The 72,089-nt window shown below is 36.0% G+C and overlaps 1 protein-coding gene and 5 long non-coding RNA genes across 7 annotated transcripts in view; 3 read left to right on the top strand and 3 right to left on the bottom strand.

The window, feature by feature from the left end:
* Positions 1-14,728: 14,728 nt before the first annotated feature.
* Positions 14,729-20,805, bottom strand: LOC125386781. 2 transcript variants are annotated; one of them, XR_007227172.1, is made up of 2 exons: positions 20,741-20,805; positions 14,729-15,073 (listed from the first exon to the last, which is right to left on the bottom strand). It is a non-coding gene; the product is annotated as an uncharacterized LOC125386781 (long non-coding RNA). The 2 variants fall into 2 exon arrangements; XR_007227173.1 differs by lacking the exon at positions 20,741-20,805 and adding an exon at positions 15,236-15,539.
* Positions 17,328-32,188, top strand: LOC125386780. The gene is made up of 4 exons (XR_007227171.1): positions 17,328-17,860; positions 24,397-24,620; positions 25,196-26,154; positions 31,844-32,188. It is a non-coding gene; the product is annotated as an uncharacterized LOC125386780 (long non-coding RNA).
* A 6,564-nt stretch (positions 32,189-38,752) lies between these two features.
* Positions 38,753-41,335, top strand: LOC125386787. Its single transcript, XR_007227179.1, has 2 exons — positions 38,753-39,487; positions 40,755-41,335. It is a non-coding gene; the product is annotated as an uncharacterized LOC125386787 (long non-coding RNA).
* A 4,806-nt stretch (positions 41,336-46,141) lies between these two features.
* LOC125386785 lies at positions 46,142-48,723 on the bottom strand. The gene is made up of 2 exons (XR_007227177.1): positions 47,990-48,723; positions 46,142-46,722 (listed from the first exon to the last, which is right to left on the bottom strand). It is a non-coding gene; the product is annotated as an uncharacterized LOC125386785 (long non-coding RNA).
* Positions 48,724-61,148: 12,425 nt separating this feature from the next.
* Positions 61,149-65,163, bottom strand: LOC125386776 (trans-1,2-dihydrobenzene-1,2-diol dehydrogenase-like). Its single transcript, XM_048413906.1, has 3 exons — positions 65,139-65,163; positions 62,813-63,008; positions 61,149-62,228 (listed from the first exon to the last, which is right to left on the bottom strand). Exons 1-3 carry the CDS (start codon positions 65,161-65,163, stop codon positions 61,907-61,909), a joined length of 543 nt encoding a protein of 180 aa, XP_048269863.1. The 3' UTR covers positions 61,149-61,906.
* Positions 65,164-71,856: 6,693 nt separating this feature from the next.
* LOC125386783 overlaps positions 71,857-72,089 on the top strand; it is a 777-nt gene continuing 544 nt past the window's right edge. The window contains exon 1 of the long non-coding RNA XR_007227175.1: positions 71,857-72,089. This exon is cut by the window's right edge and continues 37 nt beyond it. This is a non-coding gene — a long non-coding RNA (uncharacterized LOC125386783).

Below are 72,089 nucleotides of genomic sequence, written 5' to 3' on the forward strand. Positions count from 1 at the left end.
ATTGAAATTATAGTTTCCTTCCATAATCAGGTTGGCAGCTGCGCCCCATGCAGCGGAGTCGGAGCACGCGATTTTAAGGGTTAAAACGTGGTAGCGATAATTGTTAGGTTTCACACTCGATTTGCACTAGCGACTGAATTGCGGACGACTTGCAACTTGCGCACGATGATCGTAAGTTCTAGCATTGTTATAATCGGCACTGATCCCACTTCTGATGTCGGGTTGGCGTTAAGATTTGAGTTAGGGTTGAGGGCGTGAAACGAATCCCTATTGGCGCTAGACGTGATCATTATGCAATAGAGGAGATATTCACTAGTGCAAATATGACTATGATGGAATTGGATAAGTAATCGCGATAATTAGATACTCGAGAAGCTAATGACAATGATCCTAGGCTCACTAACGAATCCGCGGTCAAGGGGATGACGAACTCTACTTTTCTTCAGCGTCTAAGTTGTACTCAATATTAATGCACGAGGCAATCACTACGTATCTGAGAGTTACTTGAATCGTCTTTGAGATCGTACCGGAGAGTGGTTCTCCATCACGGTAACGCTGTCGCGGAAAGCTATGACGGGTGTGCCTAAGGGCACGAAATCATCGGATTCGTGGAGAAAAGCCTTCGTTCGGAAAGTGAGGGAAATTGGCGTTACTGTTAATTGGTCAATTTCCATGTTGGTGGTTAGGGAAGGGTGCTAGCCGCCCTTAAGAGAAAGTTCGAGAAGAGGAAGCGTCGTTGGTGAGAAAAATAGATTTCTCCTATTTTCTCGTAGTTGGGACGAGGACTGTTTGTCGGTTTGAAGGACTTTAGTTAAACAGATCTTAAGATTTATAGCCGGTCCTCGGGCAAGCTGAACATGTACTGTGGAGACGCGTCGACATCTGGTAATCATCTTACTCAAAGAATAGAGTCTGCGGGTGGCGAGCCACGGGACAGAAATCGTTGAAATGCTTACCGCCGTGCCCCGTCCTAAGTATTTCTTTTAAGGAGAGCTATAGGGTTACTTCATGCCTTTGTTAGACAAAACGTTCATCCCTTGACCGCGACTACGTTCGGCGACTGGTTGTCGCCTCGAGCCCGAGCTCACTATCATAAATCTCAAATAAATACAGTCGGATCGAATGACAACAGTTTCTTAATACGGCTATGGTGAAATCTAAATTACAATACTAGGGGTCTTCCCAAAGTTCCGAAGGGAAGGTTCCAGTATTCTTTCATCTCCGACATATATATATATATATCGGAGATGAAAGAACGCCGGAGCTCCTCCTTGAATTCGCGGGAATACCGCAACTCTGTAACTTGGATTAAACAAATGCCGCTCCGATTGTTCGAGATTTATGATCATGAGCTTAGGCTCGAGGCGACAATCAGTCGCCGAACGTAGCCGCGGTCAAAGGGATGAACGTTTTATCTAACAAAGGCACAGAGTAACTCTATACCTCTCCTTAAAAGAAATAGTCGTAGCGACACGTGGCAGTAAATACTTCAATAGTTTCTATCCCGCGGCCCGCCACACGCAGATTTTGTCCTCCAGGTAAGATGATCGCCGGGTGTCGGCATGCCTTTGTGGCGTATGTTTAGCTAACGTGAGGACCCACTATAGATCTTAAGATTTAGTCAAGCGAAGTCCGTCAAATAGACTTTGTTGCAACTACGGGAAGATAGGAGAAACCTATCCTCCACGAGCGTTGCCCCCCGTCAATAACCTCCCCTCAAGGGCGGCCAGCATCTCTTTCAAAACGCCGATATGGAGATCGACCAATTAGCAATAGCGCTAATTTCCCTCTCCTTTGGAACGAAAGCTTTCTTTGACGAATCCGAGGATCTCATATCCTTAGACCCACCCAATATAGTTTTCCTCGACGACATCGTCGAGACGGAGAGGCATTCTTTGGTACGATCTCATCGACGAATGACAGTGCCGCCTTACAACCAGTGAATACCACACATCTAGTTAACAAAGAGTTAGACTTGAACTGTGCGAGAACATACGTTTACCATCCCGTGACCGCGGATTCGTTTCGAACCTAAGGTTATTATCACTAGTGCTACGAGTGCTTAATCTTGTTAATAAGCCTGTGCTAATAAACTCTCCGTTGTATCACGACAATGGCTAATTCTAATGAAAATCCATTAAACGCCCATCTCCTTAATCCTGACTCTAATCCGACATATATATATTTATAATTCAGGCATCGCTTCTGTAGTCTGAAAATCGAGTTTTTTATTATAAAGTAATTAGATAAAATACAAAAATAAAGAACAATTATTATCCGTCTATAACAATAAATAGCAATAATTATATAAACGAGAAATAACAAGTTTTGTACAATGTTTACCTGAAAATCGAGAATCGATTTTCAACGTCCTGAGCTACCGATCTTTCTTCTTCAGTCTTTAAAATCTTAAATAACTATTCTGTAACCTTGTCTGTCTCTAATGTAACTCTCTGTCCGTCCGTTTGGGAAAATGCGTGCCTCTCAAAAAAGGTTGTCCGTAAAACAAAAGAAGATCGCTCTGCCCGTGAAACAACGTTACGTCGCGATTGTTTACTTTTATTATGTACGTTTTTTCGCCACTTTGCGTTGCCTTACGCGGCCCGTCGTAAGGCGGTTGTAAAGGGCCTCTAATCGCGCCATGTCGTAAAAATACGTATGGCGAAGACTCCAACTCGCGAAAAATGAATATTTTCTTTTCGCCATGTCGTATAACAGGCTGTGGCATGACTTTCTCCATCCGTTCTTTTAGCCGGTTCGAGTATTCCCGCTGGTATTGGCCCGCTGCTTGTTTGGCAATAAGGACTTAATTGGCAATAAGAACTCCGCCGGCAATTGTATACCAGTACCGTAGATCATCTCGGCTGCCGTTGCGTTTAGGTCGTCCTTTATCGCGGTTTTAATGCCTAACAGAACGATCGGGAGAATTTCAACCCAGTTGCTCGTGTCGTGACACTTGATTACCGCTTTCAGTTGTCTATGCAGGCGCTCTACCATCCCATTAGACGCGGGATGATAGGCCGTCGTGCGTAAATGTTTGATGCCGAGCAACCGGCATAATTCCTCAAACAGCCGCGATTCAAATTGGCGTCCTTGGTCGATCATTATCTTTAAGGATACATCGAAACGAGCTATCCATGTAGAAAGCAGGGCCGAAGCAACGGTTGGCGCTTCCATGTTGGCGATAGGAACGGCTTCGGGCCAACGCGAAAAACGGTCGATACACATTAGACAATATCGATAGCCTTGCGAACACTGCATTACGATAATGTCTACGTGTATATGCTTGAACCGGTCTGCTAACGCTTTGAACGTTCCGAATGGTGAAGATACGTGCCTGGTGACTTTATTACGTTGCCATGGGAGGCAATACCTCGTCCAAGTTTCTCGCGCGGCGGACAAAGCTTCAACAGTAGCCGATTTAATCGCGCGAGTAAACGAGGCCAAAGCTCGCGATCGTGTGAAAGTCGACGATGAAAAGAAACGGGATAAAGAAAGAATGAAAAAAAGGAAGGAATAATGACGAGAGTGGAACAGGGAAGCGTCGTATCGGCGAGGATCAGTTTCAGGCTCGCCGGAGGAGCTGGCGGAATTTATGCGCATTCCGTTTCCAATGCTGACGAATATATTTTTTCTAATTTTGTTGCAGCGACAGCGGCCGAGGCAGTAGCAGCCGCGTCCGATAGCTGGAGACTTCTGCATGAACGGTGATATCTGCCTGTTTTTCGAGACCGTAGGTGAACCAACATGCACGTGAGCGAGCATCGATCGGTATTGCTTCTGCACAATTGACCGTTATCACGTTCCGAACAAACAACGCGTCGTGCCCCCATCTACCCTCGCTCTTTCTCTATTTAATATTTCGTTAACGAACGACGAGAGCAGCCCACCGTTGTTATCCACGATCCGCCGGATTATCAGACCTATCGACCCGTAAGAGGTAATCGCGGGTAAACGAGTCATGTTCCAACATCCACGTGGTTCCTCGCCTATCGGCAACACGCTGCCGCTCCAAAATATTGAAACAAACGACTGCGAAACGCTTCTTCCGTGTTCCCTTCTTCCCTCCTTCGTCCGCAAGAGGGAAATACAAGCCAGCCGAAATTGAGTTTCACTTCTTGTTATCCTCTTTTCTCCGAACACCTACGGCCGCCGGGACGGTGCAGCGAATGAGATTGCGAAGAGGTCGGGGGAGATTTCGCGGCATGTTTGTTACCGATTTCGTGCAGCTCGCCAGACACGTCGAGTCTACTGACCTTTCGACCACTCGCGCTTCCACTTTTTCCGTACCATTGGCACTCCAATTGCAATCGAACCTTTTCCTTCTTTTTCCGTCGCCCTCAACTTCCATCTCTTCTTTTCCACATCCATTAAAGAAAATACTTTATTCTCGTTTCTCTAATATTCTATTCTCTCCAACTCTGCCACCCCCATCGTTTCCTTTTTCTTTATCTATCCACCTTCTCCTCCGCGTCCTCTCTCGTTAGAGGAAAAAGGGAAGCTGTCTCTCTGGAGGCGGCGGACTTTCGCTAATCAAACTGTTTGCCCGTCGCAGGAATTAGAACGGTCATCCGCGTCAGTAATTTCGGTTATTTACTGCTTAGACTGTTTTTCCGCTCCATTCTGCTCCCTTCGAAATACCAGACGGCGATGGATGCCTTTGCAACATTATACCTTGCAACATTTTCTTAATTCTATAAATTTGTCTTCGGCTAGCTTTTTAATTATTATATCTATGTACATAATTGTATTTTATATTATTGTATCATTTTACATTATATTATCCCCTTGTCGTCTTCTCATACGCCTACCACGTACGTAAGCGTTCGCGATAATAGTCACGCACGCCTTCTTCCGCGTAACTACTCGACTGAAGGACCGCCGACAGATTGATGGTCGATAAACTATTTAGATTGAGTCGACTCTCGTTTGTTATTTTCGAAAGAAGACGAACAACTGAATAAAATAGTTTCGAAAACTTGTTGTTGCTTTCTAAAGCGCAACGCGGTTTTTAATATCTCAAACTGTTGTGTTCTTCGAATTCCAATTTGTTAGTATAACCGAACGAGTAACGTTAACTAGCGTATCAGTGCGATTGGTAAATAAATTCCATTACATATTGTACTCATCGCAAACGGCCCTTTCTCTCGAAAAAATAAAGAAATAAAGTTTTAATAATTTTTAAAGTAGCTTTATGCACAATGCGATTACAGTTTTATAACAAAATATTTTTTAGATAAAATAGGATATCAAAAAACTATTTGTTGTAGCTGTTATATATAGTTATAAAGGCTATATTATTTCTGTATCCATAAACAATCGTTCGCTCTTGTAACCTTTGACTCTGCTACGGTTGAAAGAATCACAACGAGTTACGGATCCATTAATAGCAGACGACACTTACGGGTTTTCGCATTTCTCCTCTCACTATTAGCAGGAAATCACTTGCTCGTCCTTGGGCATGATATGCGAAGCCAGGTTGGTTTCAGCAGACAACACCGACGTAAGTAATCAGTTGGTTTGAAACATACATTCTTGCTTCCTTATACGTTAATTTGTGGAATTAAATAATTATAAAAAGAACGAATATTAATAATATAGTTTATTTATAATAACAAAAATAATAATAATATAATAAGAAGAAAATATTATAAACGATCATTCGCTGCTGTAACCTTTGATCCGCGTGCGGTTGAAAGAATCGCAACAGTTCCGTACATAGTTCCGATTATGTGACAGCAAAAAAATTGTTATCACGGATGATAATCAATGCGTACTAATTTCCCCTGAGCTAACGAATTTATCTGATTTGTAGTCAGTATAGGCAACTGCTCGGCGCACAGCCGACACTCGTCTGCGGGTATTAGCCGTCCTATTCGTTTTTCGCATGAGTCGCAACGAAGGACACGTGCGCGGCCTGAGACTCCGCAAATGCTATGATAATTTGCTTCTTCGTACATCCGTACGTCCGCTTTCATCATAAGTAAATTTCTGTAACAAAATCCACAAAGTGAATAGTCGTTGGTGCGGTAGGCAGGTGCGACTCGTATCAAACAATAATATCTAGGTCGGTCCACTTGGCGTGTCAGTTGTCTTGGAATTATCATATTCAAAAGACCATAATTTGCTTGTACTTCTTCCCTGTTGCAAAGGTTGATGCACATTCTGTAAAGATAGAAAAATTTCGTATTATTTGCACGTTCGTGTATTCGTTGTCCTTAGTTTGCCCGTTTGTCGATTCGTCATTGTCTATTGCGATTATGAACTACTTTCAATTTATTTATGGTGACATATTGTGGAATTTACTGATTGCAGCGCGCACACTTCCTGAGTTTCAATTGGGGTTTTCATATTCGTTGTCTTATCGTTTCTCCCTAACTCAAAGTGGCATGTTTTATAGTTGATTGATCTCGGCGCGCACATTTCGCGACTTCTCGTTGGTCTTTCACAGGCTCGTTGTTCCGTTACTCCTATTTATCCAAAGTGGCATGTTACGTAATTAACTGCTTATGGCACGCGTATTTCACGAGTTTCAATTAGTTTCACGTACTTGTTGCTTTCCCATCTCCCTATTCCATGTATCATCTGCAAGTCCCGTAAGCTGCGATCAGTTTTTTCACACGATCGTTACTTATTGTTTCAACTTCAGTTCTAGATTAATACGTTACATTGTAATTGACAGGCGTTTGCAGTTTCCGTTCATTATTATATTCCGTGCCCACGCGATGCCGGTTCGCGAGTTTTCCTGATAGTATCTTTTTAATTTTGATTGGCAAATTAATACATAGTAAAAGTATCTGAGCGTGTTGTAATTGACAGGTTTATATAATTCCCGTTTGTTATTATTATACGGTGTTCGGACGTTGGCAGTTCGCGAATTTCCCCCATCATATTATTTGAATTTTGGTTGTAGATTAATATTGTAAAAAGTGAAGATATCAGAACGTTTTGCGTCTTTATTCCCCTAAACGTCCTTTACCTAATTCTAGTATCCCCAGAGTAGTGTCTCGCATCATTCGCGAGTTCTGACATATTCTTACTCTGGCTCAAGTTACGGGTCGTGTTGAGCGCGAGACGCGACAAGAAGATTTCAACGAAATTCTCCAAGAAATTGCATTTTACAGATATGCGCGCACTTCGTGCAAAACTTCCATGAGATGCATTCGGCATCAAAACAGAGTAAAAAGAGTGCTTAGTTGACAGGATATCCCTTATTCGAACGGAAAAGCAACAGGTTTCAACGTATATCCCCATAAGATTGCACTTTACATTACAATGCGCGCTGCGATCAATAAATTTCACAATATGCCACCATGGATAAGATAGGATTAATAAAGCGATAAGAAAAATAACCGGAATTCACGAAACGTGCACACCGCGATCAGTAAAATCCACATTGCGTCGTTTTCAATAAAATAATAAAGAAACTCACGTAAAATACTCGTTACGAATCGTTAAACACTTCAAGAAATTTCGTAGAGATACTTCGTTGTATCGAAGACTACGTAGGGATAGGTGTTGCGCGGTTCAGAGTTGGCGTAACATTAAGACGTCCGCTGATGCGCTCTGCCTTGCGCGCGCTCTCCCCACCACAGTACACAGTGCAGTAAGCAGCGAATGGGAGCTGAGGGACGATGATGTTCTCAGGTAAAGCCAGCAGAGGGAAGCAGCTGCGACGCGCCAAAGGGTCGAGTATCACCGCGAGCAGAGATAACCACGTGCCGAGAAGAGTTCGACTCATTATCAGCAAAACGTAAAACTGCAACGCTCGTTGGGAGATCGTATCAGCAGGTGGATGAAACCGTAACACACTTGGGAAGGAAATCAGCAGAAGCGAAGACTGTAGCGTCCGCAGAGATAACTACGTGCCGAAACTACGCGTTCTCGTGGGAATAAACCGTCACGAGGCAATTATCCCATGGTAGTTTTATTATAAACAGGAGTTGTCGCCTACAACAACAGTCAGTCATTAAGAAGTTAGTCACAATTATGTTCCGGAGCAATTACGGTCCATCAGATTCTGCAGTTACGCAATAAATATTAAGAGCCACTATCAATAACCACATACTCTCGTAATGCGATAGACAATATATTATATACAGGGTGGTTGGCAACTGCAGGATGGTGGTAAAAGCGGAAAGGGGGTGATTCTACGCGAAAAAAGAAGTCGAAAATATAGAATAACAATTTTTCGTTTGAGGCTTTGTTTTCGAGAAAATCGACTTTGAATGTTCGCTCGGTACGCGTGCACTTTATCACGTCTCGTTATAACGGATCTCCCTGTAGATCGTTGTCTCGATGGATATTATTGCAGTTTAAGTTTGTTTCTGCCGTAACGGAAAATTAGGAATACATAATGAAATAATATGAAGTAATCATAAAGTTTATTACTACAAAAATTGCTGAAAATGTTGCCCATTCTGCCGAACACATACTTCTGCTCTTCTAATTAAATTTCTATGAACACTTTCAAAGTCGATTTTCTCGAAAACAAAGCCTCAAACGAAAAATTTTTATTCTATATTTTCGACTTCTTTCTTCGCGTAGAATCACTCCCTTTCCGCTTTTACCACCAGTTACCAACCACCCTGTATATGGATATATATATATATATACATGTGTATTGTAGTATCGCGAGGAAAAAACCTGGTTAGAAACAAACCAAAACATTGTCGTCTGACCTTCGGCTGTTGGTTTACATAAGAGAAAAACCTATTGACTAAAGTCACCTAGTCCTTGCGGCACGAAAACAGGACCGGATTAGGAAAAGGACAAAATAACGTTGATCGAGAAGTGAGATCGTTTTATCGAGAGGTCAGAGTTAGTCGAGAAGCGGAGGAGTAGACTTGTAGAGTTGAAAGAGTCAGCGGAGTTGCCTGAGTTGCTAGCGTTGTTGTGAGATTGTGTTGTTAGAGTTATAGAGTTGCGAGAGTGATTTGAGTAGAATAAGATTTTTGCGTTTAGTTCAAGTTGAACATTTATCGTTCTCTGTAAAATAAACCTCTGTTATTTTTATTTATCTTAAATAAATAGCATTAGGAGAATTTTACAAATCTAAATTATCCTAATCCTATCCTTTCCGATACTACATTTTGGGGGCTCGTCCGGGATTGAAATCAGACCGAGAACGACACGTTTTACGGAACTACTCGTGCTGAAAAGAAAAGAGTTGAAAATGGCAAATTGTGAAGAAGAACAGTTTTCAAGTGAGGAAAATCCAACGCTGGAAGAATTAAGAAACAAGCTTGCACAGTTAAATCTACCAATATCTGGTGCAAGGACAGTGTTGGTTGCCAGGCTAAGTCGAGCATATAGTACTGGACAACCAAGTACTAAAGAGCCAGCAAACGGTAAAAAGACCACGGAGAAGCAAGGTTCAGGGGCAATACCAAAAATTAAGCGTGATCGAGACGAAGACGAAGATCTCGAGAAGCTTAGGACAAAAGAATTAAGAGAACGTCTTGCTAGTATGGGGCTAGAGACGAGAGGAAGAAGGCTGAACTACGTGTGAGACTACAGGCGGCGATGGAAGAAGAGAATACGTCGTCGGAAGAAGATAGCGGCGACGAAAGCGAAACTGAAGACGACGAAGGAGACGAAAGAATAAGCAAAAGGAACGTGCGAGGTGTATATCAGAAACCTGACAAATTCCGTAGGAAAATACGTAGGTATACAACAGTAAGTTTTCAGGATGTCCAAGACGCCTTAGAAGTTTTTACAGGCGAAAACAACGAAAATATTAATCAATGGTTCGAGGCGTTCGAAGAAACTGCAAGCATATGTAGGTGGAAAAGAACAAAAGGTACTTTATGCAAAAAAGTTGATGAACGGATCGGCAAAGATAATTGTGAATTATGAGTGCCCTGCTAGAACTTGGTGCGAGTTAAAAGAAGGTCTGATAAGGGAGTTTTCGAACAAATTTAACATTTGGCAGATACACCGCAAACTGCAGGAAACAAAAAAAAAAAAAAAAAGAGAAAGAGACGACGAAGGATGTACAGCGTACATGTACCGAATGCTTGGTATAGCCAGTCAAATGAATATGGAAGAAGCAGCAAAGATAAGGTACATCATAGATGGAATAAGAGACAAGGAAGTCAATAAAACAATATTGTACGGGGCTAAATCAATAAAAGAGCTAAAAGAAAATCTTATCATCTATGAGGAACAAAAATCCCGTATAGCAGAGTCAACTATGAGACCGGTGAGAGCTAAGGACAATGGAAGATACAAGCAGTCGGAAGATGTAGCGAAGTATAAAAGGTGTTATAATTGCGGTGATGAAGAACACGTGTGTGCAGAGTGTCCGAACAAGTCGAGGGGACCTAAATGTTTCAAGTGTAGAGAATACGGATACATTGCATCGAGGTGCGACAATCTGAGCGAGTCCATTAAAGAGGTTGGTAGTGTGTTTCGATTGTTACCGACGAAGCGTGGTAAAGACGTGAAGATCGGAAATTTCGAACTGAGCGCGCTGGTAGACACCGGTAGCGAGTTAACCTTGATGCGGTATAATCAGTATGTAAGAATCGGAGCGCCCAAATTAAGTCGAGACATTATTGAATTTCACAGTATCGGGTCTAAAAGAAATTTTACGCTCGGGAAATTTCCGACGGATATTATTATAGACGGTGAATTGTATCATATAACGATACACGTAGTTTCGAACACTGCGATGCAACACTCGTTGTTGATAGGTACAGACTTCCTGGATACCGTCGAGATAAACATGAAGAGGGGAGATATCTCCATTAGTAGAATAAAAAACGAGAATTCCGATGGGTTTCCAGAGGTCCTTAAAGTATACATAGAGACGGGAGCGCGTGAGGTAGATCTATCTCGTGTCGAGAACGTGCAACACAAGCAGGCAGTTGTAGTTCCCACGAGTGCTTGTCTCAAGGACACCGTCGTAATGAACAAAATTTCGTTAGATGAATCGGTTGCGACAAACATAACCGCAATAGCGTCGGGTGGAAACGAGACGGACGGTTGCGATGAAGTTTTTGTAGGATGCACCGAGCATCGCGCGAATTGTAGAGTTGTACAAACAAATTCTGTCGCGAGTTCTAAGAAACGAACCAAAAGCGAGAATGAGGCGGCTGCAAGAGAATTTGAGGTAGTGCGTAGACGAGCTATCAATCCGACCTCTTGTCGGCGAAGGGCGTTCAACTTATTACCAACTTACAAGGGCGTTATTTTGAAAATATAAATTCGATTTGAAATATATATTCGTTTGAAATATAAATTCTGATTTCCTGATATAATAATTAATAATAGCAAATATCTACAAACAACTATTCGCTGTTGTAACCTTCGACCCTGCTGCGGTTGAAAGAATCGCAACGGGTTACGGTATCTTCAGTAGCTGAAAACGCCTACCGGTTTTCGCAATCGCCCTCTCACAGTTAGTGGATAATAACCTGCTCGTCTTTGGGCACGATTTGCGAAGCCGCATTGGTTCCCGCAGAGGACACTGTTATAAATAACCATTTGTTCACATTTGATGCCAAAAGCAAGATAGAATTCTAAAGGTTTATTGATTACTTTGGATTGAATTAAGCTATTGTGACGTAATCTTATACGTCTTGTAGAGATAGCTTGCAAATTTCCTACTTTTCCATTCTTAACTATTGTTATTGCGAATGATATGTTATTATTCGCCAATTTCATTTCTTTGTGTCTGAGCGTTTCTCCATGGAAACTGGTCGCTGCAAGTGCTCTTTCGTCACATGGTTTGATAAAAATTTCATTCGATGCTATTCAGATTCAGATATGTCCAAGCTGCCTAAACTTTCCACACGACTAGAAGCGGCATAGATTTGCACTTTTGCAAAATTCTCTTTGCCAAGATCAATTACGGTCCTATCTATTATAGCCATTTGTAATCTGTGTACCGCTACTGTCCAGCTTAGCACAAGCGATGACATTCTTTATTCAACATCTCCGAAACGTTTCGTCAGTTGAAACATTGCTATTACTGGAGATATGGGAATGTAGCCGTCAGCATATTTGAATCTGCTTCCAATTCTCTCACTTTCAGCTGACCTCTTCGAAGTACTGACAAATAAATTTCTTTGCCATTCCCATTGCGTCGTTTATCGAACCAACGGAAATTGGTATGTTTCGTCGCAACATAACTCGTGATCCCTCGGCTAATGTTATTGCATGCAACAGTTATCCATGATTATTTACATCTGCATGAATAATATTTTCGGAAGTTTTTTTCTCGCATGTAGCTGCTTCCCGACTCTCGCCTACTCAATGAATAACGTACACACGACGTAATTTCGCTAATTCATCAATCACTTTTGTGTTATATTCGTCTACGAATCTTACTATCTGGAATATTCTTACTGCTATATATCACTCCTTCGCACTCATAGTATTTCAAACTCAGAAGTTGTTATTTCGCCAAACTGTAAATTATCTAATAGGTCGATAAACTCTGTATCATCCTTTTACCTCATATTAATGATGAGTTCGCAGAATGAAACTTGGTACTATAAATTAATCTTTACAGCACACCACTGTTTTTATACAATACAACAATGTTCTTTTGCTGGGAATAATTGCATGAAAGAGATGTCATCGAAGAGAAATACATTTCTGTCACCAAATATTTTTTTATATATCTTGAATTCTTGCAGTCTTAAATGAATTATTCGCAAATTCTCGTAAGATACCATTGAGATCTCATCAACAATCATCTATCTTTTATGACGTCACTTTCGTTCCTCCTGTTCAAACTTTTGTCCTGTCACGCGGTTATAGCAGTGCCTTTCTCAATAGGCAAGGGGAAACAGACAGATACAAAATTATCCCAAATATTTCAACGACAGTAACGTCAATCTTTATATATGTCGGAGATGTAGGGACATCGGGCCTTTCTTTAGGAAGATCCCCAATACATGGGCTCGAGGTGACGTAACTGGTCGCCGAACGTAGCCACGGTCACGGGATGAACGAAATGTCTTACAGAGGAGGTACCGATGTTGAGGGACACGCTGTATAAGCAATCAAGTCTCGATCAGGAGCAATGCTGGTTTACGCGGGACTGCCTAGTTACGGCGCTTGGGAATTTGTTGATATTCCCGATCGATATGTATTTGACATATGTGACTGTATCTGTCTTTTATTTTGCAATCACCTTGGAGAGTTTACTGTCATCGTCTTGGCTGTCAGTCTGAAAGTAACCCAGCGTCTGAGATAACGTGTCTGCGTGCTACAAAATGTATTCCATTGTACAAAGAGTTTACCCGTTGACCGTGGATTCGTTATTGAGCCCAGGAACATTGTCAATAGCTTTTGTTATACTTATTAATTATTTCACGCCTAAAATTTCTAACGATAACCCGACATATAAATCTAAGTGGTCATTGTATATTCTTTAGTCGGCATAAATCGTCACAGGATACGTTCTTCTGCGAATTATTCATTTTTCGACGGAAATCTGTTCGCCGCGAAGTGATATCTGACGCACTATTAAGTTATAGAAATATCCTTCTCTGTCACTGTTCAAAGTATAATACTGCTGGCGCAGTATAGCTGGTTTATTCCTTATTCGCATACAGCACTGGATAGCCCACACAATTGTTTATTCATTAATAAGTATAAAGAAACGAAACAAGAGTAATAAATAGATAGAAAGAAATTACCGTCTTATCAATAACAATGAAAACCGTTTTACGTTCACCCTGTATTATTGGTCGCTACACTAAAGAATGTATAATAAGATGAAAAATCTTTTCCAAAGAAATATTATCAATTTTGAAATGCATTGCAAAGTGACAAATAATTTTCTTTGTATTTATACAAATAAGGAATGTTACAAGGATTAAATAATTTCAACCATATTTATATTTTATTTATACGCACGTATAACAATAGTTAGGATTACTCATTCACTTACTAAACAGCATATTATATATACCGCAACCTTTTCGAAGGTGGCGCAAAATTAAAGATACTACAATATATAGACATATCCTAAATACACATATAAAGATAACCTTTATTGTTAAGATGAGTACAAAGTGTAAGGAGAAGGGTTAAAACTTTACAAAGATGCCTGGATTTCAACTGAAGCGTTTAGCACACAATACGATGGAAAAACGGTCAGGGCATATTTAGGGATGCTTAACTGTTTCAGAGCTCGTGATGGTCTGAACCGTCTCTAAGTTTCCAAAGAGGCCAATTGAGAAAGTCGTAAAATAACCGTCTACAGCCATTCCTGACAATAATGACGACCTTGATAATAGTCACGAATTTACGACTTCTCATTAGCATAAACGAAAGAAATACGAACTACAGAACGAATCCAAACAGAGCTTGTCAGTACGATGTAGTCAAATAAAATGCAAGATATTCCGACGGCAAAATCAAACCAAAGCTGATGTAACAATAAATCTAAAATAATGCGATGCATACGTACACACGGATTTCCGATAAATATTACAAAAATATATTCTTAACCTATGTATATCGCATGGATATACACACATATCGAAAATATCGCCGGCGAATTTACCTTCATTTTCGTGGTAATCACGCAAATACAAAAGTAAAATGACAGAAGGTGTGCTTTATAAATAATCGAATTATTAATTGTTAATTATCCTCTGAAATGCAAAATTTCATCTGATCGACTCTTACTATTCCTGTAAATGGCATACGTGTTAATTAAAACCCACCTATATCTGTAACAACATATCTATTTTTCTCTAAAATCTTTTTAATAACGTAGGGGCTTTCAAATTTCGGTACCAATTCCTTATCTACTCCCGGTGCGACGTCCGAATCACGTATCCGATCATCACGTATCGTCGATTTTGATACCCTGTCGCATTTTTATGTTTTCTGTCGTAGACGCGTTCATTTTCTTGCTCAGGCTTGTCACTTATTCCTGTCGCTTAATGAAGCCAAGCTGATTTATTTCAAACAACAATTGCGAAAGACTTTCTCCCGTTGACCTGCAAACTGTATTGTTCTAGGCGAATTCGACTGGACTCTAGACTCAAGACTGCCATTTCCCGGGTGTTTCCGACAATTTTGCCAGCATCGGTGTTCCGTTTGCCTGTGGAGTACCGAATGTAACATGTTCGACCGCATTATTAGTTAGGAATTCTTTGAATGGCCCAGTCGAGAAAACAAAAGCCTCTATTGCTAATTACTCGTCTGGGTCTACTTTAAGTTCTAAAATATTTCGTCATGAAAACTCATATTGGTAAACACCAACCTTTTGTGTCTTTGTCGACTGGCATGGGCATAACCGTTTGAAAAGGTACGTTACCTTTTCTCAACTACGCAAATATCCTTCGATTTTACCACTAGTCGGCGAAAACTTTGAGCATTTCAAACAATTGCCAAAATATTTCTGTCTTACTTTCTGTCAACCAATGTACTCTACTAATACTTTCGACGATTTTATTGAATCCTAAATGATATTATTTTCCAATTACAGCTCGTGCTAATCGCTGATGGAATCGAAGATCGAGCATCCTCCGATCGGCTCAATATCAATGGTCAGCGGCCATCGAGCGTGCGATAAGTTCGTTTTTATTGCCAGACACAGCTAAATTTCTAAACTAAACAAGTACCTTCAGCTCCCCAATGGTATGTTTTTTTATTATTATTATTATTATTATTTAATTTGTACTTTACCATTTGTCCGGCTGGAAATTTGGTAAATTTTTCTAACTTAATTGCTAAATAATATGTGGATGGCTATCCCCAGCGGGATACTATCTTCGAGTTTGACTATTTTGTTTCTTTAGCGAGGTCAGTGGGGTGTTTTCTTTTTAGTCTTCTATAAATGGTAAATGTGTTTAGATTTCTTCCACGCTATTTGTTTCTCAGGGTTCTGTGGGCATATATATATATATATATATATATATATATATATATATATATATATATATATATATGTACACATATACAGGGCGATACTCTACAGCTGTAGAAAAATTGAAAAATTTAAGCGATTCTTCAAGCTAAAATAAGATGCAAATCAAGAATAAAAAGATTGCGTTTTCAGCTTTGTTTTTTAGTTATTGTCAATTAAAACTTAGCCGAAATGTCTCTGTGTCCGAGCAAACCTCCTTAACTGAACAAAAGTAGGTCAGCCTAAACAGCGAGACGCACAGGGATCCTCAAATCGAACGACACATAGGCTTGCCTAGCACAAATCGTAGAAAAGAATATTATGATATTTGACGATGTAAACCATCTTGCGCGACGCTTTGTAAGAAAAATCGTAAATGAATGACAAATAATATTTAAAAGTAAAAGAAATCAAAACGTTTAAAAAACTAAAAACGGAAAGGCTCAAAAATATCTACAGTAGAATAACCTAAACCTCTACTAAATTAAACTTTATGTTTGTACTTTATGTTTGGCTGTTGAAATGATCCTGCCCTTCCAGAACTGTTTTACCCTCCTACCAAATTTCTAAAATCTAAACATGTTATGTAACAAGATAGTAGTGGAGAGTCCATTCAGAAAGAAACTAATATTTAGTTGCGAATAACTAAAAAAACAGAGCCCGAAACGCAATTTTTTTTATCCTTGATTTTGGCTTTATTTTAGTTTCAGGAATCACCCCTTAAATATTTTTACACCTGTGGCCGAACATCCCGCATAATTCCATTAACGCGCACGCTATTAATACATTTACTGTAATTTGTATCAGTACAGATACAAGCTTCCTGTTATAATGTACTGTTATAAGGACTTTCTGTTACAATGTATTGCAATTTAATACAAATAAATATAAAGTTGACGAGATTTTAAATAATATAAATATAAACGAGTTGAAGTTTCATAGCATGGCACTCGAGCATTGCCATACCAAATGCAGGTTGCTGCAGTATACTTATTATACTGTAATATGTAAATAGAGTAATCTTAACCATTGTTATCAACGGGGATCAAGCGAACTTAAAATACCGTGCACAACCAACATACTCGAGGCTGTAAGAAATATCTGTCGTAATTCAATCAAAAATGAATATTATCTATGTATTGAGTTTGAGTTAGCTTCTCGAATCACTACGTGAAATAATAAAAAATATTATTTTCATAGAATAATGTCATCTAATTAATCATTCGCCTACTATTCTAATAATTGATTCGTTATTATTTCATGCAACCCAACCCTCTGGCAACGGCATTGAAAAATCTAAACCAAATCGGAAATATAGATCATATTCACTTTTAATTTAGCTGTAAATTATAATCATAGAGATATAAGGATAGAGTGCGAGGGCGAGCTGAGAAAGCGAAAGCGAAAGCGAAAGAGAACGCTGCATAAAGGCCTCTTGTGTCCTTGTCTAATAACGCATGGTCATTCGTATAGCAAACATATAAGTGTATAGCCAACACAAACATTGTCAGTGTCATGCCTGATTAGACAAGGACAGAAGACACTTTTATGCAGCGTTCTTTCTACTCCTATGTCGCATCCACTTACACGATAATTTAAGACTATATGACTCGCGTACTCTAACTCTTTGTATATCTATGGTTATAATAGACATTTATTGCAGTCTCACAATTGTTCGAAATTTTGAATTTTAGAACATGTCTAAGAATCATGGAAATGGAAAGGTAGGTAGCATTTCTGCACTTCCATCAAAATTACTATTAACAAATTGAACACTTTAAACACTCCATCCATTAAATAAACCTCTATTATATAATTGTGATAGTATGAAACTTCCTTTCTGCTGTGACGTCCATATCTCATAAAAAGATTATTTGAAAGTTAGTGGTTTTCACGTTCGTGTTCTATGTACATATGTAGCGCTTAAAGTTCTAAAACAGACAATTTAAATATCCGTGAAGGTCACCTTTTATAAACATTGTAAGTTATAATTTAATTTTATACATATAAGAAATCATTCATATTCTAATATTGAAATATACATCTATACAGATATTGCATACATATGTATGTATGTTAGGTTAGAAAAATTTACCAAATATCCAGCTGGACAAATTGTAAAGTACAAATTAAATAAAAAAAAAAAGAAAAAAAGAAAAAAAAGAAAGAAAAGATATGTATCTATATATATATATATATTTATATGTACAGCAAATTTCCAATTAGATGAATTTTTTACTGTATATTCCAAAAACAATATGTAAAACGATTTTAATTAATATTATCATTTGTCATTTTACATCCACCTATTTACAAAATTACTGTGGACTTGTCTAAAACCACCAGAAATGAATAACATAGAAACTTAGGACTTTACCTTGTCGCTGCTATTACTGCAAAAAGCCTACGACCACAAAGTATTAGTAGTAGTAGTTGGTAATATTAGTATTGCTAACTACTATTACTAGTAATAAATATTAGTAATAGTAATTATGAAAACAGTCAATCATATACATTTTGAAAATATTTAGATTTTTTTCTTTGGTTATACTAAAATAAATTCTCTCTTATTTAAGCAAACGACTCAAAAAATATTTGTTTAGGTATACAATATAATGTATATCTCCTATATGATTATAAAATGGTACATGTAACTTAGAAGAAACCATGTTTAGAACCTCGTATGACTGGTTACTACTTACAGACTTATTAATATGTGTAAATATTTATAGTATATTTAAGAGATTTATGGCCTAACAAAATGATAAGCCTCATTAAATAGACATAGCGACAAATGATTTCTATCAGACTGTTTTAACATTATTAAGCGAACTATTAAGAATGATATTATTTTACAATTTTCATGTATAATAAAGATTTAGAGGTCGTCTTCAAATACTTTAACAAATTACTGAGTATCCTAAATCTAACTTACAAAAGGATATTATAAAAGATGTATACCAACTTTGTCTATCTGAAATATCTCTTATTACTTTAAATAACAGAAAACAGTAAGTTATAAAATATATTTAGATTCTAAAACAGATCTAATATGATGACGATGTATTTTCTTTTATATATATATATATATATATATATATATATATATATATATATATATATATATATGGTGATATCATATACAAAAGATCTTCAGAGACCTTTCAAGACCTTTTAAGACCTTCATGTCAGTTTCATTTTTTAGTGAAGTGTCTTATATTCCAATTTCATAAAATGTTGAATAATGAACATAAAAGTACTTCATTAGATTAATTGTAAAATTCAGTGTTACTAAGATTCCTTCTATCTTTCTTTACAGAATGATTAATTTTATTAGTATTTTTTAGATGTGTATGTGTGCATATATTGTTTATCGTAATGAGGCTTGTAATTTAGTACAACCTTTGCTTAGATAAGTACACGTTTAATATTTTAGATACAAGCAAACAGTAAATAGTGACTATTACAAACAGCAGTGTTAGATTGTTGGCGTTATTCTTACAAGAATATTGATATTGAGACATTGTGAAAGTCTAAACCACACATATTTTTCATACCAGAAACACAATTTTTTGGCCCGCTCGAACCTTACAATTGTTATTTTTGGATGTTTTGTTGGGTAGTATATCAGTAACACTGCAAAATATAATAGAAATATTTCACAATGCAAGTAATAAATTCGACAAACTCAAATGTATGAGGAATTATTTTCAATATAATCCCTATTCTATTGAAGTCAGACATAAAAGTTATATGCCTTGACAACACAAATTCTACAGAGCGTTTTACCTTTTCGCCTACAAAGAAACTATTACAACAGAGTATGTCTTCCTCCTAATTTTTTGTAAATAATTCTTATTCTTCTCTTATTATTTGAAACAATAAAAATGAAGTCAACAGAGTTGGAGGAATACCTTGTATACTACTTGCAGCAGCTACAATATCTACATAAATTTTAAAACATTTATCCTATTTAATATTTTTTTAAATTTAAGTGACACAATCTCAAACTTAATAATTGTCAATTGTATGAATTTAAAAGTTGTGTTCATGTGTTACAAAGTCTAAAAAACACAAAGAGTAACATGCAGTTTTGTAACAAAATTTTACTTGAAATTTTTTACGCAAACATTCTATGAAGATAAAAAGAACAGTACATATTTTCCTAAGACCTCTGTTATATGATTTTTTGCTGTCATATCCCAATTGGTTATAAGTTTCAAACATAATAATGATGAATGCATATAATTCTGTTCATATTCAATTGTCAGTAGTCGTTGAAATCCATGATTGTTTTCCAGATTGGGGTTAGGTTATATAAACTTTTATATGAATAATCTAATATAAAAAAAGAATATTTATATGTATCTAATGTTGATATTGACAAGATTTTATGTAATTATTCTATTATACGTATACAATTAGCGATATTTAATTTTATTACTAAATGTATACACATATTCGTATTTACGAGTCATATTTCTTTAAATATTTATACGCAATTATTCTTCAACCTATTTGTTATTAGAAGTAAAAATACTACTCTTATTTATGTAAAAATATCTCTAGAATCTTCAGGCGACTCTTATCTTTTTAAATGGGACTAAATGTAACATTTAAACATGACAAATTATGTATGAATTTTTTTCTAAAGCTCAAAAATTGCCTTTATTATAACGTATAGTCTAACCTATATTCTAATATTCTACATTTCTGATATTTTATTGTATTCTAATATTCTAACGTATTCTAATATTTTATAACTCTGGTATTCTCATATATTCTAATATTCTATAATTCTGGTATTTTAATATATTCTAATATTTATATAAAAGCATTGTTCTTTATTACTTAACGTACATAATATACGTCACCGTGATTCTTCAGGACTAACGTTACTCTATTAAACCAGTTGCACTACCAGCCAAATCTGCATTAACGGATTCTGCTATTAGCTTTTGTGGACAGAAAGGCTGCAGATTTGATATGGGATCAGTTTTATTCGGTTATGTTAGCGGACTGTCAATAGAAATATAAGAAAACCTCGTGCAGCGGATCTTCGCAGAAATCAAACAGATTCTGTTCATTAATCTAATCTATCTATTTGTAATAAAATACTGGGAAAAATAATAAAAGATATACCGAAGAAAATAGTAAAAGTAAAATTAAAAATATGGTCACAGTTATAATAATAGTTCGCCCGAGTTTAGTTCTGAATTGTCTAAATGTCTAAATATTGGCAAATTTTCTTCGCATTCTTCATTATCAGCAGACTGGTCTTCTTCGTCCATTGCTTGTTCTGGATTTATGTTACATGTTGATGGTTAATGGTTCTGATTGGATGTATGGGGTACGTAATAATGACGGTACTTTTGATTTACTTAAATTCTTTAGTTATTGCTTATGAACTCTGTTTTTAAGGCTAATGCATGAGATATATGGATCTGATGTTTCCGTAGCTCTATTAAATATATGTATGCTGTAAATTGTTCTTACAACTATTTTTGCAAGCGTGAAAATTGTCTATCATATTTGTAAAATTTGTTTTTAGATTCCGCTGCGTCTTCTGCTAAGTGGCCTTGAGATTAAAATGCATTGTTGAAAATCTGCTTGCTACGTATTAAAATTTTGTGTATGGTTTGTGGCATTGGATACCACGAGGATGCCTTTTTAAATAATTTTGCATTGTGAAAACAATGTGATTTAAATTTCTTTAAATCTATAGCAAATTGGCAAGATATTGTTATTACAATCGTTCGTAAATTCTAGGGTAGGTTGATGTTTACACCTGTTGTGTTTGCCAATATTTGTGTTTGTTGAAATGCTCGACGAGCTGCGTTCTCGTCATTTGAATTCTCGCTACCTGCAGGTTTAGGAATAACTGTTATATTTATTTTTTTTTCAATGAAGAAGCTATTTTTTGTCGTCTTTTTGTTTTATTTACCATTTTTCAGTTCTCATTCTGCGAGATATATGAATGATGCATTCCAGAAATCGAATCCACGCATGAAGGGGACTGAAGTCACGTTGTAAATTTCCATTTTTTTTTTTTTTTTTATTTAATTTGTACTTTACAATTTGTCCAGCTGGACATTCGGTCAATTTTTCTATCTTTATTGCTAACCAGCATGTGAATGGCCAGCCCTAACGGAATACCATCTTCTAGTTTGTCTATTTTATTTCTTTAGTGAGATCAGGGGGGTGTTTTCTCTTTAGTCTTCTTTTTATGAGATTTCTGCTCGTTTCAGCTGATTTGTATGTGTTGTCATTCTTTTCTTATATTTTTTTGCGTATCTGCCGATTTTTTCTTTGATCGTTGGTATTTTTAGGTCTCTCCGTAAATCCTTGATTCTGACATACCATGGGGCCGTTGACTATTGCTCTGAGTATCTTCGATTGTAGCGACTCGAGTTTATTTATGTGACTCATTGCTGCTGTCTCCCATAGTGGTATTCCGTACGTTCAAATTAGTTTTATTATCGTTTTGTAAATTTTTAGTCTATTTTCCATGCTGAGCTTAGACTTTCGACTAGTTATCCAGTACATCTGTCTTTCTTTTATTCATATTTTGTCTATAATTGATTTAGTATGCTACTTCCATGTAAGTTGTGTGTCTAACTGGAGTCCTAGATATTTAACTTCTTGCTTTGTTTGTCTTATGTGCGTGCCATCCAATTGGATATTTGGTGGTTTCTGTTTTCGTAGTGTAAATGTAATATGGTTGCATTTATTGGGGTTTTCTTCTGTTTGTTTATCTTACAGTCATTTTGAATTACTTTTGCCGTTGTATGTTACTCGCGGGTTCTTCATTATCGAGATATTTGCAAAAAACAGTCGATACCACTACAGTCAATTCAGCCCATATGTGTGTATTTGTGAAGCTCACTAGCATAGCCGCTTGACGATCTGTTTACATCCATCAGTCATTGATCTGTTTACCTTGGTGTTAAATTTTACAAAACTAAATAATCGTTTACAACTGCATATGTGAGACTGCAAGAGATTTTTCTAAAAACCTACTTCGACGACAATTTTGACAGTCGAACAATTAAATTCCTTGATATTATGGTTGAGATGTTTGCAATTTTTAATAATAGCAATACGATGTAAAAGGCTAATATGAATTGTAATTATATTATTATTTATTATCCAAAATCATAGTCAGCCGTTTTACGGTGTGACAGTTGGATTTAAAGATTAAGTCAAACTTAACGCAGCTCATTAATGATAATTTTTTTCACTATGCAGTTGTACACAGGACTGCAATATGCAGGATATATAATAGGTATACTCAATGAAATACTCAAGCTGGCCTAGCCTTTGTTTATAGTTAATATATATTACCTGATACCATGACATAAACAAAATGTAAGATATGTAATGTGTGTTTTTTTTTTGCGTGAGGAGGGGAAAATGCTGTTACGCATGCCCAGTGACCCGCATCACTGGGTTATGTGGGACTCGGGCGGATGTTGTTGCCATACCCACTAAAAACCCCTCCTCCTTCTTCCTATGCTTTGAGGACAGACAACCCCGGTAAAATAATAATAAATAATAAAGCTCAGAAGTAGTTGTCTATAATTTAATCCGATTATGTTTGCTCGAGATTTATGACAGTAGGCTTGAGCTCGAAGTGACACAACTGGTTACTAAACGTAGCCACGGTCACGGGATGGACGTTTTTACCTAACAGAGGTATGGAGTTGCTGTATAGCTCTCCTTAAAAATATAGTTGTAGCGGCACACGTGCTCGAGGACAAATCAAGCCACGAGTAGTTTTGCCTCGGAGTATCATTATCGTAGGACACACACATATTGCATTAATAATCAAACTCCGAGCAGAAACAATGTCGCCGTTACGTGGAACCGTCTAACAAAGGCGATTGGAATTTTATCGGTACCCCCTCGACCAATATAATGTAAACGAACGCGGTCGTAAGGAGAGAAGAGTTTCATCAGTCTCAATTATGTGCGTTGATCCAACATCAGCGAGTTACACACGTCCTAGCGAACATTTTTGTATCTTTTATTGTTGAAGATATACTCTCTACGCTTCAACAAGAGTTAGTTAGAGTTCTACTTGTACTGTGGACAAGTAAGTTGAGTTATACTTGAATTGTGGACAAGTAAGTTGGAGTTCGACTTAGACTTTGGAAGAAAGCGCATTTGCCATCCCGTTGATCATTGTCATTAGCATCTCGAGTATCTAATCACCATGGTTACTTGTTAAATTCTGTAATAATCATATTTGTACCAGTAAATATCATCTCTATTGTATAACAACAATGACTAATCCAAATGAAGATTCGTTACACGCCCCTAACCCCGATGAGAGCTCGACATATATATACATTAATAAGAAATACCAATTGAAAACATGTACTGATTTTCTCAATCAATTCTAGTATATAAGAGAATAACAATGTTACTATTTATAACTTTAAATTAATTTATAATTGTTTACCATTATATTATTTAGTAAATAATTAGCTTCTTTTAAAATTACATTATTACAGATGTCCATTCATTGGGGTATAGCAGGTGCTGGAAAATATCACATGGTTTTGTAACATGCTTACGAACATTACCAGAATCCGAACATGTAGTTCTTGCAGTAGCGGCACGTGAACTATCAAGGGCACAGAACTTTTCTAGCTTACATAAAATTAAAAAGGCGTTATTACAATTATGTAGAGCTAGCTCTACAATTATGTAGAGCTAGCGAAAGACAAGAATATTGGTATGTTTCGTGTTTTTTTAAGCTGAATTAATATAGAAATAATCTTTTTATAAACGTTTTTGAACGTTATTGAATCTAACAAATCCGCCTTACTCTCCTTGCCTCTGGAAACGCAAGAGCACGCAAGAGCAAGAGAACGCACGTTCAGTTCCTCGCTTGAGTGCGACCCATACCATGGTTCCTTTGGGACCTCTTATCCTCATAATGAGTGGAATACGTTACAATAAAAAACAAATTTGGCCTTGAAAATCATGCTCCAGATCAATTTTGCACATTTTATTACAAATCTCCACCGATCCAGATGTTTAGAATCACGCTACGGTGGTTTTTACACATACTTTTCATACACCCTGTACATTGTACACTGTACATACTCGCCACTCGGCAAGGAAATCATACACGCAATTCATTTACCACACGTTTTTTCATCACTTCGACACTCTCTAACTTCGCATGCGCAATTACTCTACAGATACGCATCTCCGAAATACCGAAAGCTAAATACGATAGCCAGTTTTTGTGAAATAACACAAAATTGTTGTAATCTATTGTTTTGTATTTTTTTACATTTACAGATGTCGTATATATTGGAACGTTACATCCTCAACACTTTGACATTGCAAAATTAATGTTAAATCATGGGAAACATGTTTTATGTGAAAAACCTTTAACTATGAATTTGAAGCAAACAACAGAGTTGATAAATTTAGCAAAGCAGAAGAAGTTGTTCTTAATGGAAGGTATTTGGAGTAGTAGTTGTTTTCCTATATATGAAACTCTTAAAAAAGAAATTGTCATAGAGTGTTATCAGCGTTGTCATAGACTGTTGTCACCATATTTTAAAAAGAATCGTTGTAACGAAGTTAGTGAGTAACGAACAGTGATTGCGCAAACATAGATTGCCGGAGCATCAAACGATATTGTAACAATCATACCGTTACCAAATCTACTAGCACTATACCATTTTCCTACATATATATATATATGCTTAAGATACAATAAGTTACATATATATAAAATATGTATGTATGTATATTTCAATACTCCTATAAGATATACAGGGTATATTGTTTAATACCAACCACCATTTCTCGAGTGTTTCCAATAATATTGTAACGTCGCGTGAAAAGGTCCGCGCGACGTCCTTCATTGTCTGACCGTCAAGGCCCAAGCACCGTTAGAGAAACACTCAATAAACCTAAGGCCCCACCATAAACCGAGTCTTATTAGTTGGCAGGAAGCTTTAACCGTACAAGTATTTTCAGTTTATTACTGGTACTTAAAAGGTCCTTAGGTCTATTGTACATTCTTCCAAATTACGAAGAAAGGAAGTAGTTACCTAAAGGGAAAAACGAAAAAATTGCCTAATGGAATAGCTGGTAATATAACCGAATAAAACTGATCCCATATCAAATCTGCAGCCTTTCTGTTCACAAAAGCTAATAGCAGAATCCGTTAATGCAGATTTGGCTGGTAGTGCAACTGGTTTAATAGAGTAACGTTAGTCCTGAAGAATCACGGTGACGTATATTATGTACGTTAAGTAATAAAGAACAATGCTTTTATATAAATATTAGAATATATTAAAATACCAGAATTATAGAATATTAGAATATATGAGAATACTAGAGTTATAAAATATTAGAATACGTTAGAATATTAGAATACAATAAAATATCAGAAATGTAGAATATTAGAATATAGGTTAGACTATACGTTATAATAAAGGCAATTTTTGAGCTTTAGAAAAAAATTCATACATAATTTGTCATGTTTAAATGTTACATTTAGTCCCATTTAAAAAGATAAGAGTCGCCTGAAGATTCTAGAGATACTTTTACATAAATAAGAGTAGTATTTTTACTTCTAATAACAAATAGGTTGAAGAATAATTGCGTATAAATATTTAAAGAAATATGACTCGTAAATACGAATATGTGTATACATTTAGTAATAAAATTAAATATCGCTAATTGTATACGTATAATAGAATAATTACATAAAATCTTGTCAATATCAACATTAGATACATATAAATATTCTTTTTTTATATTAGATTATTCATATAAAAGTTTATATAACCTAACCCCAATCTGGAAAACAATCATGGATTTCAACGACTACTGACAATTGAATATGAACAGAATTATATGCATTCATCATTATTATGTTTGAAACTTATAACCAATTGGGATATGACAGCAAAAAATCATATAACAGAGGTCTTAGGAAAATATGTACTGTTCTTTTTATCTTCATAGAATGTTTGCGTAAAAAATTTCAAGTAAAATTTTGTTACAAAACTGCATGTTACTCTTTGTGTTTTTTAGACTTTGTAACACATGAACACAACTTTTAAATTCATACAATTGACAATTATTAAGTTTGAGATTGTGTCACTTAAATTTAAAAAAATATTAAATAGGATAAATGTTTTAAAATTTATGTAGATATTGTAGCTGCTGCAAGTAGTATACAAGGTATTCCTCCAACTCTGTTGACTTCATTTTTATTGTTTCAAATAATAAGAGAAGAATAAGAATTATTTACAAAAAATTAGGAGGAAGACATACTCTGTTGTAATAGTTTCTTTGTAGGCGAAAAGGTAAAACGCTCTGTAGAATTTGTGTTGTCAAGGCATATAACTTTTATGTCTGACTTCAATAGAATAGGGATTATATTGAAAATAATTCCTCATACATTTGAGTTTGTCGAATTTATTACTTGCATTGTGAAATATTTCTATTATATTTTGCAGTGTTACTGATATACTACCCAACAAAACATCCAAAAATAACAATTGTAAGGTTCGAGCGGGCCAAAAAATTGTGTTTCTGGTATGAAAAATATGTGTGGTTTAGACTTTCACAATGTCTCAATATCAATATTCTTGTAAGAATAACGCCAACAATCTAACACTGCTGTTTGTAATAGTCACTATTTACTGTTTGCTTGTATCTAAAATATTAAACGTGTACTTATCTAAGCAAAGGTTGTACTAAATTACAAGCCTCATTACGATAAACAATATATGCACACATACACATCTAAAAAATACTAATAAAATTAATCATTCTGTAAAGAAAGATAGAAGGAATCTTAGTAACACTGAATTTTACAATTAATCTAATGAAGTACTTTTATGTTCATTATTCAACATTTTATGAAATTGGAATATAAGACACTTCACTAAAAAATGAAACTGACATGAAGGTCTTAAAAGGTCTTGAAAGGTCTCTGAAGATCTTTTGTATATGATATCACCATATATATATATATATATATATATATATATATATAAAAGAAAATACATCGTCATCATATTAGATCTGTTTTAGAATCTAAATATATTTTATAACTTACTGTTTTCTGTTATTTAAAGTAATAAGAGATATTTCAGATAGACAAAGTTGGTATACATCTTTTATAATATCCTTTTGTAAGTTAGATTTAGGATACTCAGTAATTTGTTAAAGTATTTGAAGACCTCTAAATCTTTATTATACATGAAAATTGTAAAATAATATCATTCTTAATAGTTCGCTTAATAATGTTAAAACAGTCTGATAGAAATCATTTGTCGCTATGTCTATTTAATGAGGCTTATCATTTTGTTAGGCCATAAATCTCTTAAATATACTATAAATATTTACACATATTAATAAGTCTGTAAGTAGTAACCAGTCATACGAGGTTCTAAACATGGTTTCTTCTAAGTTACATGTACCATTTTATAATCATATAGGAGATATACATTATATTGTATACCTAAACAAATATTTTTTGAGTCGTTTGCTTAAATAAGAGAGAATTTATTTTAGTATAACCAAAGAAAAAAATCTAAATATTTTCAAAATGTATATGATTGACTGTTTTCATAATTACTATTACTAATATTTATTACTAGTAATAGTAGTTAGCAATACTAATATTACCAACTACTACTACTAATACTTTGTGGTCGTAGGCTTTTTGCAGTAATAGCAGCGACAAGGTAAAGTCCTAAGTTTCTATGTTATTCATTTCTGGTGGTTTTAGACAAGTCCACAGTAATTTTGTAAATAGGTGGATGTAAAATGACAAATGATAATATTAATTAAAATCGTTTTACATATTGTTTTTGGAATATACAGTAAAAAATTCATCTAATTGGAAATTTGCTGTACATATAAATATATATATATATATAGATACATATCTTTTCTTTCTTTTTTTTCTTTTTTTCTTTTTTTTTTTTTTTTATTTAATTTGTACTTTACAATTTGTCCAGCTGGATATTTGGTAAATTTTTCTAACCTAACATACATACATATGTATGCAATATCTGTATAGATGTATATTTCAATATTAGAATATGAATGATTTCTTATATGTATAAAATTAAATTATAACTTACAATGTTTATAAAAGGTGACCTTCACGGATATTTAAATTGTCTGTTTTAGAACTTTAAGCGCTACATATGTACATAGAACACGAACGTGAAAACCACTAACTTTCAAATAATCTTTTTATGAGATATGGACGTCACAGCAGAAAGGAAGTTTCATACTATCACAATTATATAATAGAGGTTTATTTAATGGATGGAGTGTTTAAAGTGTTCAATTTGTTAATAGTAATTTTGATGGAAGTGCAGAAATGCTACCTACCTTTCCATTTCCATGATTCTTAGACATGTTCTAAAATTCAAAATTTCGAACAACTGTGAGACTGCAATAAATGTCTATTATAACCATAGATATACAAAGAGTTAGAGTACGCGAGTCATATAGTCTTAAATTATCGTGTAAGTGGATGCGACATAGGAGTAGAAAGAACGCTGCATAAAAGTGTCTTCTGTCCTTGTCTAATCAGGCATGACACTGACAATGTTTGTGTTGGCTATACACTTATATGTTTGCTATACGAATGACCATGCGTTATTAGACAAGGACACAAGAGGCCTTTATGCAGCGTTCTCTTTCGCTTTCGCTTTCGCTTTCTCAGCTCGCCCTCGCACTCTATCCTTATATCTCTATGATTATAATTTACAGCTAAATTAAAAGTGAATATGATCTATATTTCCGATTTGGTTTAGATTTTTCAATGCCGTTGCCAGAGGGTTGGGTTGCATGAAATAATAACGAATCAATTATTAGAATAGTAGGCGAATGATTAATTAGATGACATTATTCTATGAAAATAATATTTTTTATTATTTCACGTAGTGATTCGAGAAGCTAACTCAAACTCAATACATAGATAATATTCATTTTTGATTGAATTACGACAGATATTTCTTACAGCCTCGAGTATGTTGGTTGTGCACGGTATTTTAAGTTCGCTTGATCCCCGTTGATAACAATGGTTAAGATTACTCTATTTACATATTACAGTATAATAAGTATACTGCAGCAACCTGCATTTGGTATGGCAATGCTCGAGTGCCATGCTATGAAACTTCAACTCGTTTATATTTATATTATTTAAAATCTCGTCAACTTTATATTTATTTGTATTAAATTGCAATACATTGTAACAGAAAGTCCTTATAACAGTACATTATAACAGGAAGCTTGTATCTGTACTGATACAAATTACAGTAAATGTATTAATAGTGTGCGCGTTAATGGAATTATGCGGGATGTTCGGCCACAGGTGTAAAAATATTTAAGGGGTGATTCCTGAAACTAAAATAAAGCCAAAATCAAGGATAAAAAAAATTGCGTTTCGGGCTCTGTTTTTTTAGTTATTCGCAACTAAATATTAGTTTCTTTCTGAATGGACTCTCCACTACTATCTTGTTACATAACATGTTTAGATTTTAGAAATTTGGTAGGAGGGTAAAACAGTTCTGGAAGGGCAGGATCATTTCAACAGCCAAACATAAAGTACAAACATAAAGTTTAATTTAGTAGAGGTTTAGGTTATTCTACTGTAGATATTTTTGAGCCTTTCCGTTTTTAGTTTTTTAAACGTTTTGATTTCTTTTACTTTTAAATATTATTTGTCATTCATTTACGATTTTTCTTACAAAGCGTCGCGCAAGATGGTTTACATCGTCAAATATCATAATATTCTTTTCTACGATTTGTGCTAGGCAAGCCTATGTGTCGTTCGATTTGAGGATCCCTGTGCGTCTCGCTGTTTAGGCTGACCTACTTTTGTTCAGTTAAGGAGGTTTGCTCGGACACAGAGACATTTCGGCTAAGTTTTAATTGACAATAACTAAAAAACAAAGCTGAAAACGCAATCTTTTTATTCTTGATTTGCATCTTATTTTAGCTTGAAGAATCGCTTAAATTTTTCAATTTTTCTACAGCTGTAGAGTATCGCCCTGTATATGTGTACATATATATATATATATATATATATATATATATATGTGTACATATATATATATATATATATATATATATATATATATATATATATATATATATATATGCCCACAGAACCCTGAGAAACAAATAGCGTGGAAGAAATCTAAACACATTTACCATTTATAGAAGACTAAAAAGAAAACACCCCACTGACCTCGCTAAAGAAACAAAATAGTCAAACTCGAAGATAGTATCCCGCTGGGGGTAGCCATCCACATATTATTTAGCAATTAAGTTAGAAAAATTTACCAAATTTCCAGCCGGACAAATGGTAAAGTACAAATTAAATAATAATAATAATAATAATAAAAAAACATACCATTGGGGAGCTGAAGGTACTTGTTTAGTTTAGAAATTTAGCTGTGTCTGGCAATAAAAACGAACTGATCGCACGCTCGATGGCCGCTGACCATTGATATTGAGCCGATCGGAGGATGCTCGATCTTCGATTCCATCAGCGATTAGCACGAGCTGTAATTGGAAAATAATATCATTTAGGATTCAATAAAATCGTCGAAAGTATTAGTAGAGTACATTGGTTGACAGAAAGTAAGACAGAAATATTTTGGCAATTGTTTGAAATGCTCAAAGTTTTCGCCGACTAGTGGTAAAATCGAAGGATATTTGCGTAGTTGAGAAAAGGTAACGTACCTTTTCAAACGGTTATGCCCATGCCAGTCGACAAAGACACAAAAGGTTGGTGTTTACCAATATGAGTTTTCATGACGAAATATTTTAGAACTTAAAATAGACCCAGACGAGTAATTAGCAATAGAGGCTTTTGTTTTCTCGACTGGGCCATTCAAAGAATTCCTAACTAATAATGCGGTCGAACATGTTACATTCGGTACTCCACAGGCAAACGGAACACCGATGCTGGCAAAATTGTCGGAAACACCCGGGAAATGGCAGTCTTGAGTCTAGAGTCCAGTCGAATTCGCCTAGAACAATACAGTTTGCAGGTCAACGGGAGAAAGTCTTTCGCAATTGTTGTTTGAAATAAATCAGCTTGGCTTCATTAAGCGACAGGAATAAGTGACAAGCCTGAGCAAGAAAATGAACGCGTCTGCGACAGAAAACATAAAAATGCGACAGGGTATCAAAATCGACGATACGTGATGATCGGATACGTGATTCGGACGTCGCACCGGGAGTAGATAAGGAATTGGTACCGAAATTTGAAAGCCCCTACGTTATTAAAAAGATTTTAGAGAAAAATAGATATGTTGTTACAGATATAGGTGGGTTTTAATTAACACGTATGCCCTTTACAGGAATAGTAAGAGTCGATCAGATGAAATTTTGCATTTCAGAGGATAATTAACAATTAATAATTCGATTATTTATAAAGCACACCTTCTGTCATTTTACTTTTGTATTTGCGTGATTACCACGAAAATGAAGGTAAATTCGCCGGCGATATTTTCGATATGTGTGTATATCCATGCGATATACATAGGTTAAGAATATATTTTTGTAATATTTATCGGAAATCCGTGTGTACGTATGCATCGCATTATTTTAGATTTATTGTTACATCAGCTTTGGTTTGATTTTGCCGTCGGAATATCTTGCATTTTATTTGACTACATCGTACTGACAAGCTCTGTTTGGATTCGTTCTGTAGTTCGTATTTCTTTCGTTTATGCTAATGAGAAGTCGTAAATTCGTGACTATTATCAAGGTCGTCATTATTGTCAGGAATGGCTGTAGACGGTTATTTTACGACTTTCTCAATTGGCCTCTTTGGAAACTTAGAGACGGTTCAGACCATCACGAGCTCTGAAACAGTTAAGCATCCCTAAATATGCCCTGACCGTTTTTCCATCGTATTGTGTGCTAAACGCTTCAGTTGAAATCCAGGCATCTTTGTAAAGTTTTAACCCTTCTCCTTACACTTTGTACTCATCTTAACAATAAAGGTTATCTTTATATGTGTATTTAGGATATGTCTATATATTGTAGTATCTTTAATTTTGCGCCACCTTCGAAAAGGTTGCGGTATATATAATATGCTGTTTAGTAAGTGAATGAGTAATCCTAACTATTGTTATACGTGCGTATAAATAAAATATAAATATGGTTGAAATTATTTAATCCTTGTAACATTCCTTATTTGTATAAATACAAAGAAAATTATTTGTCACTTTGCAATGCATTTCGAAATTGATAATATTTCTTTGGAAAAGATTTTTCATCTTATTATACATTCTTTAGTGTAGCGACCAATAATACAGGGTGAACGTAAAACGGTTTTCATTGTTATTGATAAGACGGTAATTTCTTTCTATCTATTTATTACTCTTGTTTCGTTTCTTTATACTTATTAATGAATAAACAATTGTGTGGGCTATCCAGTGCTGTATGCGAATAAGGAATAAACCAGCTATACTGCGCCAGCAGTATTATACTTTGAACAGTGACAGAGAAGGATATTTCTATAACTTAATAGTGCGTCAGACATCACGTCGCGGCGAACAGATTTCCGTCGAAAAATGAATAATTCGCAGAAGAACGTATCCTGTGACGATTTATGCCGACTAAAGAATATACAATGACCACTTAGATTTATATGTCGGGTTATCGTTAGAAATTTTAGGCGTGAAATAATTAATAAGTATAACAAAAGCTATTGACAATGTTCCTGGGCTCAATAACGAATCCACGGTCAACGGGTAAACTCTTTGTACAATGGAATACATTTTGTAGCACGCAGACACGTTAACTCAGACGCCGGGTTACTTTCAGACTGACAGCCAAGACGATGACAGTAAACTCTCCAAGGTGATTGCAAAATAAAAGACAGATACAGTCACATATGTCAAATACATATCGATCGGGAATATCAACAAATTCCCAAGCGCCGTAACTAGGCAGTCCCGCGTAAACCAGCATTGCTCCTGATCGAGACTTGATTGCTTATACAGCGTGTCCCTCAACATCGGTACCTCCTCTGTAAGACATTTCGTTCATCCCGTGACCGTGGCTACGTTCGGCGACCAGTTACGTCACCTCGAGCCCAAGTATTGGGGATCTTCCTAAAGAAAGGCCCGATGTCCCTACATCTCCGACATATATAAAGATTGACGTTACTGTCGTTGAAATATTTGGGATAATTTTGTATCTGTCTGTTTCCCCTTGCCTATTGAGAAAGGCACTGCTATAACCGCGTGACAGGACAAAAGTTTGAACAGGAGGAACGAAAGTGACGTCATAAAAGATAGATGATTGTTGATGAGATCTCAATGGTATCTTACGAGAATTTGCGAATAATTCATTTAAGACTGCAAGAATTCAAGATATATAAAAAAATATTTGGTGACAGAAATGTATTTCTCTTCGATGACATCTCTTTCATGCAATTATTCCCAGCAAAAGAACATTGTTGTATTGTATAAAAACAGTGGTGTGCTGTAAAGATTAATTTATAGTACCAAGTTTCATTCTGCGAACTCATCATTAATATGAGGTAAAAGGATGATACAGAGTTTATCGACCTATTAGATAATTTACAGTTTGGCGAAATAACAACTTCTGAGTTTGAAATACTATGAGTGCGAAGGAGTGATATATAGCAGTAAGAATATTCCAGATAGTAAGATTCGTAGACGAATATAACACAAAAGTGATTGATGAATTAGCGAAATTACGTCGTGTGTACGTTATTCATTGAGTAGGCGAGAGTCGGGAAGCAGCTACATGCGAGAAAAAAACTTCCGAAAATATTATTCATGCAGATGTAAATAATCATGGATAACTGTTGCATGCAATAACATTAGCCGAGGGATCACGAGTTATGTTGCGACGAAACATACCAATTTCCGTTGGTTCGATAAACGACGCAATGGGAATGGCAAAGAAATTTATTTGTCAGTACTTCGAAGAGGTCAGCTGAAAGTGAGAGAATTGGAAGCAGATTCAAATATGCTGACGGCTACATTCCCATATCTCCAGTAATAGCAATGTTTCAACTGACGAAACGTTTCGGAGATGTTGAATAAAGAATGTCATCGCTTGTGCTAAGCTGGACAGTAGCGGTACACAGATTACAAATGGCTATAATAGATAGGACCGTAATTGATCTTGGCAAAGAGAATTTTGCAAAAGTGCAAATCTATGCCGCTTCTAGTCGTGTGGAAAGTTTAGGCAGCTTGGACATATCTGAATCTGAATAGCATCGAATGAAATTTTTATCAAACCATGTGACGAAAGAGCACTTGCAGCGACCAGTTTCCATGGAGAAACGCTCAGACACAAAGAAATGAAATTGGCGAATAATAACATATCATTCGCAATAACAATAGTTAAGAATGGAAAAGTAGGAAATTTGCAAGCTATCTCTACAAGACGTATAAGATTACGTCACAATAGCTTAATTCAATCCAAAGTAATCAATAAACCTTTAGAATTCTATCTTGCTTTTGGCATCAAATGTAAACAAATGGTTATTTATAACAGTGTCCTCTGCGGGAACCAATGCGGCTTCGCAAATCGTGCCCAAAGACGAGCAGGTTATTATCCGCTAACTGTGAGGGGGCGATTGCGAAAACCGGTAGGCGTTTACAGCTACTGAAGATACCGTAACCCGTTGCGATTCTTTCAACCGCAGCAGGGTCGAAGGTTACAACAGCGAATAGTTGTTTGTAGATATTTGCTATTATTAATTATTATATCAGGAAATCAGAATTTATATTTCAAACGAATATATATTTCAAATCGAATTTATATTTTCAAAATAACGCCCTTGTAAGTTGGTAATAAGTTGAACGCCCTTCGCCGACAAGAGGTCGGATTGATAGCTCGTCTACGCACTACCTCAAATTCTCTTGCAGCCGCCTCATTCTCGCTTTTGGTTCGTTTCTTAGAACTCGCGACAGAATTTGTTTGTACAACTCTACAATTCGCGCGATGCTCGGTGCATCCTACAAAAACTTCATCGCAACCGTCCGTCTCGTTTCCACCCGACGCTATTGTGGTTATGTTTGTCGCAACCGATTCATCTAACGAAATTTTGTTCATTACGACGGTGTCCTTGAGACAAGCACTCGTGGGAACTACAACTGCCTGCTTGTGTTGCACGTTCTCGACACGAGATAGATCTACCTCACGCGCTCCCGTCTCTATGTATACTTTAAGGACCTCTGGAAACCCATCGGAATTCTCGTTTTTTATTCTACTAATGGAGATATCTCCCCTCTTCATGTTTATCTCGACGGTATCCAGGAAGTCTGTACCTATCAACAACGAGTGTTGCATCGCAGTGTTCGAAACTACGTGTATCGTTATATGATACAATTCACCGTCTATAATAATATCCGTCGGAAATTTCCCGAGCGTAAAATTTCTTTTAGACCCGATACTGTGAAATTCAATAATGTCTCGACTTAATTTGGGCGCTCCGATTCTTACATACTGATTATACCGCATCAAGGTTAACTCGCTACCGGTGTCTACCAGCGCGCTCAGTTCGAAATTTCCGATCTTCACGTCTTTACCACGCTTCGTCGGTAACAATCGAAACACACTACCAACCTCTTTAATGGACTCGCTCAGATTGTCGCACCTCGATGCAATGTATCCGTATTCTCTACACTTGAAACATTTAGGTCCCCTCGACTTGTTCGGACACTCTGCACACACGTGTTCTTCTTCATCACCGCAATTATAACACCTTTTATACTTCGCTACATCTTCCGACTGCTTGTATCTTCCATTGTCCTTAGCTCTCACCGGTCTCATAGTTGACTCTGCTATACGGGATTTTTGTTCCTCATAGATGATAAGATTTTCTTTTAGCTCTTTTATTGATTTAGCCCCGTACAATATTGTTTTATTGACTTCCTTGTCTCTTATTCCATCTATGATGTACCTTATCTTTGCTGCTTCTTCCATATTCATTTGACTGGCTATACCAAGCATTCGGTACATGTACGCTGTACATCCTTCGTCGTCTCTTTCTCTTTTTTTTTTTTTTTTTGTTTCCTGCAGTTTGCGGTGTATCTGCCAAATGTTAAATTTGTTCGAAAACTCCCTTATCAGACCTTCTTTTAACTCGCACCAAGTTCTAGCATGGCACTCATAATTCACAATTATCTTTGCCGATCCGTTCATCAACTTTTTTGCATAAAGTACCTTTTGTTCTTTTCCACCTACATATGCTTGCAGTTTCTTCGAACGCCTCGAACCATTGATTAATATTTTCGTTGTTTTCGCCTGTAAAAACTTCTAAGGCGTCTTGGACATCCTGAAAACTTACTGTTGTATACCTACGTATTTTCCTACGGAATTTGTCAGGTTTCTGACATACACCTCGCACGTTCCTTTTGCTTATTCTTTCGTCTCCTTCGTCGTCTTCAGTTTCGCTTTCGTCGCCGCTATCTTCTTCCGACGACGTATTCTCTTCTTCCATCGCCGCCTGTAGTCTCACACGTAGTTCAGCCTTCTTCCTCTCGTCTCTAGCCCCATACTAGCAAGACGTTCTCTTAATTCTTTTGTCCTAAGCTTCTCGAGATCTTCGTCTTCGTCTCGATCACGCTTAATTTTTGGTATTGCCCCTGAACCTTGCTTCTCCGTGGTCTTTTTACCGTTTGCTGGCTCTTTAGTACTTGGTTGTCCAGTACTATATGCTCGACTTAGCCTGGCAACCAACACTGTCCTTGCACCAGATATTGGTAGATTTAACTGTGCAAGCTTGTTTCTTAATTCTTCCAGCGTTGGATTTTCCTCACTTGAAAACTGTTCTTCTTCACAATTTGCCATTTTCAACTCTTTTCTTTTCAGCACGAGTAGTTCCGTAAAACGTGTCGTTCTCGGTCTGATTTCAATCCCGGACGAGCCCCCAAAATGTAGTATCGGAAAGGATAGGATTAGGATAATTTAGATTTGTAAAATTCTCCTAATGCTATTTATTTAAGATAAATAAAAATAACAGAGGTTTATTTTACAGAGAACGATAAATGTTCAACTTGAACTAAACGCAAAAATCTTATTCTACTCAAATCACTCTCGCAACTCTATAACTCTAACAACACAATCTCACAACAACGCTAGCAACTCAGGCAACTCCGCTGACTCTTTCAACTCTACAAATCTACTCCTCCGCTTCTCGACTAACTCTGACCTCTCGATAAAACGATCTCACTTCACGATCAACGTTATTTTGTCCTTTTCCTAATCCGGTCCTGTTTTCGTGCGGCAAGGACTAGGTGACTTTAGTCAATAGGTTTTTCTCTTATGTAAACCAACAGCCGAAGGTCAGACGACAATGTTTTGGTTTGTTTCTAACCAGGTTTTTTCCTCGCGATACTACAATACACATGTATATATATATATATATCCATATACAGGGTGGTTGGTAACTGGTGGTAAAAGCGGAAAGGGAGTGATTCTACGCGAAGAAAGAAGTCGAAAATATAGAATAAAAATTTTTCGTTTGAGGCTTTGTTTTCGAGAAAATCGACTTTGAAAGTGTTCATAGAAATTTAATTAGAAGAGCAGAAGTATGTGTTCGGCAGAATGGGCAACATTTTCAGCAATTTTTGTAGTAATAAACTTTATGATTACTTCATATTATTTCATTATGTATTCCTAATTTTCCGTTACGGCAGAAACAAACTTAAACTGCAATAATATCCATCGAGACAACGATCTACAGGGAGATCCGTTATAACGAGACGTGATAAAGTGCACGCGTACCGAGCGAACATTCAAAGTCGATTTTCTCGAAAACAAAGCCTCAAACGAAAAATTGTTATTCTATATTTTCGACTTCTTTTTTCGCGTAGAATCACCCCCTTTCCGCTTGTACCACCATCCTGCAGTTGCCAACCACCCTGTATATAATATATTGTCTATCGCATTACGAGAGTATGTGGTTATTGATAGTGGCTCTTAATATTTATTGCGTAACTGCAGAATCTGATGGACCGTAATTGCTCCGAAACATAATTGTGACTAACTTCTTAATGACTGACTGTTGTTGTAGGCGACAACTCCTGTTTATAATAAAACTACCATGGGATAATTGCCTCGTGACGGTTTATTCCCACGAGAACGCGTAGTTTCGGCACGTAGTTATCTCTGCGGACGCTACAGTCTTCGCTTCTGCTGATTTCCTTCCCAAGTGTGTTACGGTTTCATCCACCTGCTGATACGATCTCCCAACGAGCGTTGCAGTTTTACGTTTTGCTGATAATGAGTCGAACTCTTCTCGGCACGTGGTTATCTCTGCTCGCGGTGATACTCGACCCTTTGGCGCGTCGCAGCTGCTTCCCTCTGCTGGCTTTACCTGAGAACATCATCGTCCCTCAGCTCCCATTCGCTGCTTACTGCACTGTGTACTGTGGTGGGGAGAGCGCGCGCAAGGCAGAGCGCATCAGCGGACGTCTTAATGTTACGCCAACTCTGAACCGCGCAACACCTATCCCTACGTAGTCTTCGATACAACGAAGTATCTCTACGAAATTTCTTGAAGTGTTTAACGATTCGTAACGAGTATTTTACGTGAGTTTCTTTATTATTTTATTGAAAACGACGCAATGTGGATTTTACTGATCGCCGTGTGCACGTTTCGTGAATTCCGGTTATTTTTCTTATCGCTTTATTAATCCTATCTTATCCATGGTGGCATATTGTGAAATTTATTGATCGCAGCGCGCATTGTAATGTAAAGTGCAATCTTATGGGGATATACGTTGAAACCTGTTGCTTTTCCGCTCGAATAAGGGATATCCTGTCAACTAAGCACTCTTTTTACTCTGTTTTGATGCCGAATGCATCTCATGGAAGTTTTGCACGAAGTGCGCGCATATCTGTAAAATGCAATTTCTTGGAGAATTTCGTTGAAATCTTCTTGTCGCGTCTCGCGCTGAACACGAGCCGAAACTTGAGACAGAGTAAGAATATGTCATAACTCGCGAATGATGCGAGACACTACTCTGGGGATAATAGAATTAGGTAAAGAACGTTTAGGGGAATAAAGACGCAAAACGTTCAGATATTTTCACTTTTTACAATATTAATCTACAACCAAAATTCAAATAATATGATGGGGGAAATTCGCGAACTGCCAACATCCGAACACCGTATAATAATAAGAAACGGGAATTATAGAAACCTGTCAATTGCAACACGCTCAGATACTTTTACTATGTATTAATTTGCCAATCAAAATTAAAAAGATACTATCAGGAAAACTCGCGAAACGGCAACGCGTGGGCACCGAATATAATAATGAACGGAAACTGCAAACGCCTGTCAATTACAATGTAACGTATTAATCTAGAACTGAAGTTGAAACAATAAGTAACGATCGTGTGAAAAAACTGATCGCAGCTTACGGAACTTGCAGATGATACATGGAATAGGGAGATGGGAATGCAACAAGTACGTGAAACTAATTGAAACTCGTGAAATACGCGTGCCATAAGCAGTTAATTACGTAACATGCCACTTTGGATAAATAGGAGTAACAGAACAACGAGCCTGTGAAAGACCAACGAGAAGTCGCGAAATGTGCGCGCCGAGATCAATCAACTATAAAACATGCCACTTTGAGTTAGGGAGAAACGATAAGACAACGAATATGAAAACCCCAATTGAAACTCAGGAAGTGTGCGCGCTGCAATCAGTAAATTCCACAATATGTCACCATAAATAAATTGAAAGTAGTTCATAATCGCAATAGACAATGACGGATCGACAAACGGGCAAACTAAGGACAACGAATACACGAACGTGCAAATAATACGAAATTTTTCTATCTTTACAGAATGTGCATCAACCTTTGCAACAGGGAAGAAGTACAAGCAAATTATGGTCTTTTGAATATGATAATTCCAAGACAACTGACACGCCAAGTTGACCGGCCTAGATATTATTGTTTGATACGAGTCGCACCTGCCTACCGCACCAACGACTATTCACTTTGTGGATTTTGCTACAGAAATTTACTTATGATGGAAGCGGACGTACGGATGTACGAAGAAGCAAATTATCATAGCATTTGCGGAGTCTCAGGCCGCGCACGTGTCCTTCGTTGCGACTCATGCGAAAAACGAATAGGACGGCTAATACCCGCAGACGAGTGTCGGCTGTGCGCCGAGCAGTTGCCTATACTGACTACAAATCAGATAAATTCGTTAGCTCAGGGGAAATTAGTACGCATTGATTATCATCCGTGATAACAATTTTTTTGCTGTCACATAATCGGAACTATGTACGGAACTGTTGCGATTCTTTCAACCGCACGCGGATCAGAGGTTACAGCAGCGAATGATCGTTTATAATATTTTCTTCTTATTATATTATTAATATTCTTGTTATTATAAATAAACTATATTATTAATATTCGTTCTTTTTATAATTATTTAATTCCACAAATTAACGTATAAGGAAGCAAGAATGTATGTTTCAAATCAACTGATTACTTACGTCGGTGTTGTCTGCTGAAACCAACCTGGCTTCGCATATCATGCCCAAGGACGAGCAAGTGATTTCCTGCTAATAGTGAGAGGAGAAATTCGAAAACCCGTAAGTGTCGTCTGCTATTGATGGCACCGTAACTCGTTGTGATTCTTTCAACCGTAGCAAAGTCAAAGGTTACAAGAGCGAACGATTGTTTATGGATACAGAAATAATATAGCCTTTATAACTATATATAACAGCTACAACAAATAGTTTTTTGATATCCTATTTTATCTAAAAAATATTTTGTTATAAAACTGCAATCGCATTGTGAATAAAGCTACTTTAAAAATTGTTAAAACTTTATTTCTTTATTTTTTCGAGAGAAAGGGCCGTTTGCGATGAGTACAATATGTAATGGAAGTTCGCCACCTCCAGAGAGACAGCTTCCCTTTTGGAACTTTAGGGAAACTCCTTAATACTGTAATATAGATTCTACCATAGCCGTAATTAAGCAATTGTAGTCATTCAATCGGACTTTATTTGTTAGAGATTTATGATGGTGGGCTTGGGCTCGAGGCGACAACCAGTCACCGAACGTAGCCGCGGTCAAGGGATGATCGTTTTGTCGAACAAAGACATGGAGTAATTCTATAGCTATAGGGGCGTGAAACAAATCTTCATTTGGAATAGACGTTGTCGTTATGCAATAGAGAGTATATTTACTAGTACAAGTATGAGTATCATAGAGTTTAACAAGTAACCGCGGTAATTAGATACTCGAGATGATAATGACAACGATCCTAGGTTCAATAACGAATCCGCGGTCAACGGGATGAAAGATGTACGTTATCACAAAGTCCAAGTCTAACTCTTTTTTTAACAAAACGTGAAATATTCACTGATCGTAAAGACGATACTCTTTTCGTCGATGTGATCGCACGAGAGAATGACTTTCCGTCACGATGATGCTGCAAGAGGAAAATTATGATGGGGTGTGTTTAAGGACACGAGATCATCAGATTCGTCGAGAAAAGCCTTCGTTCGGAAAGTGAGGGAAATGGACGCTCCTGTTAATCGATTAATTTCGAGAGCTATAGGATTACTCCATCCCTATGTTAGGTAAAAACGTTTATCCCGTGACCGCGGCTACGTTCAGTGACTTGTCGCTTCGAGCCCAAGCTCACTATCACAAATATCCGACAACTATAATCGAGTTAAATCATAGAGACTAATATAGTGGGGGTTTTCCGAAGAACTCCAAAGGGAAGGCCTCAGTGTCCTATCATCTCCGATATATATATATAGACTACAGAATCGATCCCTGAATTATCCCAAGATTTACGACCTTACATATATATATATATATATATATAATTCAGGGATCGCTTATGTAGTCTGAAAATCGAGTTTTTTATTATAAAGTAATTAGATAAAATACAAAAATAAAGAACAATTAATATCCGTCTATAACAATAAATAACAATAATTATATAAACGAGAAATAACAAATTTTGTACAATGTTTACCTGAAAATCGAGAATCGATTTTCAACGTCCTGAGCTACCGATCTTTCTTCTTCAGTCTTTAAAATCTTAAATAACTATTCTGTAACCTTGTCTGTCTCTAATGTAACTCTCTGTCCGTCCGTTTGGGAAAATGCGTGCCTCTCAAAAATGGTTGTGCGTAAAACAAAAGAGGATCGCTCTGTCCGTGAAACAACGTTACGTCGCGATTGTTTACTTTTATTATGTACGTTTTTTCGCCTCTTTGCGTTACCTTACGCGGCCCGTCGTAAGGCGGTTGTAAAGGGCCTCTAATCGCGTCATGTCGTAAAAATTCATATGGCGAAGATTCCAACTCGCGAAAAATGAATATTTTCTTTTCGCCATGTCGTATAACAGGCTGTGGCATGACTTTCTCCATCCGTTCTTTTAGCCGGTTCGCGTATTCCCGCTGGTATTGGCCCGCTGCTTGTTTGGCAAAAAGAACTCCGCCGGCAATTGTATACCAGTACCGTAGATCATCTCGGCAGCCGTTGCGTTTAGGTCGTCCTTTATCGCGGTTTTAATGCCTAACAGAACGATCGGCAGAATTTCAACCCAGTTGCTCGTGTCGTGACACTTGATTGCCGCTTTCAGTTGTCTATGCAGGCGCTCTACCATCCCATTAGACGCGGGATGATAGGCCGTCGTGCGTAAATGTTTGATGCCGAGCAACCGGCATAATTCCTCAAACAGCCGCGATTCAAATTGGCGTCCTTGGTCGATCATTATCTTTAAGGATACGCCGAAACGAGCTATCCATGTAGAAAGCAGGGCAGAAGCAACGGTTGGCGCTTCCATGTTGGCGATAGGAACGGCTTCGGGCCAACGCGAAAAACGGTCGATACACATTAGACAATATCGATAGCCTTGCGAATACTGCATTTCGATAATGTCTACGTGTATATGCTTGAACCGGTCTGCTAACGCTTTGAACGTTCCGAATGGTGAAGATACGTGCCTGGTGACTTTATTACGTTGCCATGGGAGGCAATACCTCGTCCAAGTTTCTCGCGCGGCGGACAAAGCTTCAACAGTAGCCGATTTAATCGCGCGAGTAAACGAGGCCAAAGCTCGCGATCGTGTGAAAGTCGACGATGAAAAGAAACGGGATAAAGAAAGAATGAAAAAAAGGAAGGAATAATGACGAGAGTGGAACAGGGAAGCGTCGTATCGACGAGGATCACTTTCAGGCTCGCCGGAGGAGCTGGCGGAATTTATGCGCATTCCGTTTCCAATGCTGACGAATATATTTTTTCTGATTTTGTTCCAGCGACAGCGGCCGAGGCAGTAGCAGCCGCGTCCGATAGCTGGAGACTTCTGCATGAACGGTGATATCTGCCTGTTTTTCGAGACCGTAGATGAACCAACATGCACGTGAGCGAGCATCGATCGGTATTGCTTCTGCTCAATTGACCGTTATCGCGTTCCGAACAAACAACGCGTCGTGCCCCCATCTACCCTCGCTCTTTCTCTATTTAATATTTCGTTAACGAACGACGAGAGCAGCCCACCGTTGTTATCCACGATCCGCCGGATTATCAGACCTATCGACCCGTAAGAGGTAATCGCGGGTAAACGAGTCATGTTCCAACATCCACGTGGTTCCTCGCCTATCGGCAACACGCTACCGCTCCAAAATATTGAAACAAACGACTGCGAAACGCTTCTTCCGTGTTCCCTTCTTCCCTCCTTCGTCCGCAAGAGGGAAATACAAGCCAGCCGAAATTGAGTTTCACTTCTTGTTATCCTCTTTTCTCCGAACACCTACGGCCGCCGGGACGGTGCAGCGAATGAGATTGCGAAGAGGTCGGGGGAGATTTCGCGGCATGTTTGTTACCGATTTCGTGCAGCTCGCCAGACACGTCGAGTCTACTGACCTTTCGACCACTCGCGCTTCCACTTTTTCCGTACCATTGGCACTCCAATTGCAATCGAACCTTTTCCTTCTTTTTCCGTCGCCCTCAACTTCCATCTCTTCTTTTCCACATCCATTAAAGAAAATACTTTATTCTCGTTTCTCTAATATTCTATTCTCTCCAACTCTGCCACCCCCATCGTTTCCTTTTTCTTTATCTATCCACCTTCTCCTCTGCGTCCTCACTCGTTAGCGGAAAAAGGGAAGCTGTCTCTCTGGAGGCGGCGGACTTTCGCTAATCAAACTGTTTGCCCGTCGCAGGAATTAGAACGGTCATCCGCGTCTGCAATTTCGGTTATTTACTGCTTAAACAGTTTTTCCGCCCCATTCTGCTCCCTTCGAAATACCAGACGGCGATGGATGCCTTTGCAACATTATACCTTGCAACATTTTCTTAATTCTATAAATTTTTCTTCGGCTAGCTTTTTAATTATTATATCTATGTATATAATTGTATTTTATATTATTGTATCATTTTACATTATATTATCCCCTTGTCGTCTTCTCATACGCCTACCACGTACGTAAGCGTTCGCGATCATAGTCACGCACGCCTTCTTCCGCGTAACTACTCGACTGAAAGACCGCCGACAGATTGATGGTCGATAAACTATTTAGATTAAGTCGACTCCCGTTTGTTATTTTCGACAGAAGACGAACAACTGAATAAATTAGTTTCGAAAACTTGTTGTTGCTTTCTAAAGCGCAACGCTGTTTTTAATATCTCAAACTGTTGTGTTCTTCGAATTCCAATTTGTTAGTATAACCGAACGAGTAACGTTAGCTAGCGTATCAGTGCGATTGGTAAATAAATTCCATTACATATTGTACTCATCGCAAACGGCCCTTTCTCTCGAAAAAATAAAGAAATAAAGTTTTAATAATTTTTAAAGTAGCTTTATTCACAATGCGATTACAGTTTTATAACAAAATATTTTTTAGATAAAATAGGATATCAAAAAACTATTTGTTGTAGCTGTTATATATAGTTATAAAGGCTATATTATTTCTGTATCCATAAACAATCGTTCGCTCTTGTAACCTTTGACTCTGCTACGGTTGAAAGGATCACAACGAGTTACGGATCCATTAATAGCAGACGACACTTACGGGTTTTCGCATTTCTCCTCTCACTATTAGCAGGAAATCACTTGCTCGTCCTTGGGCATGATATGCGAAGCCAGGTTGGTTTCAGCAGACAACACCGACGTAAGTAATCAGTTGGTTTGAAACATACATTCTTGCTTCCTTATACGTTAATTTGTGGAATTAAATAATTATAAAAAGAACGAATATTAATAATATAGTTTATTTATAATAACAAGAATATTAATAATATAATAAGAAGAAAATATTATAAACGATCATTCGCTGCTGTAACCTTTGATCCGCGTGCGGTTGAAAGAATCGCAACAGTTCCGTACATAGTTCCGGTTATGTGACGGCAAAAAAATTGTTATCACGGATGATAATCAATGCGTACTAATTTCCCCTGAGCTAACGAATTTATCTGATTTGTAGTCAGTATAGGCAACTGCTCGGCGCACAGCCGACACTCGTCTGCGGGTATTAGCCGTCCTATTCGTTTTTCGCATGAGTCGCAACGAAGGACACGTGCGCGGCCTGAGACTCCGCAAATGCTATGATAATTTGCTTCTTCGTACATCCTTACGTCCGCTTTCATCATAAGTAAATTTCTGTAACAAAATCCACAAAGTGAATAGTCGTTGGTGCGGTAGGCAGGTGCGACACGTATCAAACAATAATATCTAGGCCGGTCAACTTGGCGTGTCAGTTGTCTTGGAATTATCATATTCAAAAGACCATAATTTGCTTGTACTTCTTCCCTGTTGCAAAGGTTGATGCACATTCTGTAAAGATAGAAAAATTTCGTATTATTTGCACGTTCGTGTATTCGTTGTCCTTAGTTTGCCCGTTTGTCGATCCGTCATTGTCTATTGCGATTATGAACTACTTTCAATTTATTTATGGTGACATATTGTGGAATTTACTGATTGCAGCGCGCACACTTCCTGAGTTTCAATTGGGGTTTTCATATTCGTTGTCTTATCGTTTCTCCCTAACTCAAAGTGGCATGTTTTATAGTTGATTGATCTCGGCGCGCACATTTCGCGACTTCTCGTTGGTCTTTCACAGGCTCGTTGTTCTGTTACTCCTATTTATCCAAAGTGGCATGTTACGTAATTAACTGCTTATGGCACGCGTATTTCACGAGTTTCAATTAGTTTCACGTACTTGTTGCTTTCCCATCTCCCTATTCCATGTATCATCTGCAAGTTCCGTAAGCTGCGATCAGTTTTTTCACACGATCGTTACTTATTGTTTCAACTTCAGTTCTAGATTAATACGTTACATTGTAATTGACAGGCGTTTGCAGTTTCCGTTCATTATTATATTCGGTGCCCACGCGTTGCCGTTTCGCGAGTTTTCCTGATAGTATCTTTTTAATTTTGATTGGCAAATTAATACATAGTAAAAGTATCTGAGCGTGTTGCAATTGACAGGTTTCTATAATTCCCGTTTCTTATTATTATACGGTGTTCGGATGTTGGCAGTTCGCGAATTTCCACCATCATGTTATTTGAATTTTGGTTGTAGATTAATATTGTAAAAAGTGAAGATATCAGAACGTTTTGCGTCTTTATTCCCCTAAACGTTCATTACCTAATTCTATTATCCCCAGAGTAGTGTCTCGCATCATTCGCGAGTTATGACATATTCTTACTCTGGCTCAAGTTACGGGTCGTGTTGAGCGCGAGACGCGACAAGAAGATTTCAACGAAATTCTCCAAGAAATTGCATTTTACAGATATGCGCGCACTTCGTGCAAAACTTCCATGAGATGCATTCGGCATCAAAACAGAGTAAAAACAGTGCTTAGTTGACAGGATATCCCTTATTCGAGCGGAAAAGCAACAGGTTTCAACGTATATCCCCATAAGATTGCACTTTACATTACAATGCGCGCTGCGATCAATAAATTTCACAATATGCCACCATGGATAAGATAGGATTAATAAAGCGATAAGAAAAATAACCGGAATTCACGAAACGTGCACACCGCGATCAGTAAAATCCACATTGCGTCGTTTTCAATAAAATAATAAAGAAACTCACGTAAAATACTCGTTACGAATCGTTAAACACTTCAAGAAATTTCGTAGAGATACTTCGTTGTATCGAAGACTACGTAGGGATAGGTGTTGCGCGGTTCAGAGTTGGCGTAACATTAAGACGTCCGCTGATGCGCTCTGCCTTGCGCGCGCTCTCCCCACCACAGTACACAGTGCAGTAAACAGCGAATGGGAGCTGAGGGACGATGATGTTCTCAGGTAAAGCCAGCAGAGGGAAGCAGCTGCGACGCGCCAAAGGGTCGAGTATCACCGCGAGCAGAGATAACCACGTGCCGAGAAGAGTTCGACTCATTATCAGCAAAACGTAAAACTGCAACGCTCGTTGGGAGATCGTATCAGCAGGTGGATGAAACCGTAACACACTTGGGAAGGAAATCAGCAGAAGCGAAGACTGTAGCGTCCGCAGAGATAACTACGTGCCGAAACTACGCGTTCTCGTGGGAATAAACCGTCACGAGGCAATTATCCCATGGTAGTTTTATTATAAATAGGAGTTGTCGCCTACAACAACAGTCAGTCATTAAGAAGTTAATCACAATTATGTTCCGGAGCAATTACGGTCCATCAGATTCTGCAGTTACGCAATAAATATTAAGAGCCACTATCAATAACCACATACTCTCGTAATGCGATAGACAATATATTATATACAGGGTGGTTGGCAACTGCAGGATGGTGGTACAAGCGGAAAGGGGGTGATTCTACGCGAAAAAAGAAGTCGAAAATATAGAATAACAATTTTTCGTTTGAGGCTTTGTTTTCGAGAAAATCGACTTTGAATGTTCGCTCGGTACGCGTGCACTTTATCACGTCTCGTTATAACGGATCTCCCTGTAGATCGTTGTCTCGATGGATATTATTGCAGTTTAAGTTTGTTTCTTCCGTAACGGAAAATTAGGAATACATAATGAAATAATATGAAGTAATCATAAAGTTTATTACTACAAAAATTGCTGAAAATGTTGCCCATTCTGCCGAACACATACTTCTGCTCTTCTAATTAAATTTCTATGAACACTTTCAAAGTCGATTTTCTCGAAAACAAAGCCTCAAACGAAAAATTTTTATTCTATATTTTCGACTTCTTTCTTCGCGTAGAATCACTCCCTTTCCGCTTTTACCACCAGTTACCAACCACCCTGTATATGGATATATATATATATATACATGTGTATTGTAGTATCGCGAGGAAAAAACCTGGTTAGAAACAAACCAAAACATTGTCGTCTGACCTTCGGCTGTTGGTTTACATAAGAGAAAAACCTATTGACTAAAGTCACCTAGTCCTTGCGGCACGAAAACAGGACCGGATTAGGAAAAGGACAAAATAACGTTGATCGAGAAGTGAGATCGTTTTATCGAGAGGTCAGAGTTAGTCGAGAAGCGGAGGAGTAGATTTGTAGAGTTGAAAGAGTCAGCGGAGTTGCCTGAGTTGCTAGCGTTGTTGTGAGATTGTGTTGTTAGAGTTATAGAGTTGCGAGAGTGATTTGAGTAGAATAAGATTTTTGCGTTTAGTTCAAGTTGAACATTTATCGTTCTCTGTAAAATAAACCTCTGTTATTTTTATTTATCTTAAATAAATAGCATTAGGAGAATTTTACAAATCTAAATTATCCTAATCCTATCCTTTCCGATACTACATTTTGGGGGCTCGTCCGGGATTGAAATCAGACCGAGAACGACACGTTTTACGGAACTACTCGTGCTGAAAAGAAAAGAGTTGAAAATGGCAAATTGTGAAGAAGAACAGTTTTCAAGTGAGGAAAATCCAACGCTGGAAGAATTAAGAAACAAGCTTGCACAGTTAAATCTACCAATATCTGGTGCAAGGACAGTGTTGGTTGCCAGGCTAAGTCGAGCATATAGTACTGGACAACCAAGTACTAAAGAGCCAGCAAACGGTAAAAAGACCACGGAGAAGCAAGGTTCAGGGGCAATACCAAAAATTAAGCGTGATCGAGACGAAGACGAAGATCTCGAGAAGCTTAGGACAAAAGAATTAAGAGAACGTCTTGCTAGTATGGGGCTAGAGACGAGAGGAAGAAGGCTGAACTACGTGTGAGACTACAGGCGGCGATGGAAGAAGAGAATACGTCGTCGGAAGAAGATAGCGGCGACGAAAGCGAAACTGAAGACGACGAAGGAGACGAAAGAATAAGCAAAAGGAACGTGCGAGGTGTATGTCAGAAACCTGACAAATTCCGTAGGAAAATACGTAGGTATACAACAGTAAGTTTTCAGGATGTCCAAGACGCCTTAGAAGTTTTTACAGGCGAAAACAACGAAAATATTAATCAATGGTTCGAGGCGTTCGAAGAAACTGCAAGCATATGTAGGTGGAAAAGAACAAAAGGTACTTTATGCAAAAAAGTTGATGAACGGATCGGCAAAGATAATTGTGAATTATGAGTGCCATGCTAGAACTTGGTGCGAGTTAAAAGAAGGTCTGATAAGGGAGTTTTCGAACAAATTTAACATTTGGCAGATACACCGCAAACTGCAGGAAACAAAAAAAAAAAAAAAAGAGAAAGAGACGACGAAGGATGTACAGCGTACATGTACCGAATGCTTGGTATAGCCAGTCAAATGAATATGGAAGAAGCAGCAAAGATAAGGTACATCATAGATGGAATAAGAGACAAAGAAGTCAATAAAACAATATTGTACGGGGCTAAATCAATAAAAGAGCTAAAAGAAAATCTTATCATCTATGAGGAACAAAAATCCCGTATAGCAGAGTCAACTATGAGACCGGTGAGAGCTAAGGACAATGGAAGATACAAGCAGTCGGAAGATGTAGCGAAGTATAAAAGGTGTTATAATTGCGGTGATGAAGAACACGTGTGTGCAGAGTGTCCGAACAAGTCGAGGGGACCTAAATGTTTCAAGTGTAGAGAATACGGATACATTGCATCGAGGTGCGACAATCTGAGCGAGTCCATTAAAGAGGTTGGTAGTGTGTTTCGATTGTTACCGACGAAGCGTGGTAAAGACGTGAAGATCGGAAATTTCGAACTGAGCGCGCTGGTAGACACCGGTAGCGAGTTAACCTTGATGCGGTATAATCAGTATGTAAGAATCGGAGCGCCCAAATTAAGTCGAGACATTATTGAATTTCACAGTATCGGGTCTAAAAGAAATTTTACGCTCGGGAAATTTCCGACGGATATTATTATAGACGGTGAATTGTATCATATAACGATACACGTAGTTTCGAACACTGCGATGCAACACTCGTTGTTGATAGGTACAGACTTCCTGGATACCGTCGAGATAAACATGAAGAGGGGAGATATCTCCATTAGTAGAATAAAAAACGAGAATTCCGATGGGTTTCCAGAGGTCCTTAAAGTATACATAGAGACGGGAGCGCGTGAGGTAGATCTATCTCGTGTCGAGAACGTGCAACACAAGCAGGCAGTTGTAGTTCCCACGAGTGCTTGTCTCAAGGACACCGTCGTAATGAACAAAATTTCGTTAGATGAATCGGTTGCGACAAACATAACCGCAATAGCGTCGGGTGGAAACGAGACGGACGGTTGCGATGAAGTTTTTGTAGGATGCACCGAGCATCGCGCGAATTGTAGAGTTGTACAAACAAATTCTGTCGCGAATTCTAAGAAACGAACCAAAAGCGAGAATGAGGCGGCTGCAAGAGAATTTGAGGTAGTGCGTAGACGAGCTATCAATCCGACCTCTTGTCGGCGAAGGGCGTTCAACTTATTACCAACTTACAAGGGCGTTATTTTGAAAATATAAATTCGATTTGAAATATATATTCGTTTGAAATATAAATTCTGATTTCCTGATATAATAATTAATAATAGCAAATATCTACAAACAACTATTCGCTGTTGTAACCTTCGACCCTGCTGCGGTTGAAAGAATCGCAACGGGTTACGGTATCTTCAGTAGCTGAAAACGCCTACCGGTTTTCGCAATCGCCCTCTCACAGTTAGGGGATAATAACCTGCTCGTCTTTGGGCACGATTTGCGAAGCCGCATTGGTTCCCGCAGAGGACACTGTTATAAATAACCATTTGTTCACATTTGATGCCAAAAGCAAGATAGAATTCTAAAGGTTTATTGATTACTTTGGATTGAATTAAGCTATTGTGACGTAATCTTATACGTCTTGTAGAGATAGCTTGCAAATTTCCTACTTTTCCATTCTTAACTATTGTTATTGCGAATGATATGTTATTATTCGCCAATTTCATTTCTTTGTGTCTGAGCGTTTCTCCATGGAAACTGGTCGCTGCAAGTGCTCTTTCGTCACATGGTTTGATAAAAATTTCATTCGATGCTATTCAGATTCAGATATGTCCAAGCTGCCTAAACTTTCCACACGACTAGAAGCGGCATAGATTTGCACTTTTGCAAAATTCTCTTTGCCAAGATCAATTACGGTCCTATCTATTATAGCCATTTGTAATCTGTGTACCGCTACTGTCCAGCTTAGCACAAGCGATGACATTCTTTATTCAACATCTCCGAAACGTTTCGTCAGTTGAAACATTGCTATTACTGGAGATATGGGAATGTAGCCGTCAGCATATTTGAATCTGCTTCCAATTCTCTCACTTTCAGCTGACCTCTTCGAAGTACTGACAAATAAATTTCTTTGCCATTCCCATTGCGTCGTTTATCGAACCAACGGAAATTGGTATGTTTCGTCGCAACATAACTCGTGATCCCTCGGCTAATGTTATTGCATGCAACAGTTATCCATGATTATTTACATCTGCATGAATAATATTTTCGGAAGTTTTTTTCTCGCATGTAGCTGCTTCCCGACTCTCGCCTACTCAATGAATAACGTACACACGACGTAATTTCGCTAATTCATCAATCATTTTTGTGTTATATTCGTCTACGAATCTTACTATCTGGAATATTCTTACTGCTATATATCACTCCTTCGCACTCATAGTATTTCAAACTCAGAAGTTGTTATTTCGCCAAACTGTAAATTATCTAATAGGTCGATAAACTCTGTATCATCCTTTTACCTCATATTAATGATGAGTTCGCAGAATGAAACTTGGTACTATAAATTAATCTTTACAGCACACCACTGTTTTTATACAATACAACAATGTTCTTTTGCTGGGAATAATTGCATGAAAGAGATGTCATCGAAGAGAAATACATTTCTGTCACCAAATATTTTTTTATATATCTTGAATTCTTGCAGTCTTAAATGAATTATTCGCAAATTCTCGTAAGATACCATTGAGATCTCATCAACAATCAACTATCTTTTATGACGTCACTTTCGTTCCTCCTGTTCAAACTTTTGTCCTGTCACGCGGTTATAGCAGTGCCTTTCTCAATAGGCAAGGGGAAACAGACAGATACAAAATTATCCCAAATATTTCAACGACAGTAACGTCAATCTTTATATATGTCGGAGATGTAGGGACATCGGGCCTTTCTTTAGGAAGATCCCCAATACTTGGGCTCGAGGTGACGTAACTGGTCGCCGAACGTAGCCACGGTCACGGGATGAACGAAATGTCTTACAGAGGAGGTACCGATGTTGAGGGACACGCTGTATAAGCAATCAAGTCTCGATCAGGAGCAATGCTGGTTTACGCGGGACTGCCTAGTTACGGCGCTTGGGAATTTGTTGATATTCCCGATCGATATGTATTTGACATATGTGACTGTATCTGTCTTTTATTTTGCAATCACCTTGGAGAGTTTACTGTCATCGTCTTGGCTGTCAGTCTGAAAGTAACCCAGCGTCTGAGTTAACGTGTCTGCGTGCTACAAAATGTATTCCATTGTACAAAGAGTTTACCCGTTGACCGTGGATTCGTTATTGAGCCCAGAAACATTGTCAATAGCTTTTGCTATACTTATTAATTATTTCACGCCTAAAATTTCTAACGATAACCCGACATATAAATCTAATTGGTCATTGTATATTCTTTAGTCGGCATAAATCGTCACAGGATACGATCTTCTGCGAATTATTCATTTTCGACGGAAATCTGTTCGCCGCGACGTGATGTCTGACGCACTATTAAGTTATAGAAATATCCTTCTCTGTCACTGTTCAAAGTATAATACTGCTGGCGCAGTATAGCTGGTTTACTCCTTATTCGCATACAGCACTGGATAGCCCACACAATTGTTTATTCATTAATAAGTATAAAGAAACGAAACAACAGTAATAAATAGATAGAAAGAAATTACCGCCTTATCAATAACAATGAAAACCATTTTACGTTCACCCTGTATTATTGGTTGCTACACTAAAAAATGTAGAATAAGATGAAAAATCTTTTCCAGAGAAATATTATCAATTTTGAAATGCATTGCAAAGTGACAAATAATTTTCTTTGTATTTATACAAATAAGGAATGTTACAAGGATTAAATAATTTCAACCATATTTATATTTTATTTATACGCACGTATGGCAATAGTTAGGATTACTCATTCACTTACTAAACAGCATATTATATATACCGCAACCTTTTCGAAGGTGGCGCAAAATTAAAGATACTACAATATATAGACATATCCTAAATACATATATAAAGATAACCTTTATTGTTAAGATGAGTACAAAGTGTAAGGAGAAGGGTTAAAACTTTACAAAGATGCCTGGATTTCAACTGAAGCGTTTAGCACACAATACGATGGAAAAACGGTCAGGGCATATTTAGGGATGCTTAACTGTTTCAGAGCTCGTGATGGTCTGAACTGTCTCTAAGTTTCCAAAGAGGCCAATTGAGAAAGTCGTAAAATAACCGTCTACAGCCATTCCTGACAATAGTGACGACCTTGATAATAGTCACGAATTTACGACTTCTCATTAGCATAAACGAAAGAAATACCAACTACAGAACGAATCCAAACAGAGCTTGTCAGTACGATGTAGTCAAATGAAATGCAAGATATTCCGACGGCAAAATCAAACCAAAACTGATGTAACAATAAATCTAAAATAATGCGATGCATACGTAGACACGGATTTCCGATAAATATTACAAAAATATATTCTTAACCTATGTATATCGCATGGGTATACACACATATCGAAAATATCACCGGCGAATTTATCTTCATTTTCGAGGTAATCACGCAAATACAAAAGTAAAATGACAGAAGGTGTGCTTTATAAATAATCGAATTATTAATTGTTAATTATCCTCTGAAATGCAAAATTTCATCTGATCGACTCTTACTATTCCTGTAAAGGGCATACGTGTTAATTAAAACCCACCTATATCTGTAACAACATATCTATTTTTCTCTAAAATCTTTTTAATAACGTAGGGGCTTTCAAATTTCGGTACCAGTTCCTTATCTACTCCCGGTGCGACGTCCGAATCACGTATCCGATCATCACGTATCGTCGAGTTTGATACCCTGTCGCATTTTTAGGTTTTCTGTCGTAGACGCGTTCATTTTCTTGCTCAGGCTTGTCACTTATTCCTGTCGCTTAATGAAGCCAAGCTGATTTATTTCAAACAACAATTGCGAAAGACTTTCTCCCGTTGACCTGCAAACTGTATTGTTCTAGGCGAATTCGACTGGACTCTAGACTCAAGACTGCCATTTCCCGGGTGTTTCCGACAATTTTGCCAGCATCGGTGTTCCATTTGCCTGTGGAGTACCGAATGTAACATGTTCGACCGCATTATTAGTTAGGAATTCTTTGAATGGCCCAGTCGAGAAAACAAAAGCCTCGATTGCTAATTACTCGTCTGGGTCTACTTTAAGTTCTAAAATATTTCGTCATGAAAACTCATATTGGTAATCACCAACCTTTTATGTCTTTGTCGACTGGCATGGGCATAACCGTTTGAAAAGGTACGTTACCTTTTCTCAACTACGCAAATATCCTTCGATTTTACCACTAGTCGGCGAAAACTTTGAGCATTTCAAACAATTGCCAAAATATTTCTGTCTTACTTTCTGTCAACCAATGTACTCTACTAATACTTTCGACGATTTTATTGAATCCTAAATGATATTATTTTCCAATTACAGCTCGTGCTAATCGCTGATGGAATCGAAGATCGAGCATCCTCCGATCGGCTCAATATCAATGGTCAGCGGCCATCGAGCGTGCGATCAGTTCGTTTTTATTGCCAGACACAGCTAAATTTCTAAACTAAACAAGTACCTTCAGCTCCCCAATGGTAAGTTTTATTATTATTATTATTATTATTTAATTTGTACTTAGCATTTGTCCGGCTGGAAATTTGGTCAATTTTTCTAACTTAATTGCTAAATAATATGTGGATGGCTACCCCCAGCGGGATACTATCTTCGAGTTTGACTATTTTGTTTCTTTAGCGAGGTCAGTGGGGTGTTTTCTTTTTAGTCTTCTATAAATGGTAAATGTGTTTAGATTTCTTCCACGCTATTTGTTTCTCAGGGTTCTGTGGGCATATATATATATATATATATATATATATATATATATATATATATATACACACATATACAGGGCGATACTCTACAGCTGTAGAAAAATTGAAAAATTTAAGCGATTCTTCAAGCTAAAATAAGATGCAAATCAGGAATAAAAAGATTGCGTTTTCAGCTTTGTTTTTTAGTTATTGTCAATTAAAACTTAGCCGAAATGTCTCTGTGTCCGAGCAAACCTCCTTAACTGAACAAAAGTAGGTCAGCCTAAACAGCGAGACGCACAGGGATCCTCAAATCGAACGACACATAGGCTTGCCTAGCACAAATCGTAGAAAAGAATATTATGACATTTGACGATGTAAACCATCTTGCGCGACGCTTTGTAAGAAAAATCGTAAATGAATGACAAATAATATTTAAAAGTAAAAGAAATCAAAACGTTTAAAAAACTAAAAACGGAAAGGCTCAAAAATATCTACAGTAGAATAACCTAAACCTCTACTAAATTAAACTTTATGTTTGTACTTTATGTTTGGCTGTTGAAATGATCCTGCCCTTCCAGAACTGTTTTACCCTCCTACCAAATTTCTAAAATCTAAACATGTTATGTAACAAGATAGTAGTGGAGAGTCCATTCAGAAAGAAACTAATATTTAGTTGCGAATAACTAAAAAAACAGAGCCCGAAACGCAATTTTTTTTATCCTTGATTTTGGCTTTATTTTAGTTTCAGGAATCACCCCTTAAATATTTTTACACCTGTGGCCGAACATCCCGCATAATTCCATTAACGCGCACGCTATTAATACATTTACTGTAATTTGTATCAGTACAGATACAAGCTTTCTGTTATAATGTACTGTTATAAGGACTTTCTGTTACAATGTATTGCAATTTAATACAAATAAATATAAAGTTGACGAGATTTTAAATAATATAAATATAAACGAGTTGAAGTTTCATAGCATGGCACTCGAGCATTGCCATACCAAATGCAGGTTGCTGCAGTATACTTATTATACTGTAATATGTAAATAGAGTAATCTTAACCATTGTTATCAACGGGGATCAAGCGAACTTAAAATACCGTGCACGACCAACATACTCGAGGCTGTAAGAAATATCTGTCGTAATTCAATCAAAAATGAATATTATCTATGTATTGAGTTTGAGTTAGCTTCTCGAATCACTACGTGAAATAATAAAAAATATTATTTTCATAGAATAATGTCATCTAATTAATCATTCGCCTACTATTCTAATAATTGATTCGTTATTATTTCATGCAACCCAACCCTCTGGCAACGGCATTGAAAAATCTAAACCAAATCGGAAATATAGATCATATTCACTTTTAATTTAGCTGTAAATTATAATCATAGAGATATAAGGATAGAGTGCGAGGGCGAGCTGAGAAAGCGAAAGCGAAAGCGAAAGAGAACGCTGCATAAAGGCCTCTTGTGTCCTTGTCTAATAACGCATGGTCATTCGTATAGCAAACATATAAGTGTATAGCCAACACAAACATTGTCAGTGTCATGCCTGATTAGACAAGGACAGAAGACACTTTTATGCAGCGTTCTTTCTACTCCTATGTCGCATCCACTTACACGATAATTTAAGACTATATGACTCGCGTACTCTAACTCTTTGTATATCTATGGTTATAATAGACATTTATTGCAGTCTCACAGTTGTTCGAAATTTTGAATTTTAGAACATGTCTAAGAATCATCGAAATGGAAAGGTAGGTAGCATTTCTGCACTTCCATCAAAATTACTATTAACAAATTGAACACTTTAAACACTCCATCCATTAAATAAACCTCTATTATATAATTGTGATAGTATGAAACTTCCTTTCTGCTGTGACGTCCATATCTCATAAAAAGATTATTTGAAAGTTAGTGGTTTTCACGTTCGTGTTCTATGTACATATGTAGCGCTTAAAGTTCTAAAACAGACAATTTAAATATCCGTGAAGGTCACCTTTTATAAACATTGTAAGTTATAATTTAATTTTATACATATAAGAAATCATTCATATTCTAATATTGAAATATACATCTATACAGATATTGCATACATATGTATGTATGTTAGGTTAGAAAAATTTACCAAATATCCAGCTGGACAAATTGTAAAGTACAAATTAAATAAAAAAAAAAAAAAAAGAAAAAAAGAAAAAAAAGAAAGAAAAGATATGTATCTATATATATATATATATTTATATGTACAGCAAATTTCCAATTAGATGAATTTTTTACTGTATATTCCAAAAACAATATGTAAAACGATTTTAATTAATATTATCATTTGTCATTTTACATCCACCTATTTACAAAATTACTGTGGACTTGTCTAAAACCACCAGAAATGAATAACATAGAAACTTAGGACTTTACCTTGTCGCTGCTATTACTGCAAAAAGCCTACGACCACAAAGTATTAGTAGTAGTAGTTGGTAATATTAGTATTGCTAACTACTATTACTAGTAATAAATATTAGTAATAGTAATTATGAAAACAGTCAATCATATACATTTTGAAAATATTTAGATTTTTTTCTTTGGTTATACTAAAATAAATTCTCTCTTATTTAAGCAAACGACTCAAAAAATATTTGTTTAGGTATACAATATAATGTATATCTCCTATATGATTATAAAATGGTACATGTAACTTAGAAGAAACCATGTTTAGAACCTCGTATGACTGGTTACTACTTACAGACTTATTAATATGTGTAAATATTTATAGTATATTTAAGAGATTTATGGCCTAACAAAATGATAAGCCTCATTAAATAGACATAGCGACAAATGATTTCTATCAGACTGTTTTAACATTATTAAGCGAACTATTAAGAATGATATTATTTTACAATTTTCATGTATAATAAAGATTTAGAGGTCTTCAAATACTTTAACAAATTACTGAGTATCCTAAATCTAACTTACAAAAGGATATTATAAAAGATGTATACCAACTTTGTCTATCTGAAATATCTCTTATTACTTTAAATAACAGAAAACAGTAAGATATAAAATATATTTAGATTCTAAAACAGATCTAATATGATGACGATGTATTTTCTTTTATATATATATATATATATATATGGTGATATCATATACAAAAGATCTTCAGAGACCTTTCAAGACCTTTTAAGACCTTCATGTCAGTTTCATTTTTTAGTGAAGTGTCTTATATTCCAATTTCATAAAATGTTGAATAATGAACATAAAAGTACTTCATTAGATTAATTGTAAAATTCAGTGTTACTAAGATTCCTTCTATCTTTCTTTACAGAATGATTAATTTTATTAGTATTTTTTAGATGTGTATGTGTGCATATATTGTTTATCGTAATGAGGCTTGTAATTTAGTACAACCTTTGCTTAGATAAGTACACGTTTAATATTTTAGATACAAGCAAACAGTAAATAGTGACTATTACAAACAGCAGTGTTAGATTGTTGGCGTTATTCTTACAAGAATATTGATATTGAGACATTGTGAAAGTCTAAACCACACATATTTTTCATACCAGAAACACAATTTTTTGGCCCGCTCGAACCTTACAATTGTTATTTTTGGATGTTTTGTTGGGTAGTATATCAGTAACACTGCAAAATATAATAGAAATATTTCACAATGCAAGTAATAAATTCGACAAACTCAAATGTATGAGGAATTATTTTCAATATAATCCCTATTCTATTGAAGTCAGACATAAAAGTTATATGCCTTGACAACACAAATTCTACAGAGCGTTTTACCTTTCCGCCTACAAAGAAACTATTACAACAAAGTATGTCTTCCTCCTAATTTTTTGTAAATAATTCTTATTCTTCTCTTATTATTTGAAACAATAAAAATGAAGTCAACAGAGTTGGAGGAATACCTTGTATACTACTTGAGCAGCTACAATATCTACATAAATTTTAAAACATTTATCCTATTTAATATTTTTTTAAATTTAAGTGACACAATCTCAAACTTAATAATTGTCAATTGTATGAATTTAAAAGTTGTGTTCATGTGTTACAAAGCCTAAAAAACACAAAGAGTAACATGCAGTTTTGTAACAAAATTTTACTTGAAATATTTTACGCAAACATTCTATGAAGATAAAAAGAACAGTACATATTTTCCTAAGACCTCTGTTATATGATTTTTTGCTGTCATATCCCAACTGGTTATAAGTTTCAAACATAATAATGATGAATGCATATAATTCTGTTCATATTCAATTGTCAGTAGTCGTTGAAATCCATGATTGTTTTCCAGATTGGGGTTAGGTTATATAAACTTTTATATGAATAATCTAATATAAAAAAAGAATATTTATATGTATCTAATGTTGATATTGACAAGATTTTATGTAATTATTCTATTATACGTATACAATTAGCGATATTTAATTTTATTACTAAATGTATACACATATTCGTATTTACGAGTCATATTTCTTTAAATATTTATAAGCAATTATTCTTCAACCTATTTGTTATTAGAAGTAAAAATACTACTCTTATTTATGTAAAAATATCTCTAGAATCTTCAGGCGACTCTTATCTTTTTAAATGGGACTAAATGTAACATTTAAACATGACAAATTATGTATGAATTTTTTTCTAAAGCTCAAAAATTGCCTTTATTATAACGTATAGTCTAACCTATATTCTAATATTCTACATTTCTGATATTTTATTGTATTCTAATATTCTAACGTATTCTAATATTTTATAACTCTGGTATTCTCATATATTCTAATATTCTATAATTCTGGTATTTTAATATATTCTAATATTTATATAAAAGCATTGTTCTTTATTACTTAACGTACATAATATACGTCACCGTGATTCTTCAGGACTAACGTTACTCTATTAAACCAGTTGCACTACCAGCCAAATCTGCATTAACGGATTCTGCTATTAGCTTTTGTGGACAGAAAGGCTGCAGATTTGATATGGGATCAGTTTTATTCGGTTATATTACCAGCTATTCCATTAGGCAATTTTTTCGTTTTTCCCTTTAGGTAACTACTTCCTTTCTTCGTAATTTGGAAGAATGTACAATAGACCTAAGGACCTTTTAAGTACCAGTAATAAACTGAAAATACTTGTACGGTTAAAGCTTCCTGCGAACTAATAAGACTCGGTTTATGGTGGGGCCTTAGGTTTATTGAGTGTTCCTCTAACGGTGCTTGGGCCTTGACGGTCAGACAATGAAGGACGTCGCGCGGACCTTTTCACGCGACGTTACAATATTATTGGAAACACTCGAGAAGTGGTGGTTGGTATTAAACAATATACCCTGTATATCTTATAGGAATATTGAAATATACATACATATATATTTTATATATATGTAACTTATTGTATCTTAGGCATATATATATGTAGGAAAATGGTATAGTGCTAGTAGATTTGGTAACGGTATGATTGTTACAATATCGTTTGATGCTCCGGCAATCTATGTTTGCGCAATCACTATTCGTCACTCACTAACTTCGTTACAACGATTCTTTTTAAAATATGGTGACAACAGTCTATGACAACGCTGATAACACTCTATGACAATTTCTTTTTTAAGAGTTTCATATATAGGAAAACAACTACTACTCCAAATACCTTCCATTAAGAACAACTTCTTCTGCTTTGCTAAATTTATCAACTCTGTTGTTTGCTTCAAATTCATAGTTAAAGGTTTTTCACATAAAACATGGTTCCCATGATATAACATTAATTTTGCAATGTCAAAGTGTTGAGAATGTAACGTTCCAATATATACGACATCTGTAAATGTAAAAAAATGAAAAACAATAGATTACAACAATTTTGTGTTATTTCACAAAAACTGGCTATCGTATTTAGCTTTCGGTATTTCGGAGGTGCGTATCTGTAGAGTAATTGCGCATGCGAAGTTAGAGAGTGTCGAAGTGATGAAAAAACGTGTGGTAAATGAATTGCGTGTATGATTTCCTTGCCGAGTGGCGAGTATGTACAGTGTACAATGTACAGGGTGTATGAAAAGTATGTGCAAAAACCACCGTAGCGTGATTCTACACATCTGGATCGGTGGAGATTTGTAATAAAATGTTTGTGCAAAATTGATCTGGAGCATGATTTTCAAGGCCAAATTTGTTTTTTATTGTAACGTATTCCACTCATTATGAGGATAAGAGGTCCCAAAGGAACCATGGTATGGGTCGCACTCAAGCGAGGAACTGAACGTGCGTTCTCTTGCTCTTGCGTGCTCTTGCGTTTCCAGAGGCAAGGAGAGTAAGGCGGATTTGTTAGATTCAATGACGTTCAAAAACGTTTATAAAAAGATTATTTCTATATTAATTCAGCTTAAAAAAACACGAAACATACCAATATTCTTGTCTTTCGCTAGCTCTACATAATTGTAGAGCTAGCTCTACATAATTGTAATAACGCCTTTTTAATTTTATGTAAGCTAGAAAAGTTCTGTGCCCTTGATAGTTCACGTGCCGCTACTGCAAGAACTACATGTTCGGATTCTGGTAATGTTCGTAAGCATGTTACAAAACCATGTGATATTTTCCAGCACCTGCTATACCCCAATGAATGGACATCTGTAATAATGTAATTTTAAAAGAAGCTAATTATTTACTAAATAATATAATGGTAAACAATTATAAATTAATTTAAAGTTATAAATAGTAACATTGTTATTCTCTTATATACTAGAATTGATTGAGAAAATCAGTACATGTTTTCAATTGGTATTTCTTATTAATGTATATATATGTCGAGCTCTCATCGGGGTTAGGGGCGTGTAACGAATCTTCATTTGGATTAGTCATTGTTGTTATACAATAGAGATGATATTTACTGGTACAAATATGATTATTACAGAATTTAACAAGTAACCATGGTGATTAGATACTCGAGATGCTAATGACAATGATCAACGGGATGGCAAATGCGCTTTCTTCCAAAGTCTAAGTCGAACTCCAACTTACTTGTCCACAATTCAAGTATAACTCAACTTACTTGTCCACAGTACAAGTAGAACTCTAACTAACTCTTGTTGAAGCGTAGAGAGTATATCTTCAACAATAAAAGATACAAAAATGTTCGCTAGGACGTGTGTAACTCGCTGATGTTGGATCAACGCACATAATTGAGACTGATGAAACTCTTCTCTCCTTACGACCGCGTTCGTTTACATTATATTGGTCGAGGGGGTACCGATAAAATTCCAATCGCCTTTGTTAGACGGTTCCACGTAACGGCGACATTGTTTCTGCTCGGAGTTTGATTATTAATGCAATATGTGTGTGTCCTACGATAATGATACTCCGAGGCAAAACTACTCGTGGCTTGATTTGTCCTCGAGCACGTGTGCCGCTACAACTATATTTTTAAGGAGAGCTATACAGCAACTCCATACCTCTGTTAGGTAAAAACGTCCATCCCGTGACCGTGGCTACGTTTAGTAACCAGTTGTGTCACTTCGAGCTCAAGCCTACTGTCATAAATCTCGAGCAAACATAATCGGATTAAATTATAGACAACTACTTCTCAGCTTTATTATTTATTATTATTTTACCGGGGTTGTCTGTCCTCAAAGCAGAGGAAGAAGGAGGAGGGGTTTTTAGTGGGTATGGCAACAACATCCGCCCGAGTCCCACATAACCCAGTGATGCGGGTCACTGGGCATGCGTAACAGCATTTTCCCCTCCTCACGCAAAAAAAAAACACACATTACATATCTTACATTTTGTTTATATCATGGTATCAGGTAATATATATTAACTATAAACAAAGGCTAGGCCAGCTTGAGTATTTCATTGAGTATTCCTATTATATATCCTGCATATTGCAGTCCTGTGTACAACTGCATAGTGAAAAAAATTATCATTAATGAGCTGCGTTAAGTTTGACTTAATCTTTAAATCCAACTGTCACACCGTAAAACGGCTGACTATGATTTTGGATAATAAATAATAATATAATTACAATTCATATTAGCCTTTTACATCGTATTGCTATTATTAAAAATTGCAAACATCTCAACCATAATATCAAGGAATTTAATTGTTCGACTGTCAAAATTGTCGTCGAAGTAGGTTTTTAGAAAAATCTCTTGCAGTCTCACATATGCAGTTGTAAACGATTATTTAGTTTTGTAAAATTTAACACCAAGGTAAACAGATCAATGACTGATGGATGTAAACAGATCGTCAAGCGGCTATGCTAGTGAGCTTCACAAATACACACATATGGGCTGAATTGACTGTAGTGGTATCGACTGTTTTTTGCAAAAATCTCGATAATGAAGAACCCACGAGTAACATACAACGGCAAAAGTAATTCAAAATGACTGTAAGATAAACAAACAGAAGAAAACCCCAATAAATGCAACCATATTACATTTACACTACGAAAACAGAAACCACCAAATATCCAATTGGATGGCACGCACATAAGACAAACAAAGCAAGAAGTTAAATATCTAGGACTCCAGTTAGACACACAACTTACATGGAAGTAGCATACTAAATCAATTATAGACAAAATATGAATAAAAGAAAGACAGATGTACTGGATAACTAGTCGAAAGTCTAAGCTCAGCATGGAAAATAGACTAAAAATTTACAAAACGATAATAAAACTAATTTGAACGTACGGAATACCACTATGGGAGACAGCAGCAATGAGTCACATAAATAAACTCGAGTCGCTACAATCGAAGATACTCAGAGCAATAGTCAACGGCCCCATGGTATGTCAGAATCAAGGATTTACGGAGAGACCTAAAAATACCAACGATCAAAGAAAAAATCGGCAGATACGCAAAAAAATATAAGAAAAGAATGACAACACATACAAATCAGCTGAAACGAGCAGAAATCTCATAAAAAGAAGACTAAAGAGAAAACACCCCCCTGATCTCACTAAAGAAATAAAATAGACAAACTAGAAGATGGTATTCCGTTAGGGCTGGCCATTCACATGTTAGTTAGCAATAAAGATAGAAAAATTGACCGAATGTCCAGCTGGACAAATTGTAAAGTACAAATTAAATAAAAAAAAAAAAAAAAAATGGAAATTTACAACGTGACTTCAGTCCCCTTCATGCGTGGATTCGATTTCTGGAATGCATCATTCATATATCTCGCAGAATGAGAACTGAAAAATGGTAAATAAAACAAAAAGACGACAAAAAATAGCTTCTTTATTGAAAAAAAAATAAATATAACAGTTATTCCTAAACCTGCAGGTAGCGAGAATTCAAATGACGAGAACGCAGCTCGTCGAGCATTTCAACAAACACAAATATTGGCAAACACAACAGGTGTAAACATCAACCTACCCTAGAATTTACGAACGATTGTAATAACAATATCTTGCCAATTTGCTATAGATTTAAAGAAATTTAAATCACATTGTTTTCACAATGCAAAATTATTTAAAAAGGCATCCTCGTGGTATCCAATGCCACAAACCATACACAAAATTTTAATACGTAGCAAGCAGATTTTCAACAATGCATTTTAATCTCAAGGCCACTTAGCAGAAGACGCAGCGGAATCTAAAAACAAATTTTACAAATATGATAGACAATTTTCACGCTTGCAAAAATAGTTGTAAGAACAATTTACAGCATACATATATTTAATAGAGCTACGGAAACATCAGATCCATATATCTCATGCATTAGCCTTAAAAACAGAGTTCATAAGCAATAACTAAAGAATTTAAGTAAATCAAAAGTACCGTCATTATTACGTACCCCATACATCCAATCAGAACCATTAACCATCAACATGTAACATAAATCCAGAACAAGCAATGGACGAAGAAGACCAGTCTGCTGATAATGAAGAATGCGAAGAAAATTTGCCAATATTTAGACATTTAGACAATTCAGAACTAAACTCGGGCGAACTATTATTATAACTGTGACCATATTTTTAATTTTACTTTTACTATTTTCTTCGGTATATCTTTTATTATTTTTCCCAGTATTTTATTACAAATAGATAGATTAGATTAATGAACAGAATCTGTTTGATTTCTGCGAAGATCCGCTGCACGAGGTTTTCTTATATTTCTATTGACAGTCCGCTAACATAACCGAATAAAACTGATCCCATATCAAATCTGCAGCCTTTCTGTCCACAAAAGCTAATAGCAGAATCCGTTAATGCAGATTTGGCTGGTAGTGCAACTGGTTTAATAGAGTAACGTTAGTCCTGAAGAATCACGGTGACGTATATTATGTACGTTAAGTAATAAAGAACAATGCTTTTATATAAATATTAGAATATATTAAAATACCAGAATTATAGAATATTAGAATATATGAGAATACTAGAGTTATAAAATATTAGAATACGTTAGAATATTAGAATACAATAAAATATCAGAAATGTAGAATATTAGAATATAGGTTAGACTATACGTTATAATAAAGGCAATTTTTGAGCTTTAGAAAAAAATTCATACATAATTTGTCATGTTTAAATGTTACATTTAGTCCCATTTAAAAAGATAAGAGTCGCCTGAAGATTCTAGAGATATTTTTACATAAATAAGAGTAGTATTTTTACTTCTAATAACAAATAGGTTGAAGAATAATTGCGTATAAATATTTAAAGAAATATGACTCGTAAATACGAATATGTGTATACATTTAGTAATAAAATTAAATATCGCTAATTGTATACGTATAATAGAATAATTACATAAAATCTTGTCAATATCAACATTAGATACATATAAATATTCTTTTTTTATATTAGATTATTCATATAAAAGTTTATATAACCTAACCCCAATCTGGAAAACAATCATGGATTTCAACGACTACTGACAATTGAATATGAACAGAATTATATGCATTCATCATTATTATGTTTGAAACTTATAACCAATTGGGATATGACAGCAAAAAATCATATAACAGAGGTCTTAGGAAAATATGTACTGTTCTTTTTATCTTCATAGAATGTTTGCGTAAAAAATTTCAAGTAAAATTTTGTTACAAAACTGCATGTTACTCTTTGTGTTTTTTAGACTTTGTAACACATGAACACAACTTTTAAATTCATACAATTGACAATTATTAAGTTTGAGATTGTGTCACTTAAATTTAAAAAAATATTAAATAGGATAAATGTTTTAAAATTTATGTAGATATTGTAGCTGCTGCAAGTAGTATACAAGGTATTCCTCCAACTCTGTTGACTTCATTTTTATTGTTTCAAATAATAAGAGAAGAATAAGAATTATTTACAAAAAATTAGGAGGAAGACATACTTTGTTGTAATAGTTTCTTTGTAGGCGAAAAGGTTAAACGCTCTGTAGAATTTGTGTTGTCAAGGCATATAACTTTTATGTCTGACTTCAATAGAATAGGGATTATATTGAAAATAATTCCTCATACATTTGAGTTTGTCGAATTTATTACTTGCATTGTGAAATATTTCTATTATATTTTGCAGTGTTACTGATATACTACCCAACAAAACATCCAAAAATAACAATTGTAAGGTTCGAGCGGGCCAAAAAATTGTGTTTCTGGTATGAAAAATATGTGTGGTTTAGACTTTCACAATGTCTCAATATCAATATTCTTGTAAGAATAACGCCAACAATCTAACACTGCTGTTTGTAATAGTCACTATTTACTGTTTGCTTGTATCTAAAATATTAAACGTGTACTTATCTAAGCAAAGGTTGTACTAAATTACAAGCCTCATTACGATAAACAATATATGCACACATACACATCTAAAAAATACTAATAAAATTAATCATTCTGTAAAGAAAGATAGAAGGAATCTTAGTAACACTGAATTTTACAATTAATCTAATGAAGTACTTTTATGTTCATTATTCAACATTTTATGTAATTGGAATATAAGACACTTCACTAAAAAATGAAACTGACATGAAGGTCTTAAAAGGTCTTGAAAGGTCTCTGAAGATCTTTTGTATATGATATCACCATATATATATATATATATATATATAAAAGAAAATACATCGTCATCATATTAGATCTGTTTTAGAATCTAAATATATTTTATAACTTACTGTTTTCTGTTATTTAAAGTAATAAGAGATATTTCAGATAGACAAAGTTGGTATACATCTTTTATAATATCCTTTTGTAAGTTAGATTTAGGATACTCAGTAATTTGTTAAAGTATTTGAAGACCTCTAAATCTTTATTATACATGAAAATTGTAAAATAATATCATTCTTAATAGTTCGCTTAATAATGTTAAAACAGTCTGATAGAAATCATTTGTCGCTATGTCTATTTAATGAGGCTTATCATTTTGTTAGGCCATAAATCTCTTAAATATACTATAAATATTTACACATATTAATAAGTCTGTAAGTAGTAACCAGTCATACGAGGTTCTAAACATGGTTTATTCTAAGTTACATGTACCATTTTATAATCATATAGGAGATATACATTATATTGTATACCTAAACAAATATTTTTTGAGTCGTTTGCTTAAATAAGAGAGAATTTATTTTAGTATAACCAAAGAAAAAAATCTAAATATTTTCAAAATGTATATGATTGACTGTTTTCATAATTACTATTACTAATATTTATTACTAGTAATAGTAGTTAGCAATACTAATATTACCAACTACTTCTACTAATACTTTGTGGTCGTAGGCTTTTTGCAGTAATAGCAGCGACAAGGTAAAGTCCTAAGTTTCTATGTTATTCATTTCTGGTGGTTTTAGACAAGTCCACAGTAATTTTGTAAATAGGTAGATGTAAAATGACAAATGATAATATTAATTAAAATCGTTTTACATATTGTTTTTGGAATATACAGTAAAAAATTCATCTAATTGGAAATTTGCTGTACATATAAATATATATATATATATATATATATAGATACATATCTTTTCTTTCTTTTTTTTCTTTTTTTCTTTTTTTTTTTTTTTATTTAATTTGTACTTTACAATTTGTCCAGCTGGATATTTGATAAATTTTTCTAACCTAACATACATACATATGTATGCAATATCTGTATAGATGTATATTTCAATATTAGAATATGAATGATTTCTTATATGTATAAAATTAAATTATAACTTACAATGTTTATAAAAGGTGACCTTCACGGATATTTAAATTGTCTGTTTTAGAACTTTAAGCGCTACATATGTACATAGAACACGAACGTGAAAACCACTAACTTTCAAATAATCTTTTTATGAGATATGGACGTCACAGCAGAAAGGAAGTTTCATACTATCACAATTATATAATAGAGGTTTATTTAATGGATGGAGTGTTTAAAGTGTTCAATTTGTTAATAGTAATTTTGATGGAAGTGCAGAAATGCTACCTACCTTTCCATTTCGATGATTCTTAGACATGTTCTAAAATTCAAAATTTCGAACAACTGTGAGACTGCAATAAATGTCTATTATAACCATAGATATACAAAGAGTTAGAGTACGCGAGTCATATAGTCTTAAATTATCGTGTAGGTGGATGCGACATAGGAGTAGAAAGAACGCTGCATAAAAGTGTCTTCTGTCCTTGTCTAATCAGGCATGACACTGACAATGTTTGTGTTGGCTATACACTTATATGTTTGCTATACGAATGACCATGCGTTATTAGACAAGGACACAAGAGGCCTTTATGCAGCGTTCTCTTTCGCTTTCGCTTTCGCTTTCTCAGCTCGCTCTCGCACTCTATCCTTATATCTCTATGATTATAATTTACAGCTAAATTAAAAGTGAATATGATCTATATTTCCGATTTGGTTTAGATTTTTCAATGCCGTTGCCAGAGGGTTGGGTTGCATGAAATAATAACGAATCAATTATTAGAATAGTAGGCGAATGATTAATTAGATGACATTATTCTATGAAAATAATATTTTTTATTATTTCACGTAGTGATTCGAGAAGCTAACTCAAACTCAATACATAGATACTATTCATTTTTGATTGAATTACGACAGATATTTCTTACAGCCTCGAGTATGTTGGTTGTGCACGGTATTTTAAGTTCGCTTGATCCCCGTTGATAACAATGGTTAAGATTACTCTATTTACATATTACAGTATAATAAGTATACTGCAGCAACCTGCATTTGGTATGGCAATGCTCGAGTGCCATGCTATGAAACTTCAACTCGTTTATATTTATATTATTTAAAATCTCGTCAACTTTATATTTATTTGTATTAAATTGCAATACATTGTAACAGAAAGTCCTTATAACAGTACATTATAACAGAAAGCTTGTATCTGTACTGATACAAATTACAGTAAATGTATTAATAGCGTGCGCGTTAATGGAATTATGCGGGATGTTCGGCCACAGGTGTAAAAATATTTAAGGGGTGATTCCTGAAACTAAAATAAAGCCAAAATCAAGGATAAAAAAAATTGCGTTTCGGGCTCTGTTTTTTTAGTTATTCGCAACTAAATATTAGTTTCTTTCTGAATGGACTCTCCACTACTATCTTGTTACATAACATGTTTAGATTTTAGAAATTTGGTAGGAGGGTAAAACAGTTCTGGAAGGGCAGGATCATTTCAACAGCCAAACATAAAGTACAAACATAAAGTTTAATTTAGTAGAGGTTTAGGTTATTCTACTGTAGATATTTTTGAGCCTTTCCGTTTTTAGTTTTTTAAACGTTTTGATTTCTTTTACTTTTAAATATTATTTGTCATTCATTTACGATTTTTCTTACAAAGCGTCGCGCAAGATGGTTTACATCGTCAAATGTCATAATATTCTTTTCTACGATTTGTGCTAGGCAAGCCTATGTGTCGTTCGATTTGAGGATCCCTGTGCGTCTCGCTGTTTAGGCTGACCTACTTTTGTTCAGTTAAGGAGGTTTGCTCGGACACAGAGACATTTCGGCTAAGTTTTAATTGACAATAACTAAAAAACAAAGCTGAAAACGCAATCTTTTTATTCTTGATTTGCATCTTATTTTAGCTTGAAGAATCGCTCAAATTTTTCAATTTTTCTACAGCTGTAGAGTATCGCCCTGTATATGTGTGTATATATATATATATATATATATATATATATATATATGCCCACAGAACCCTGAGAAACAAATAGCGTGGAAGAAATCTAAACACATTTACCATTTATAGAAGACTAAACAGAAAACACCCCACTGACCTCGCTAAAGAAACAAAATAGTCAAACTCGAAGATAGTATCCCGCTGGGGGTAGCCATCCACATATTATTTAGCAATTAAGTTAGAAAAATTGACCAAATTTCCAGCCGGACAAATGGTAAAGTACAAATTAAATAATAATAATAATAATAAAAAAACTTACCATTGGGGAGCTGAAGGTACTTGTTTAGTTTAGAAATTTAGCTATGTCTGGCAATAAAAACGAACTGATCGCACGCTCGATGGCCGCTGACCATTGATATTGAGCCGATCGGAGGATGCTCGATCTTCGATTCCATCAGCGATTAGCACGAGCTGTAATTGGAAAATAATATCATTTAGGATTCAATAAAATCGTCGAAAGTATTAGTAGAGTACATTGGTAGACAGAAAGTAAGACAGAAATATTTTGGCAATTGTTTGAAATGCTCAAAGTTTTCGCCGACTAGTGGTAAAATCGAAGGATATTTGCGTAGTTGAGAAAAGGTAACGTACCTTTTCAA

This window comes from Bombus terrestris, chromosome 17 (assembly GCF_910591885.1).
Source record: "Bombus terrestris chromosome 17, iyBomTerr1.2, whole genome shotgun sequence".
Lineage (NCBI taxonomy): Eukaryota > Metazoa > Arthropoda > Insecta > Hymenoptera > Apidae > Bombus > Bombus terrestris.

Bases quoted from the DNA above. Each gene is read 5' to 3' on its own strand.
- LOC125386776 (XM_048413906.1), bottom strand. From the start codon at position 65,163: ATGGGGCCGTTGACTATTGCTCTGA. The intron at 63,009-65,138 runs GTATCTTCGATT...ACATTATTACAG, and splicing joins GCCGTTGACTATTGCTCTGA to ATGTCCATTCATTGGGGTAT. The intron at 62,229-62,812 runs GTAGAGCTAGCG...GTAATCTATTGT, and splicing joins AGAGCTAGCTCTACAATTAT to TTTTCATTTTTTTACATTTA.